The following is a 71,171-nucleotide window of genomic DNA, read 5'->3' as shown; positions in this document are numbered from 1 at the left end:
TCTTAAGTACTGACCCATATGTCCAGCCCCTGTTTTACTGACTCTTAGGAAACAAAACAGCTATTAATTACTCAAAATCAATCAACTAATTAGCTAATTAATTAATTTTAAGCAGAAGGAACATAGCTTTATTAAGGAAAAGTAGGAAGGAATTCCCAGGAATAGCAGGGGTTCCAAGGGAGGAATAACATATTTTGAAATGGGCATAGGATGTAGTTCTAGTTGGCCTTGAACTCAGCAATATTCCTTCTTGAAGTGTTGGGATTACAGAAGTGAACTTCCAGCCCTGGCTTTTTTTGTTGGTGGTGTTATTTTTAAGATGGGATATTATGTATTCCAGTCTGGCTTTGAACTCAGCACATAGCTGAAGATTTGCTAGCATGCCTAGTTTTTAAAAGTTAAGTTAATATAAAAAGTAACTCTTTCTCCTCCTCTTCCTATCTCTTTCTGAGCTTGGTGGCATGGGATTGTGATCCAGCATTTAGAAGGTAAGGCACAATGATCAAGTGTTCAAGGCCATCTTTAGTTACATATTGAGTTTAAAGCCAGCCTTGAATACACGAGAACCTGTCAAATATATATATAAATACGTACATATATATATATATATATATATATATATATATATATATATATACACACACACACACATATATATATATATATACACACACACATACAAGAATGAAAGAGTGGAAGGAAGGAAGACACATGAGAAAGGAGCCCATTATCAACAGAAAAACTTAATTTTGTTGATAGATGCTATCCCCCATCCCTTGCTTCTGAGTCTCCAAGCCCTTCTTCATTTCCTCTCAGGTCAAGTCTACTCTACTACTCCTTTTAAAGTCTGACATTCCCTAGGGCCTTGGTAAAGTCTGAGTCACCATCTCATCCCATGCTCATTTCAAAGCCTGCCCACGCCCGTCTAGATCCCTTAGCTGGCTGAACACTGTACACACCTTTTCTTTCCTTAAAGCAACTGTGAGACATTTTTGGGGTATCTTTTTCTAGCTCTTGATGACAAAACTGAGTGTAGCTGACCCTGTACTCCCAGTTACACTTGACCAATCTAAACTGGATGAATCAGTCTTTCACTGAAACTTTTTTTTTTTTTTTGCAACGTTTCATATTTTTAGCAATTTACATACTAAATTCCAGGCCAGCCAGAGCAGCAACATAGTGAGGCCCTCTTTCGGGTAAACAAAAAACTACAGGTCTTCATCCCAGCACTTGGGAAGCAGAGGCAGGTAGATTGCTGTGAGTGTGAGGCTGGCCTGGTCTCCAAAGTGAGTCTAGGACAGCCAAGAGAAACCCTGCCTTGAAAAAGACAAACAAACAAAAAACAAAACAAAAAATCCCACAGGTCTTCAATTTCCATGTCTATGTGTATTCGTGTTTGTGTGTGTGTTTGTATGCACATATGCAGAGAGGACAGAGAACAGTTTGTTGGAGTTTGTTTTCCATCATGTAGGTCTCAGGGATTCAATTTAAATTGTCAAGCCAGGCCTGATGGCACACCACCGTAGTCCCAGAACTAGGGGGGCAGAGGCAGGTAGATTGCTGTTGTAAAACTCCAGGGAGTCCTATGTTATCGGAAAGACCCTCGAGTGAGACATGGAGACCGACATGGATACAAAGAGCAAGAGGTTTATTGAAGCCAATGCGTTGGGGTCGTAACATATATTTAAAAAGGAACCATGTGGTTTCCCATACATAGATATGACTCTGCCATTCCAAGGACTTAGATAAGGCAGTCCTTGGGATGGCGGGGTGTACTCTGCACTTGGTAATCAGCGGAAAGTCCCTAGTATCCTTGGTTGACTCCCCCTCTCCCCAGCTAGGTTCCTTCATTGTGAGTTCAAGGCCAGCCTGGTCTACAAAGGGAGTCCATCTACAAAAAAGCAAATAGATAGATAGATGAATGAATGAATGAATGAATTAAAAAATGGCTAGGTGGCAAGTACCTTTATCCACTGGGCCACCTTGTCTCACTGTTTTCAGTGAATGCATATTGTTGACATGAATACAGCCATGTTAAGGATCCCAGTGCCTCAGACTCATTGTTAACTAGCAAAGTCCTCCCTGGATCAGGCTCAGGGAATTGGCAGCCTTCCTCTGAATGTGTTCAAATGTTGACAGCTTGTATAGCTTCCTCCTCTTTGATGTTTATAACCAGAGGCTGTGCCCCTACAGAGACCTCCCACCAAGACCACTTCTCCTTCTGTGCCATACATAATGAAGGACCAAGGTTCCAGGTTGTGGCATAGTAGCAAATTTGAAGCCAGCCTGCGCTACGTGAAACTGCCACAAAACAAGAAAACAAATGAACAGCTTTTATTAGTGTATTGTGGTTGCACATCCCATGATCCAGCATTTGAGGCATAGAGGCAGGAAGATCAGTCAAGGTCATCCTTGGTAAGTGAGTTCAAAGCCAATCTGGGCTGCATATTCTAGTTTGCTTTCCTGTTGCTGAGATAAACACCCTGGCCAAAAGCAACCTGGGTAGAAAAGAGTTTGTTTGGTTCATGAGTTACAGGAAAGCCAAGGAAGGAACTTAGGACAGGATGTTGAAACTCACTCCACCAGGGATGAACTTGCTCACCCTGGACTGGGCCCTCCTACCTCAGTTAGCTGTTAAGAAAATGCCATAGGCTAATCTGATCTGAGTAGAGGTTCTCTTGAGGTTCCCTCTTTCCAAGTGACTCTAGGTTTGTGTTAAGTTGACAACTGAAGCCAACTATGACACTTTCAAGATAAAAAAATATGTAGTTAAAAATTTTAATTTGTGTGTGTATGCCACATGTGTGCAGGAGCCCATGGAGACCAAAAGAGAGTTGTTGGATCCCTTAGAACTAGAGTTGCAGGTGCTTATAAACTGTCGAAGATGGGTACATGGGAACTGAACTCAAATCCTCGGCAAGTGCTCTTATCTACTGAGCCAACTCTCTTGCTTCCAAATAAAGAAACCCTTGACATTGGTAGAAATGGCATAAATATATATCTATGTTTGGTGGACTGTGATGTATTTATTCTTAAAAGACTTTGTAAGCTGGACGCAGTGGCGCACGTCTGTAATCCCAGCACTCAGGGAGGCAGATCTCTGTGAGTTCGAGGCCAGCCTTGTCTACAAAGGGTTAGGATAGCCAAGGCTACACAGAGAAACCCTGTCACAAAAAAGAAGACTGTGTGTGTGTGTGTGTGTGTGTGTGAGAGAGAGAGAGAGAGAGAGAGAGAGAGAGAGACAGAGAGAAAGAAAGGCAGAGACAGAGACATAGAGTGTGAGTCTTACAGGCTGGCTTTGAACTTGCTGTAAAGCTGGGGCTGATCTTGACCTTCTGATCCTCCAGCCTCCACAGTCCTAAACTCTGGAATCACAGGCCTGTGCCTCCACACCCAGCTTCAGTTATCTATTTCTGAAGAAAAATTACTCTATTACATTTCTTTTCTTTGATGAATAGCTTTTTTATTTTATTTTTTTCAAAGCATTTCAAGATCACAGATGTTCTTACATTTTTTACTTTACAGTATCTCCGCAGTAGAGGCTGCTTTTGGATGCTGTCAGGCCACCTTTTCTCTTTGAGGCTTTAATTTGATTTGGAGGAAGACTCCTGATGCTCCCAAGGAGCTCTGCTCATCATCTCCTTGCTGGGTGTTTCTGCTCTTGCCTTTAGCTTCAACTGGCTTCTTGTGCCATTCCCTAGAGACCAAGTTAGGGTGTATGCTACTACTGTCCAAGTGTCAAACTTAAAGCATGTGGGATATATTTAGATTTTGAACTCACACTGCATTTGACCATTAACTAGATGACAACAAGAAAATAAATGGTCCTCCTTTGGTTGTGAAGCAATGTCTGGGCTGAGAGCCACATGAACTTGCAGCCAGTCCACATAGCACTGATCCTGTATCAGATAACAGGCTCTCTGACTTGCTTCCCCCCCCCCCCCTTCTTACACTGCTAGGGATGAGACCTGGATCCTCCTACATGCCTGGAGATGTTCTACCACTGAGCAACACTCTCAGGCCCCTTGTTCACATTTTGTGAGGAATGCTGGAAGTGAGTCTGTTATGGGGGTCATAAGGTCTTAAAATCATTGTTACTAAGTAAGAACCAAAGACTGCTGCCTCTTGAGATAAGCGAGCTGTGCTTCGTCCACATGGAAACCAGCCCAGGATATGCTGAGTCCTGATGAGTCTGAGCATCAGAATTAAAAATGGCCCAGAAACTTTACATTGTAGGAATTATATAGCGGTTGCTGCTGGGGCTGGGGGCAGCTGGGCTGAGCAGTTTCTGCTGTCAGCTGACCAGGCCAACACACAGGAGTAGAATTGGAATGTCAGCTGCTGGAGATGGAAGAAGGCCCAGCCTGAGGCTGGTTGGGGAGAGATGGATAAAGAAACTGTGACTCATGCCAGGAAAATTATTGGTGATCAAGGGGCTTAGAGTTAAATGTGATCCTATCAGCTTATGAGGCCTGTAGAAGTCTGTGTAAAGTTCACCTAGCATTTCAGGATCATGAAGAGGCAAAGAACTGGGACTGCTAATGACACTGCAGAGCAGATGTGTAGGAGGAACAGCCTTAATAAGGGCCAGAGTGTATGGCTTTGGGGAAGAACTCAATGATATATAGTGCTGCCAAAGAAGTAAACAGTTTGACAGGGTTGAAGAAGGATCTCACCAGAATGGGATGGAATTGAATGATAGGGTTTACTGTTATTATTTTGGTGGTGGTGGTGGTGGTGGTGGTGGTGGTGGTGGGTATGGTATGTAACACAGGCTGGCCTCAAACTATGTAGCAGATGATGACCATGTGGTAGGGTTATAGAATGCAACATCCGGTCAGTTTACGTAGTGTTTCAGGGTAGAACCCAGGGCTTCGTGCGTGCTGGGCAAGCACTGTACCAACGAAACCACACGCCCACAGCTCAGCGTTTATACCAGAAAAGCATAATATGAAAATGGCTGCAGTGACAATGGCAGGAGACTAAGCTATACTCTATTATCTTTTCTTAGCCCAGTCTTTTCATTCTGTTTAGACAGTATTTTCTTGTATATCCTTGGCTGGATTGGAACTTACCATATAGCCTAGGGTGCCTTTACACTCATGGTCTTCCTTTCTTAGCCTCTCAAAGTGTTGTATTAGGTGTGGGCTACCACATCCAGTTTGGAGTTCTGGGATTTAAGAACAGGGAGTTCTTTTGACTAAGGCCCATTATTCAACTCTCTGTGAGATGCGGAAGGCCAGGAGTGTATCATTACTCAAGATGTAACTTCATCAGGACACAAGTGATTGGCAGAAGGCCAGGATTCTAGTGACCCCTTGGTAGGTGGGGATTATGAGTTCTCAACTGACTGAGAACCTTTGGTCTCCTGGTGGGTACCTTATGAATGCCCTATATTTAGAAATAAACAAGCATTGTTATTGATTGCTTAAAACTACATTTAATCAGAACTAAGCTGTACCAGGGGAAAACATCAGATAACTTCGTTTCTGAAAACACTCAATAAGCTTGCTGAATGGAGAACCTGTGTGCTGCAATCACAAGTGTCTCCAGCACATGCCCTGGAAACTCCACAGCTGTGCCGTTGGAGACTCTGGGAACCCTGCCATTCAGATTCTTCACAATTCTCAAATAACTTTTTTGACTTTGTGTATTTAAATATCCCAGAATAGCTTCTTGAGCTATAAGTTTGATGATCTAAGAAACTATTTTTAGCAAGATGAGTACTCTGTGACTGATGCTGTATTTTATTTTGAGAAAGACAAATTGTTGAAAAGATTGATAGGGCTGTGGGATTGATAGGGGTTTTTGTTTGTTAGTTTGTTTTGCTTTTAAAGACAGAGTTTCTCTGTGTAATAGTCCTGGCTGCCCTCAATTTGTAGACCAGGCTGGGCTTGAACTCTCTGAGTTCTTCCTCCTGAGTGCTGGGATTAAAGAGGTGCGTCATTATGCCTAGCTTGGGTAGTGGCATTGGCATTTTGAATGGAAAATAATGCTAGGGCCAACAGGCAGGCCGGGTACAAAGCTGGCACAATTTTTTTTTCTTTGGTGGTTTAGCCAAAGGTTGGAGAAGACTTTTAAGAGTAGGAAATCAGAGAACATCTCGGTCTCTTCCTTTCTCTTTTACTTTATTATTATTATTTTGAGAAGGGTTTTTGTTTCTCTGTGTAATAGCTCTGGCTGTTCTGAACTCACTTTGTAGACCAGGCTGGCCTCGAACTCACAGAGAGTCATTTGCCTCTGCCTTCTCTGTGTTGGGAATAAAGGCATGCACCACTACTGCTTGGTTTCTCCTTTAATTTAAATATTCTTACTCTATAGCTTTGGCTAATTGGCCTGGAACTCACTATGTAGACCAGGCTGGATTTGAACTCACAAAGATCTTCTAGCATTTGCCTCCTAAGTGCTAGAATTACATGTGTCTACTACCAGGAGGTCAGTAAATCCTTCAGGTTGATAGGATACTTGGGCTCGGCAGCCTGAACTCTGATCAGCACTTAATTATGCAAATGAATGAGCCAAGACTGTCATAAGTAAAACAAGCACAGTCATAGGGGCTCCACATCTCCTCTGGAGAATGTGGAGAAGGGGAATGATTGGGAGGAAAGTCAAGGCCAACCTCAAAAAAGGCTGGCTGATTTTATTTTTTGATTTTTTTGTTTGTTTGTTTTGTTGTTCTTTTTTTTTTTCCAGTTAACCAGGCTATCATTGAACTCTTGGGTGCAAGGAATCCTTGTTTGTTTTCATGATAAAGTCTCCCCAGGAATGGTGATGTCTACCCATAAACCCAGCACTTATGGGGCAGATCTGTGAGTTCAAGACCCGCCTTATCTATATAGACAGTTCCAAGCTAGCCAAGTTTGCATAGTACAATCCTGCTTCCCCACCTGAACAAACAAGCAAACAACAAAATCAATACAGGATGTCATGTAGACCAGGCTGACTTTAAATGTGGGATATACCTGACACTGATCTTGAAGATGTGAGCCTGTTGCTTTCTCCTCCTAAGTTCTAGGATTCTGGGTGTTTGCCATGACTACCTTTCAAGGGAACTTTTTTCTTAGCTTTCCGAATAGCTGGACCAACAGGTATATAACACCATACCAGGCTGACTTCTTCGAACTTCTAAAAACTGTGATTAATGTATGTTACATGTGGATGGAAAGAATACTCAATGGTTAAAGACACTTGCTCCTCTTCTAGAGGACCGTGGTTTGATTTCCAGCACACGTAGGGCAACTCACAACCATCTCTAACTTCAGTTCCGGGAATCTGACACCCTCTTTTGGTCTCTGCAGGCACTGCAAGCACATGGTGAATATACATATGTGCAGATAAAACACCCATACACATAAAAGTAGGGGCTGGAGAGATTGCTATGCTATTAAAAGTTCTCGTAGACCCGAGTTTGATCCCGAAACTCACATGGTGACTCAACAACTATCCCCAACTCCATTTTCTTGTGATCTATCTTCTGACCAGTGAGGGACCAGGCATACACATGGTACATAGACATAAATGCAGGCAAAGCACTTATACAATAAAATAAAACTGAAAAAATTAAGAAGAAAATATAACATAAATCTTACCATTTTAGCTAGGAAATGGTGTTGCACACCTTTTAATCCTAGCACTCAGGAGGCTGAGGCAGGCAGATCTCTGAGTTTGGGACCATCCTGATCTATAGTGAGTTCTAGGACAGCCAGGGCTACGCTGAGAAACACTGCCTCCAAAACAAAGCAAAAACAAACAAACAAAAAAAGAGTTTAAAGCCAACCTGGCCTGCATGAGATCCTGCTCTAAGTTTCCAAAGTAGTGTCATCAAATATATTCATAAGGTTGTGCCAACATCACTGAAATTTTCATTTTAACAGAAACTCTGTCCTGACACAGTAACTGTCAAGGCTCTCTACCCACAGCCTGCGGGGATTAGTAGGCATTCCATTAGGCCATTCTAGGTTTGTCATAGAGTGTAGTCACGTACAGTTTGTCCAGATAAGTTTGCCTTCTTTCCTTTGACAGATTTCCATGTTCACCCATGTTACTGTATCCAGAGTTTTGTTCATTCTTGTTTGTTTTGGGACAGCGTCTCCCTGTGCAGACCTAGGGGGCCTTGAATTCTCAGTGAGCTACCTGCTTCTGTCTCCTGAGTGTAGGGATAAAAGGTCTGTGCTTTCATACCTGGCTTTGTTTCAGTCTTTTTTTTTTTTTTTTAAGGCTGCACATTTCACTGTATGCATATGTATTTGGTGCACTCAAAAGATCGATTTACTGTGCAAAGCCCTAAGGTTCAGCACCTAGTACTTACTAAACAACAACAATGAACCAACCACCACCGCCGCCACCACCAAAAACCAAAATCGACTTAACCATTATTGGATCCTCAGATTTGTCCAATAATGTCCACTCTAATGTCCTTTTGCCAATAACTTTCTGTCACCCAAGTTGGCCTTGAATTTATTCTGTTACTCTAAAGCTGGTCTGATCTTCCTGCCTGTAGCTCTTGAGTGTGGGATTATAGGCATGTACAACTATGCTCTGTTCCTTTTGGCTATTTTGAATATGTTGCTCTGTCTCTTCAAGGTGTCCTGAAGTTGGACTTTAACTACATAGCTGTTAGCCTTGTGCTCCTGCTGATCCTATTTCCTCAGCCTTCTAACTGGGGGATTACAGAAGTGGGCTTTTCTTGTCTCCACTTATTTAACCCCATCACCCTTTCCAGTAGGATCTGACATTTGATACTTGTTTTTAGCTCAAATGTAAGAACCTTATGGTAATCAGCAAATTTAAAGAATGTATTAGCATTGTAGGTACTAGAAAATAAAATGCCTTCAATCTAGAGACTCTTCCTTTAAAGAGGTGATAATGTACTTTGTTTTCTTGGACATTTGTTTTTTGAGTGATTTCTATTACTTAGACCTGTCCAAAGCAACCCAAAACTTACTGTAAGCCATGCAACATGGGGGCTGGTGAGAAGATTGCACATGCCGGCAAGCATTGCACATGACCCGAGTTTGATCCCTGGAACTCCTAGTGGAGAGAACCATGTACCCCAAGTTGTCCTCTGATCTCCACATACTATATCTCCATATACTATGACACACAGAGAGATAAATGTAATTTTTAAAACCCTTATTGTAATCTTCAAACCTTACTAAATAACCTACTGTTAATTTTTATGACTGTATGATGGCCTTTTTCTTTTGTGGAATGTCTTTGTATTCTTTATCATTTTGTGCCTATAGCTCTCATTTAGATCAAGACTGGTTGAGGTGATGTGGAAATAAAAGGCAGGAGAGATCAACCTCTTACAGGATCAGAATCATACTTTAATCAGAACAACCAAAGAACAGTATTTTCCTCTCTGGTGTGGAGACTGTGTCAGGGCTCTAGGGGCTTGAGATTTTATAGGGCAGCAAGCGAAACTTTTGGGTGGGGAGATTTTACCTGCAGACCTGTTTTTCTCTTTTCCCAAGCTTATCCACTTTGGTGGAGTCCTTACTATGATGGCATGGGTACCAGGAGTTCTGACATGTTGATCCCTGGCCTGGAAGCCTCCCCGCTAACTACGTTCTGATATCTATTCTTCCTGCAGGGAGTTTCTCAGGCTCTGAGGCCTTTAGCTTATTAGCCCTTCCTTCCTTCATTACCTTTTACTTGAATCCCTTTACTTGGCTATCTTCCTGATAGGGATAATTCAGGGTGAGTTTGTGCCCATGTGCATCTATGTGTGTGCGTGTCTGTGTGAGTCAAAGTGGTGTACGAGGGTGGCTATGTGTTGCACAGAGTCTCAAGGAGAGACCGGGTGTCATCTGTTACTCTCTGATGTAACTCCTGGGGACAGGGTCTCTAAAACTGGAGTTCTAGGTTTTGGATGGGGCTGGTAGTCATGGAGCCCCTTGAGTTACTGTCTGATCTCTGTCCTGGTAGGTTCTAGACGGCAGGTGTGGGTGACTGAGTGTCTAGCTTGTGTGTGGTGCGATTCAAACTCCAGTCTTTAGGATTTTGCATCAAATATTAACTGCTGAGCCATCTCTCCAGCCCCTAACACACATTTTACTGAGTTGAATTTTAAGAGTTAGGCACCCTTAAAAAAAAAAAAAGTCACAGGCCAGGTGTGGTGGTGCGTGCCATTAATCCCAGCAATCTGGAGGCAGAGGCAGGTGGATCTCTGTGATTTTTGAGGCCAGCCTGGTCAACAGGGTGAGTTCCAGGGAAGCCAGGACTATTACCCAGAGAAACCCTGAAAAAAAAAAAAAGTCACAAATAAATGAAATTTAAACATTTTTCTAATTTTGTGGTGTTGGGGATCCAATCCAAGTCCTTGAGCCTGTATTTATTCTACCACTGTGCCATATCCCCAGCCACAAAAATAACTGGGAGGCTCAAGCTTTTCCTTCTGTGTATTATTAGAAATCCTTTGAAGCTGGCCTCATTTCTTTTCAACTTTCAGCAACTTTTTGGTTAAAGTCGGGGTCATTATAGTTTCAGATTCTTTCGCTTAAGCCAATTATGTATGGTTGGGCATAGCCGTAATCTCAGCACTATGAATATGCGTTTTAGAATTTCAAGGTCATATTGGCCTGCATGACATTTTTGTCACATGCTATATATAATGCATGTATTAGCATTACGTAAACTTGCCATTGGTCTTAGCAGACCTTCCAACTAAGAGTGGAAGCTATCTGGGCTTTTGTGTCCGACTCAGGGACAATATCTATGATTGACAGGCCCCTCATTTGACCTAAGGACGTTGAGTGATTTTTAAAGATTATTTATACAGTATTATGTCTGCAGAGGCCAGAACTGGGCACCAGATCTCATTATAGATGGTTAGGAGCCACCACGTGGTTGCTGGAAATTGAACTCAGGACCGCTGAAGAACAGACAGTGCGTGCTCTTAAACCTGAGTCATCTCTCCAGCCCTCCTCTACCTCGGTTAGTGCTTTGTCTCTTTTACTCACTGAGTTTCACCATAAGGCCGATCTGACACAGAAGAGGATTAGGTCGCGTTCCCTGCGGGACCTACTAAAAACTGCGGAGGGCCTGCGAAGCCACCGCCGGAAGTCCCTCCGCGATGACGAGGAACAGCGGAAGTGAGCTCACCCAAATTCTCTGGAACAGTGTAGCACTCCGTTCGCGGAACTTCTGGAACGGAGGCGTTCCACAGCCCGCCGCGGCTGCTGGCACTTCGCGCAGGCTCTGTTGACAACTTCCCGCTGGACAGCTTTAGTCACTTCCTCCCCCGTTTCCTGTGCCAGGACGTGATGCACTAATACGTCACGTGGGGAGGAGCCTTGGGAGGAAAAGCGGCGGAGCGGGGCTCTCGCGAGAACATTCCGTTCCTGCGCAGTTCTCGCGCTGCAGCCTTGCTCCTGTCGCAACGAGAGCCTTCGAGATCTTCTCCGCCCCCGCTACCGGCGCCTCCCGTGCCGCCGCGGAGCCCGAGCCGGCTTGAGCGGCAGAGGCCCGTCTCTCTCAAGGACCCGAGCATCCTCGTGGACGGTCGCCCGGCTTCGCCCGCCTAGCCGCGGTGCTCCGTCCGCCCACGCGGCTCGCCCTCTCCACGCGCCCACCCCGCCGGGTTCTGTGTGCAGTGTCGCCGGCCGGCCCTGGGCCCGAGCCCGAGCAGTAGCCGGCGCCATGTCCGTGGTGGGCATAGACCTGGGCTTTCAGAGTTGCTATGTCGCTGTGGCCCGCGCCGGCGGCATCGAGACGATCGCTAATGAGTATAGCGACCGCTGCACGCCGTAAGTGTGGGCCTGGCCTCCCGGGTGCCTCGTTTTCCAGTCTAGGGTCCGCAGGAGACCCCCGCCTAGTGCCTGGTCGCCGGTGGCCACCTGCTTCGGAGCCTGGGCATGCGCCAGGCGCGAGGCCTTTCCCGAGGCCCAAACGAAGGCTTTGAGCCGGTACTCCGGTCGGCACAGGCACGAGGCGGAACTGAAAGGGAAGGCAGGCCTGAGACCGTAGGATGGACCGCTTTCCCACTTTTTTTTTTTTTTTTTAAGGGGTGGTGTCTGAAACTAGGTCTAGGGCTTGTTGAGCGTTGTTTAACCCAAGAGAGGTCAGAACTCTGCATACAGCAAGCGTTTAATAAAAGTTAACGTGAGCAGATTGTAGTCTCGGGACCGGGAAGCGGTCTTGAGTCGCACGTGAGTTGGGGGTGGGGTGGTGCCCGGAACATGTGGAGTCCGAGTACCCAGGGCTCAGGCCCTTGTCCTCAGCAGCTAGCAGTTTTGGGGTGGCCAGGATACATAACGAGATTTAATAAAGTCGATGCTTTTCTTGATAGCTTTTCAACCCCTTCCCTCAGGAGGTTAGGGTTAGGCAGGATATTGGGCCATTCTTTGCCTATTCTGCTCACCTATTCCTTAATAGGGTTGAACTTTTTCATGCTAATGAATTCATCCGGATGGTGGCCACAGTTGTTAATGCATGACTCGAGGGCTTACCTTGACTTCTAGAACTTACATGAAGTTAGGGGGATCAGTATAGAAAAATCTGAAAGAAAGATGACTCATCTGGATATTTTCTTGCTGAAGTAAAAGGGAGACTACCTTTTGAATATATGTAGATTGCTCTTTTTTTTTTTTTTCCACTTAAAGGACAAATTCTCCCTTTTAGTCCAGGGTGATCTCATATTTGTTAATCCTCCCTCTGTCTCCCAATATTTGGGATTACAGGTTTGGTGAAATTTCGACCGAGCGGTGGTGTGGCACACACCTGCCTTTTATCCTGGCAGAGGCAGGTGGATCTCTAAGCTGGGGGCCAGCCTGGTCTACAGAACTGAGTTACAGGACAGCCAGGGCCACACAGGGAAGCCCTGTTTCCAAAAGAAAAAAAAAAAAAAAGACTGAATATCATTTAGACACGCTTCTGGTTATTTCTGGTTTTGCAGCCCCAGTTCATTGTTTTCATCTTGAGTTTAACCAATTTGTGGCAGGTTTCCTGTAGTGCAGGCTGCTCTGAAATGACTCTTTGGGAATGACCTTGAACTCTTGCTCTTCCTACCTCTCAGGTGTACAGCCACACCTCATAAAGCCCAGTTTTATGCACAGCTGGGGATTGAGCCCAGGGCTTACGTATACTAAACACTACCAACTAGGCTATTGCCAACCAGTCCTCAAGTTCGATGCCACAGAGCTCTGGGACCATTATCAAAATCAGTTTTTGAACATTTTGCTCAGCCCCCTCCCCAATTGCCAGTCAAGCTCTGCTTCCCATTTTTAAACTAGGTAATCTTACTTGTGTTTCTACAGAGGTATATCCTGTACTGGTTTTTGAGAAGTATTAAGGTTTTGCTTCTAGGCATTTTAGCATTAATTTCATATTTGATAATGTTTCTGCTGGCTCCTCACTTTATCCATAAAGATCATCTTAAGGGATTTCAACTGACTGAGCCACAGAATATGGCTTCTTGGGCCTCACCTGCTTAGAGTTGAGCATAATTTAGCTGGGCTGGGGGAGGAGAGACATGACCTGAAGAAGCCCCAGGCTTGGGAAGCAGTGCTTTTATTCTTCACTTCAATTGCCTCAACCTGTCATCTCTTAGATTGCAGCTGTGCAGAAGTTTTGCCGTGAATTCCGTTATTTGAAACGTTAGTTATTTTCTGGATGGCAGTTAAATTTGCATAAAGACTGAATAGGTTATTAGGTTGGTCATGTAATTGTGATAGCACAGAAATCCATTCTTTGCCTTATGTTTCCCATGTACTTTCCTTCATCATCACTCAAGTAATTTTTTTTTTTTTTGAGACAGAGTCTATCTACATAGCTTAGAACTCCCGCTGTAGACCAGGATGGCCTCAAACTCGCAGAAATCCGCCTTGCTCTACCTCCGCAATGCTGGAATTCAAGGTGGGCGCTACCACGCCCAGCACTGATTTCTTTTTTGAGACAAGGCCTTACTGTTTCTCAGGCTCGCTTTGGAGGAACTGCAGAACTGTAGTCTCCTGAGCTCTGAAATCACAGGTGTGCACCACTATGCCTGGCTTCGTTATGTACTCTGCAGTATGCAGTTGATAGATTTCTATACTGGAGGCTTGGCTTGTTAGAAAATAGGGGCAGAAAGCACAGCACCTTTTCCTCAGGTTGTGGAAGTGGATTTAGTTCTCTTAAGTATGCAGAGATTGAGTTGCAGGATTGTTTTAAGTTGAAAGTGTAAAGGTGCAGGTCCCAGTGGTTTGGCTGTGCCAGATGCACTTCGTTTTCAGTCTAACACTCCCAGTTGAACTAATTCTGCAAAGGCAGATGAAGCTTTATGTACTTCATTTCAAATTGGGATTTACTTAAGCCAGAGAAGTGGCCAGATCTTTGCATTTCCATTTCCTGAATTTTAGTAGATTATATAGTGTAACTGTTGAGACTGTGTTGGGCGATGGGGATGCTGTGATGAACAAGAAAATGCTTGGTCTTGCCATCATAGGTATGGTAATGGAAAAAGTCACATGCTAACCAAGAGTCATAGGCACGGTAATGGAAAAAACCACATGCTAATAACCAAGAGCATACTGTTACTATCTGTTAAAGAACAGGGTGGAAAACTACAGAATCCAACAAGAGTGTAGTAGAGAGACACAGTGCTGTGAGTGGGAGGTGCTTCCAAAATGGCGATTGTGACCTGGAAGGTGGCTAGGAGTCCACATGGAGGCCATGGAGCCTATGAAGAGGGATTATTCCATCCAACGGGAAAACCTGAGCCAAGCAGTGCTTGACACAGTTGAGAGGATGATGGCTTATCTTGACGCAAGGCTTGGGGAACGATTAGGATTTTCCATGAAGGTGTAGTGGGAAGTGACCAGCTATACAAACTGTGATGGACAGCATGTCTTTAACCCTAGCTCTCTCTAGGCGGGGCAGGTGCCACTCTGAGTTTGAGACTAGCCTGATCTACAGAGCAAGTTTCATGTAGCCGCGGCTTCATGGTCTCAAAAAAAACAACAAAATGTGATTGGCTTGTAAGAAAGAAAGAATGGATATGAGAAGAGCAAAGAAAAGATTGATACCCAGGAAGTTCTGAGCTATTTGGTTTCTCCTTGTATGATAGTAATGGGAGAGAAATGAGCAGCTTTTGCGTTAAGTCTGAGGTTTTACGCTCACTGTTAATTTTTTACTTTAGTATTGTGCATGTGGTGTGAGCACATTTGCCATAGCGTGCATGTTGAGGCCAGGGACAACTTAGGGGGAGAGTTAGTTCTACCACAGTGTGTCCCAGGTATTGAACTGTAGCCAAGAATGATCTTGAGGTCCTTGAGCTTTTTATGTGTGTACATTGATGTTTTGCCTGCGTGTGTGTGAGGGTGTCAGATCCCCTGGAACTGGAGTTTCAGACAGTTGTGAGCTGCCATATGGGTGCTGGGGATTGAACCCAGGTCCTTTGGAAGAGCAGCCAGTGCTCTTAACTGAGCCATCTCCCTAACCCAAAGTTTCTTGAGTTTTTGACCCTTCAGCTTCTACTTGCTGAACACAGGGATTATATACACTAGTATGCCTGGCCTGCCTTTTTCTTCACTCATTGCATAGAATAGTAGTTTAGTACCAGGATATTTGCCAACAGTCTGGTTTTTTATTTCCCTCTCCCCTTGGAGACAGGGTCTTGCTTTGTTGCCCTAGGCAAACCGGGGCTCAAATTTGTGATCCTCCTGCCGCAGCTTCCTGAGCAATGATATAGGCATGAGCTGCTGTACCTGGACCTTTTTGCATTTTTTGATTAATACTATAGTAATTATATTATAATGACACCAAGATGAAATCTGGAAATTTGTACACTAATTTTTGTTTTTTGTTTTTTTTTCAAGACACGGTTTTTCTGCGTAGCCTTGACTATGCTGGACTCCTTTTGCAGACCAGGCTTGCCTTGAACTCAAGAGATCTGCTTGCTTTTTGCCTTCCTTGAGTGCGGAACTATAAAATAGTATCTAAAAAGCCAGGTGCTGTGGCACACACCTGTAATCCTAGCACTTGGGAGGCAGGTGGATCTTTTGAGTTCGAGGCCAGCCTGTCTTAGAAATCAAGTCTAGGACAGCCAAGGCTACACAGAGAAACCCTGTCTTGACTCCACCCCCCCCACCCCCCAAATTACCTATTTTCGTGTCTATGGCTGGTTTGTCTGCATGTATGTTCATGCACGATATTTGAGTAGTGCCCTTGGAGACTTCTGATTTCTGATTCCCTGGAACTAGAGTTATAAACAATTCTGAGCTGCTATGTGGGTGCTGGGAACCAAGCCTGTGTTCTCTTCAAGAGCAGCAAGTGCTTTCAAAGCCATCTGTTCAGCCTCTCTTAATTTTTTATTTATGTAATTTCATGTGTGTATCTGTGTATATGTGCAACTCTGGAGGTTGGAGGACAGTTTGTTGGAGTTGGCTCTCAATCATGTGACTATTAAGTGCAGTGCGAGGTTTGACAGTAATTGTCTTTACCTGCTGAGCTGTCTTGTTGGTCCTACTCATTTAAATGTCAATAGTTTAGTGAGAATTTGTTTAATTTAGGAGATGCAGACTTGTTTTGTTTTGCTTTATTTTTGAGACATAGCCCTGGGTGTCCTGGAACTCATTAGACCAGGTTGTTCTTGTATTCACAGAGATTCACAGAAATCCACCTGCCTCTGCCTCTTGAGTGCTGGGATTAAAGAGATTAGCCACCAGGTCCAATTTAGGAACTGCAGATCTTAAAATCTGAGGTGCTTGCTTTGTTCGATACTAACTTTGTTACTTTCTAGTTTAAGGCTCAGACAGTAACTAGAGCACTCTTTAAGGAAGTATCTATTAGGCCATTTGAAGAGACTATATATAGTCTGTTGAAGAAAGTGAGTTAGAGTAACATTTTCTTGAATGTGTTAAGTTCTCTGTGCACTGGAACAGTGAGCCTGTGTTAAAGGTTCTCTGCAAACCTCTTGAAATGCATAAATATTTGGCTGGTAGTATCTCATCTGGAAAAGCTAGAGCAAATATTCTCTGCCTGAAAAGGGATACTGTTGGTAGGATTTACAGTTTAGAACAGAGATCTTGAGTTTAAATGTGAACTAGTTTCTTGTAGTGGCAGTTTGTAATGTGGAATGGAGGGAAAACACTGTCAGCTGCGATTGAGTGCTCCTCTGGGTTTGTGCAGGGCTGACTTGGAGTAGTGAAGCGCAGACATAACATGCAGGCAAAACACCACTGCATGGAAAAGAAGGGCACAGATGCTGGCTGTCTGGAATCTAACAGCCCGGGTTTTGGATTCTCGGGTTGCAATTTACTTTCTGTTTATAAGCACTTAGATGAGTTTTCATATACAGAATTAGGGTGATCAAGCAAAAATAATTTTAAAGAAAGATGGGTGTCTAGATGTTAGTGGACAGCTTGGAAAGTCAGTTTTCAGAGCAAACAATTCAGCATATTTTTGTTTGAAACCTAGTCTGTGTGGCTTCTTGAAGTTGTAATACCTGGTATTTTATTTTTTATGGTGTGCCAGTCTGTGACATGAGCCCTTTCGAAGTGGATAATCAGATTTAGTTTGTAGCAATGCATTGAGATAGATGCTGTAATTTGCCCCGTTTTAGATAAGTAAGTTGCATTTCAGATAAAGTAGCAGGAGTTGCCCAGCTAGAAAGAAGCCTATAGTATCTGGCTGTAGAGCCTCAGCAACTTGTCCATGCTTGTTCAAATCACCCATTGATAGCAGAGTGGAAGTGCTATAGTTCTCAGTTGCTGGTACTGGTACAGAACTTCTTTTTTTTTTTTTTTTTTTTTTTGAGACAGGGTTTCTCTGTGTAGCCTTGGCTGTCCTGGACTCACTTTGTAGATCAGGCTGCCCTCAAAGTGAGATTGGCCTGCCCTGCAGTGCTGGGATGACAGGTATGTGCCACCGCACCCAGCTGGTAAAACATAAGAGTTCATTGAGTACTATGTGCTGATTCCTTAGGACAGCAAGGGATGTGTGCAATCCTTAGACAGGAGTTCAGGCTTAGGGTTAATTGTATCATGTGGCCACAGAGGGATACTTCATTAGTGACATGCTTTTAAAGAAGGTGAAGATTGTTATACTGTGTTTCTGCATACACCAACAAAGAACGAATAACTCAGGCTCTGAAAGACTTTTTTTTTTTTTAAATTAAAAAATTGTTCTGGGCAGTGGTGGTGCACACCTTTAATTGTAGTGTTTGGGAGGCAGAGGTAGGAATATGTGAGTTCAGGCCACCCTGATCTACTGTCAGCCAAGTCTACACGTAGAAACCCTGTCTCAAAAAACTAAAAAAGAAAAAAATATTAAACCTGGTGGCATGCGCCTTTAATCCTAGCATTTGGGAAACGGGCATCTCGGTTTGAGGCCAGCTGGATGGATTTAGTTATAATAGGCCAGCCAGAACTTGATAGTGAAATCTGTCTCAAAAAATAAAACAATAAAAAAAGCCATTAAAAAACAAAAACAAATACTAGGCAGGCCTGGCTGTGCGCACATGTGATCCTAGCACTCCAGAAGGCAGAGGCGACAGCTAAGGCTATCCAGAGAGACCCTGTCCTAAAACCAAACCAAACCCCATATAACAACGCCCCCCCCCCACCCCCAGCAACTTAAATTTGCACTTGTGTGTGTGCGTGCTATGGCTGGCCTGTGGAGGTCAGACTTACGAGATCAGTCCTTCTAGTCTGTGGTTCCCAAGGTTTGAACTCAGGTTCATCAGCAAGCACATTGCCCCGCTGACCTTTCAGTCCTGTGTGAAAGACACTGATCCCCTACTGTGAGACCTTTGAACTCTTAAAGGAGATACAGAGAAAAGTAAACCCACTTAGAGGAAATTAACATGTAGAACAAGAATTGCTCAGATCTGCTGCTGGCTCCTGAGAGTACCAGGCACGTTGCTGGTGTAAGATGTACTAGCATAGGCAAAACACTCATAAAATAAATTTATTTAAAAATATCTGTGATAGCACAAGTGCTCTGTACCCGATTGTCTAGAACAGTAGACACAGGCCATACGTAAACATTGAATTCTTGAAAGCTGGCTGGTGGGGTCTGAAGAACTGAGGTTTAGTTAAATCAAATTCAAATAGCCCCCTGGCTAGAGGCTGTATTGTTAGAAAACATGTACCTGTAACCCTGTGGTAAGTTAGTTTTGTTGTAACTTAGACCTGCTTGCTTTGGAACTTGCTATGTAGAGCAGGCTAGCCTTGAACTCACATCCATTGCCTCTGCTAGGATTAAAGGTGGGTGCTAACATGCCTGGCTTGTTAAAAGACTTTTGCTTTGAGACATTGACATGTATGTCACAATTGATAGTAAGCCTCCTGTATGGTTATGCATGTACTCCTTGTGTGTGCATGGTGGTACATGCTAGTGTTCAAGTTGCAGTAGTTGATTTTACATCTTTGTAAAACAGTCTTTTAGAGCAGGAAACAATTACATTAAAAATCAAAATTGAGTTTCTCATAAGTAATTAGGCCAAAGTCCATTAAGTTTTAACAGATAGAAATGATGGATTTATTTTACTTGGGACTAGGCAGGTGTCCAGATGACAACTGAAGGACCAGGAGATTGCAGGTGTCAAAAGTAATTCTTGGGACTGGAGAGACGGCTCAGAGGTTAAGAGCACTGGTTACTCTTCTAGAGGTCCTAAGTTCAATTCCCAGCAACTACATGGTGGCTCATAACCATCTATCATGAGATCTGGTGCCTTCTTCTGGCATGCAGGCATACACAAGAACACTGTACACATAATAAATAAATCTTTAAAAAAAAAAAGTAGCTCTTAGTAAAGTGGAAAGATTCTAGTTCTTAATAAATAGAGGTTCTGTTGGGGTCTCTATGAGCGGTTATAGGGGCTGGCTTGGAACAACAGAGGACTTAGGTTCCATATGTAAGGAATGTGGGATATGTTTAGTAGTCGTTGGTCTTAGCCTCTGAAGCCTGGAAAAGTCTTATATTCTCTCCAGCACCGCCCCCCCCCCCCCCGCATGTGACTTAAATAGTAATATGTCTTTTTATTTTGTGTGACCGCTCCTGAGTGAGCAGATGCGTGGTGTGCATGTGGGAATCAGAAGAGAGCTTGTGGCAGTCGGTTCTCTTAAACCTTGTTGGGCCTGGAGGTTAAACTTAGGTTGTCATGCTTGGGGTCCCCTCTAGGACTCAGTTTTTACTCTTCTGAATTGGAAGATGTAGGTCCATGTTGAGGGTTAGAAAGGGTCAAGCTGGAGTATAAAGTACAGAGACATGAGTTGTCACTTTTTTAGACCCTAACACTTACTATACTAATGGCCATTTCACCCTCATTTCCTCTCTGATAATTGGGTATGTAGGATGCTTCTGACGGCAAATAATACTACAGGAAGCAAGCAACTAGTTACTATTACTAAAGTAGGAAAGAAGAGAATGCCAGTTACTGGAAAGGGAGGTGACAGATGAGCATAAAGAGAATATGACCTGCTTCGAGGGTCAAAACAGAAGTCTAGATAGCAAAAGCATCAACTTCCTAGCAGCCTACTTTTTAAACACTGAGTGTTTTGTTTAAAATCTACATGCAGGTTTCTGTTTTTAAAAAGCAGCAAAGGGGGTTAGAGTGGTTAAGAGCACATGTCTTCCTTTCAGAGGACTTGAACTCCTAGCACCCACACCTTGCAGCTCCCAACTCCAGCTCTAGGGGATCTGACATTCCTGTCTTCTCGGTTATATGCATACATACATGTGTATTCATAAATAACTAATAGCAAACATACTGTTCAAAAAAAAAAAAAAAAAAGCAAGCAGCTACCCCGGTACAGTGGCTCACATCTGTAATCCCAACATCCTGGGAGGCAGAGCCAGGCGTATTTCTGTGAGTTTGAGGCCAGCCTGGTCTACAGAGTGGTCTAGGACAGCCAGAGCTACATAGAGAAACCCTGTCTGGAAAAAAAAATAATAACAAATAAAAAGCAAGTAGCTTAATCCAGGTACGATTGATTTGGGAAAGTATTCAGGTGGTGGTAATGAGCCTCTTGGCAATATGTTATTGAGTCTGGAAGCTACTTCTAAATAAATTACTTTTTGCTCACACAAATAGGGCAAGAGTTGTTTATTTTTATGCATGAGTGTTACACTTGCATGTATGATCGTGCATCTCTTGCATACCTGGTGCCTTTGGAGAGCAGAAGAGGGCACCAGATTCCCTAGAAATGCAGTTAAAGGTGCTTTGATGGGCCAGGCAGTGTGGAGCATACCTTGAATCCCAGCACTTGGGAGGCAGAGGCAGGTGGATCTCTGAGTTGAGGCCAGCCTGGTCTACAGAATGAATTCCAGGACAGCCAAAGCTATTAAAAAAAAAAAAATGTGTCTCCAAAAACAAGAACAAACAAAAAATGGAATTCCTGTCCTCTAGAAGTACAGAAAATGCCTTTTAAAAAAAGGTTTATTTATACAGTATTCTGCCTGCATGTATGCCTGCACAACAGAAGAAGATACCAGATCTCATTATAGATGGTTATGAGCCACCATGTGGTTGCTGGGAATTGAAATGATGACCCTTGGAAGAACAGCCTTTTAATCACCTGAACCCCAGAGTTGTTTTAATAGGCTGTTTTGATACTCAGCTATGTTAAAAAAAAAGCCTGTTTAATCTGTATGGGAGTATATTGCTTTGTATTGGAATTTGAACATGAGATATGGAAGGTTAAGGTGGTAGTTGTTGTCCTGTCTACCTTTCTTGAGTAATTTAGACAGGTAGTACCAAATAAGACCTGTGTTCCAGCTTTGTTTTTTTGTTTGTTTGTTTGGGTTTTTGTTCTTTTGTTTTTGAGACAAGGTTTTTCTATACCCTGGATACTCGGTATCCCCTGGACTTTATTTGTAGACCAGGCTGGCCTCGAACTCTGAGAAATCCAGCTGCCTCTGCCTTCCTGAGTGCTGGGACTATAGGCCTGTGCCACTGCACATGGTCAGCTTGTGCTCCAGCTTTTAAATGACAGAATTCATCCTAAGGCAGTCTATGTTATAGACAGTTTTACACAGTAGACATGGCAAAATTATAGACAGGTCATATGATCTGAAAATAAATGGCTTACATCCTAAATCACATAAAAGCAGCACTACCTGGACTTAGCAGGGGTTGTACTTAAGTATTTGTGTGTGAGATTAACAATAATAATTAAAAATAGTCCACAAATTTAAGGGGAGTGGGAAGGGCATTAGAAGAGTTAGAAGGAGGGGGGGAATGATGTAATTATATTTTAATTTTAAAATTTTTCAAAAATTACACTTTTTAGGTGTTATTTAGAAATCTTGCCTGGTGGGAAGATAAAGATTCAGGTGTATTACTGTAAAGTCTGATTCCTAAATAATTGTTTTTATCTTCTAGGGCTTGTGTTTCTTTTGGTCCTAAGAATCGTTCAATTGGAGCAGCAGCTAAGAGCCAGGTACAGTGCCATCCTCACTCCTAAAATGACTTCTTTCTCTGACTATTCTATTCACTCAGCACCAGAGCCCTTTTTTTATGTACTTGTGGGTAATGACAGTAGCATACAATAAATTTAATACAGAATTGCTAGTGTGTCTTGTTGCCTGGATTTTTTAGTAATATTTGAGGTAGGGTCCTGATATATGTCCCAGGTTGCATTATGCATTAGAACTCAATTTTAGCTAAGGCTGCCCTTGAACTCAAGTTCTTCCTTCCTCATCTTCACTGTGTGCCAGTACACTCGGTCTGCGGGGAATCTTTTTAAAGCGAAGGGTTGTTAGCTTTTGGAAGTCTGCTCTGCAGGCCCTTATGTTCTTCATATTTAAGGTTATTGGTAATCGGGCTCCACAAGAAAGGACACTAGACCTGAAGAGGTTTATTAAAGGCTTGTCATGTTCTTTGTCACTCGGGGTCTTGATATATTTGCTTGTTTCTGAGTAACCATAGCAACAAAAGCTCAAGAACCCATTACCCCAAATGTCTGAGGTATTTGTAGAGTTAAGGAGTTGGATATTTGACCTGTGTTACAGTTCAGTCTGGAGCAGCAAGTGCGTGAGTAGCTTTTTGACCAGGCAGGACCTAAAATGAGCCTAAGATGCTGCTGCTGGGGCTGAGGAGATGGCTCAGTGGGTAAAGTGCTTTTCACAGAAAATAAGGTGGGAAGCAGTAGAGGAAGAAACTTGACTTACATTCACACAAAAATCAACAAGATTCTTCACTGGGGATGGCTGCATGCATGAGGCCTGGGTGTTGCTGCAACAAAACCCAAGTTGGAGCTGGGTGTGATGGTGCACACCTTAAATCCCAGTGCTCAGGAGGCAGAGACAGTCAGATCTCTGGGAGTTTGAGGCCAGCCTTGTCTACAAAGAAGAGTTCCAGGACAGCCAGGGTTACACAGAGAAACCATGTCTTGGAAAAAAAAAAAAACAACAAAAAAAAAGCAAGTTGGAGAGGAAAGGGCTTGTTGGGCTTTTATTTCCACATTGCTGTTCATTACCAAAGGAAGTCAGGACAAGAACTTAAGCAGGGCAGGAACTTGGAAGCAGGAGCTAATGCAGAGGTCCTAGAGGGTCACTCCTTACCAGCTTGCTCTCCATGGCTTGCTCAGCCTGCTTTCTTATAGAACTCAGGACCACCAGCCCAGCGATGGCACCACCCGCAATGGGCTGGACTTTCCCCCTTTCATCACTAATTTAAGAAAAAAGGCTTCTTTTCAGATGACTCTAGCGTGTGTCAAGCTGACATAACACTAGCCAGTACACGGAGGCAGGAGGATTAGTACTCTTCAGGCTTATCTGGCTACAAAGCAAGTTTAAGGCCAACCTGGGATAAATGAGTAGAGACCCTGTCTCAAAGAAAAATTGTTGCTTGGTTAGGTGGTTTTTACTTGATTGTTTTAGTCTCATTTGTAGAGTGTTCTTAATAATTTTGGAGGCGGTTGATAATGAATTTATATCTACTCTCAAATGGTGGTTTTATAAACTTTGTCAATGGATTTGTTTGAAACTGCTTTCTTTACTGAACAGTTACTGTATTATATTGGCTGCCTGTTTATGTGCTCAAGAATTGATTGTGATACACTGAGTTTCTGTTTCGGGCCAGGCCTAACTTTGAAGGCCTCACTGATTTGGAACCTAGATGGGGTTGGATTGTGTAGAGAGCTTTTGCTGCCTGTGCAGGCTCCTTATGTATATCTCCTGTGCTGTGATGAGCAGGAGCACATATTCATCCTGGAACTTGAAATGTCCTCCACTGTTATCATAGTCCTCCATAGTTATGGTCTATTGTAAAGGAATTAAAGTGTATTTAGAGGAGTTCAGTGAATGTGGAAGTCGTCTGCTGGGCCATTATGGAGAGAAATGACTGTTGTCTTTTGTTTCGGGTCACAAAGTACCTCGTGCTTGTTGTGTGCGCACTCTCCTCGGCCTCACTGTTACTTTTTAATGAATAATCCTTCTGATCTTTTTTAAAAAAAGATTTATTTTCCATTTTGTGTGTGCGCACTAGTGCACTTGTGTGAGCCCTCACATGAGTATGGGTGCCCGCAGAGGCCAGAGGTGTTGGATTCCCTGGAGCTGGACTGACAGGTGGTTGTACCCACCTGATGGGAGTGCTGGGAGTTGAACTCAGGTCCTCCAGAAGATCAGTACTTGTTCTTAACCACCGAGCCAATTATCTAGCCCTCCTTCTGTTGTTTGTAAGCATCATTAAGTGTGTTTCCCCCTAGGTGAGATCACACTATAGATACTTGTCTTTCTACTTAAAAGGGTTATCCTTTTAAGTATTTATTTAGTATTTTAGTGCTTGAACATGTTGTAATTTATTTCACTTTCCTGTTAGAAGAACAGTTAGAAACTTCTCCCAAATTGCCTTTGTTCTAGACATGTACTCTGGTGATTTTTCTTCATGGGTCTGTGGTGTGTATGTGTGTGTGTGTGGACTAGAGATTGAATCCAGAGTTGTGTGCTGCTAGGTATGTGTTTGACCTTCTATAGCTCCAGCCCTGTGCGGAGTCTGTTTAATGAGAATTTATTATGTAGTGATGAATTTGTTCCTGGAAAGTTTGAAGCATAAACTGTGAGCAGTTTTAGAAGCTGATAGTCATTTTCTGTAAATATTTAAAAGTTTAGGAACAGAAAGTATTTTGGTAAGTGCAGTAGCCTGACTGATGAAGAGAAAACATGCTAGATTGTTTTCAGCCCTGCTGCTGAGACCCTTGTAAACCCCCTTTTCTCATTTTACTTGATTTAAAAAGGTTGAATGTCTAAAGAAAATTGAAACTTGGAACCATACTTTCTCCTCACATCTTATTTTGCCTCTTTTTTTTTTTTTTTTTTTTTTGCATTTTGAGCGTTTCTAAGAGAGACATTAGATGGTTTAGTGAAGTAGCCATGTTCTTGTGTCCCAGAGCAAAGAGTGTTACCAGGACACATGGTAAAGAAATAGGCCAGTTGATTAAGAAAGAGAAAGTACTCCTGGGAATGGGAGTAGCCAGGAACCTGCCAGCACAGCATACCTTAAAAGTCTGTTGGCTGTGTGTGTGTGTTGGTGGTCTTTTTCTGTTTCTTCCTTCTCTTCTTCCTTTTTGTTGTTCTTACACGATCTTACTGTGTAGCCTTGGTTGGCCTGGAACTCCTTTCAGCTTTTGCCTCTTGAATGCCATGCACCACTTTGTCTGGCTCTGGAAGTAAGTTTTGTGAATTAAAAGGATCCTAATTAACTTGAGGCTGTTGAAAATTGAAAACTGAATGATTTCTCTGTGCTATTCTCTCTTCTAGGTTATTTCCAATGCCAAGAACACAGTTCAAGGATTTAAAAGATTTCATGGCCGTGCATTTTCTGATCCATTTGTGGAGGCAGAAAAATCTAATCTTGCATATGAGGTGGTGCAGTTGCCCACTGGACTGACGGGTATAAAGGTAAGATCTGCAGATGCGGTGTTGTGAGGCAGCATCTCATCAGCGCAGTGTGTGTTCGTGTAGTTCTGGGGAAGCTGTAATGAAACATTGTCTTTACACTTTTTCATTTTTAAATCTTGTGAGTATTTTGCCTGCATGTGCGCTTGTGCACTCTGTGTATACCTAGTGCTTTTGGGATTGGGAGAGGGAAGAGGGTGTGGATACCCTGGGACTGCAGTTACAGGTAGTTTGAACCCTCAGGTATGTGCACTAGAGGTTGAATTCCCATCCCCTGAAAGAACACTCAGTCATCTCTCCAGGCCCAGTAATGAAAACGTTTAAGAATAATTCTTGTTGATAAAGGCTGGAAATCTTTGAATGATTGTGATGGTTTGGAAGCTATCATAGATGCTGTTCCTCTGTATTTGAAGCCTTGGCGGGGTAGGGGGGTATGTTAACTCAGTCATTTCTCTTTGTGGTGTTCACAGAAAGCTGTCTTTCCAAGGTGATTAGAGAAGACTTGTGGAAGAGCAGGCCAAAGAATAACTTTAAAGTTGTTAGCCAGGTTCATGGTTATAGTCATGTTAGTAGGACTTAAGCTGCAAAGAGATGTTCTAGGGAAGATTGAATTTGATCTTTGTTTTTGGAATATTACAGAAGAATCTTTGGAACAATAGTGACCCCATCACACAATACTAAAGAGGTCGTGGTATATGGCCTGGGTAACGTACCTGCATCTCCTACAGTGGAGTAAAAGGACTCTAGGCAAGTGAGCTTAAGAGCCGGTTTGTGATGTGGTGTGTGTTTGTTTTTTTGATACAAGGTCTTACTTTGTAGCCTAGGCTGGCTTGCCTTGGCCTCCTGAGTGCTGGGACTACAGATGTTAGCTGCCATCCTCAGCTAGGTGTGTTCAGTGAGACCACAGCAGTTGCAGAAATAATAATCATGAGATTTTCTTTTTTTTTTTTTTTTCAAGACAGGTTTTCTCTGTGTCCTAGACTTGTTTTGTAGACCAGACTGACCTCAAACTCATAGTGATCCACCTGTTCTGCCTCTCTGAGAGCTGGGATTAAAGGCCCCAAGGAGCGCATCGAATCATGGGATTCTTAATAGAGCTTCAAATGGAACTGATTGTAGAGCTCCATAATAGTGCAATTTATGAGCTCCAGCTTCAATCCTAGTGCCACAAACCAACCAACCAGCCAACCAAAACCACCCAACAGATAGTAAGAAGTGGGAGAACAGTGTAGTTCTGGCACTATAGCTGAGAATTCAGATTAGGAGTGAAAGGTTCTCTTAAAAAATAACCACCTGCAGGTTCAGTGGGTAAGGGGGCTAATTAGTCACCAAGACTGACAGTGCTGGTGAATTAAATCCTGGAAGTTGTCCTCTCTATGACACCCCTGTACGTGCTATAGCACATAACTGCTCCTGAGTAAAGAAATAGTAGAAAATGATGACTAGGTTTACATAAGGTACCTGTGGCAGTAATCTTAAGAGTGTTTGAATGGTTCACTGCAGGATAAGGCTGGAATGCACAGGGGGAAAGGGGAAAAGGTATTGTGAGGAAATGGGAATTTGTTACAGTCAAGACACTGGGCAGATAGGCAGAAAAAGGAAGATCATCTGGGGAACTGGTACAAGGCACAGGAACTGACCAAGAACAAGTCAGGTGGGGCTCAGTGAGGGGAGTCTGTCCCTGTCTGTTGTGCTTAAAGTGACCAAGTGTCAGCTTCTGCACTGCAGTAGGATTGGAGGGAAGTGAGGAGATGGTTGCTCAGAGAAGCTCCTCCTCCATGTTGAGAGAAGAGAGCCAGTTCTGGATATTAACTGCTAGGCGGGGCTAAGCTTGAGAGGGGGTTATCCTGGGCAGTGCTTGAACATTTGGCTTGCCTTTCTTAAAAACGTTGCAGACTTTATTCATGACAGGGCTTTATTTATCATGAAACATTTCCTGAGACTTGGTCAGGAAATTTATACTTTTTTTATTATTTAACTCAAAAAGCATTTATTATGGCTGTGTGGGTTCTGGGGCATCATGAGTCCGAAACCACTTGTGCCCTGGTTATGGAGATGAATAATGTAGACACATTATTGTCTACATAGTATTCCAGATGGCAAGGCAGTTTCGACCACCATTTTTTATGGCAGGGAAGGATGATTTGCTTCCGGTTCAGGTAATTTCCTCAAGGTTTGTTTTAAATTGTGGTTGTCTTTCGCTTACTGTAATGTTTGGAAATTGTGTTAAGCAAAAACATGACTTTGAAGGTAATATTCCTTCTTGAGGCACTGTTTATTCAGTAGGACAGGAAATGGACTAAAATTGGATCCTTTGTCTTCTTGCAGGTTACATATATGGAAGAAGAGCGGAATTTTGCCACAGAGCAAGTGACTGCCATGCTTTTGTCCAAACTGAAGGAGACAGCAGAATGTGCTCTGAAGAAGCCTGTGGTAGACTGTGTTGTTTCGGTGAGTTTGGCTCTGTTCTTAGGGAGCTGCTGTGAGAAGCAGAGAGAAGACAGCTGTCAGTTGCAAGTAAAACTTGTTATTGTGGCAGATGCAGCGGTCATTTGAGAAGTTCTGGTTTTGAGACAGGGTCTTGCTCTGTAGCCCAGGCTGCCTGGTAACTAAATGTTCCTGCGTCTGTCTCCTGTGTGTTGGGATTGAAGGATGATACCATGCTCAAAAACCTAGCCACCCCTGCCTTTTTTTTTTTCTTTTCTTTTTCTTTTCCTTTTCTTCCTTTCTTTCTATTATTGGAGACAGGATCTTATTGTGTAGTCTGGGCTGGTCTGGGAATTTGCTTTGTCGACCAAGCTGGCCTTGCACTTGGTTGCTATTCTCTTCCATGTGCCTCTTGCCTGTGTTGGAATTCCAGACATGGTCCAGCTTGCCTGGCTAAAAGGAAAAAGATCATCACCATCCTACCTACTCACCCACTCTGAGCCAACCCTCCAACCTCATGCTTGTTTTTTAAAATATTTTCTCCCTTTTTCTTAGGATTCCACTATTGTACCCATTTAAATCTTGTCTGTCCTTCAAGCCTCATTTGAAATCCCACTTTTGCCTAGATTTTTTTTTCCAGTACTTTGTGTAGTATCTAGGGACAGGGTAGCTATTTGATCGAATCTTTTTAGTGTTAGATGAAAATGTCTGCCTCCATTTTTTTTTTTCCCCTCCTGCTTGTATCTAGTACTAAAAGCAGGGAGCAACCAACAGATACCTTTTGTCTTCTGTGTGTCCTTGTTTAGATGGGAGCCTGGCTACTTACGGTGTTGTATGGCGAGTCTAGAGGCTATTGAAATGTGTTTCTGTACTTTGCAAAGCAATGCCCTTATCCTGCCATTGCTACCTGATTGTCCTAGTTAGGGCGTTGGTTGCTGGGATGAAACCTCATGCTCAAAAGCAACTTGGAGGAAAGGGCTTATTTGTCTTAATGCTTCCACATTACTGTTGATCATTGAAGGAAGCCAGGATAGGAACCCAAGCATGCATGGCAGGAACCTGGAGGTAGGAGCTGATTGCTGAGACTATGGAAGAGCCGCTTGCTGGCTTCTTCTCATATCTCATTCTGCCTGCTTTGTTACAGAGCCCAGAACCATCAGCCCAGAAATGGCCCCATTCACTATTTACTAGGCCCTTAATCACTCATTAAGAAAATGCCTTGCAGGCTTGCCATCTTATGGAGGCATTTCCTAGTTGAGGTTCTTTACTCTCAGATGAGTTGTGTCGTTTACATAAAGCTGTCCACCACACTGATGATGTAGCTCTTTGGCCGTTTGGTATTAAATGGGTGTATTGATTAGCAAAACAGGATTCTTTTTCACTACAGATTCCTTGATTATTCTGCAAGTTGTTATATTGGTAGAGGTAATAATTGAAAAGAAAAAGGATTGAAAGAATAGAAAGGCTGCGAGGAGGCCTGGTGAAGTGGTTCATTGTTGAGTGCAGTCGTTCTCAGCTTGTGGTTTACAACCCCTTTGGGGTTTTTATATCAGATATTTGGCATATCAGGTATTTATAATACAGTTCATAACAGTAACAAAAATACAGTTCTGAAATAGCAGTGAAAATGATTTTAGGATGTGGTCACCATAACGTGAAGAGCTATAGTAAAGGGTTGTAGCCTTAGGTTGAGAACCACACTGGCCTAGTGGCTGAGGTACTAAGGTTCTTTGAACCATTCCTCAGCTCTCCATTGGTCTTCCAGACTTGACCTCTTTCCTTTGCCCTTTACTTTGAGAAATGTTGAAATTACATGTGAAATCGTGAGGTGTCAAAATGGCCTTTTTTCATTTGGAGTGAGTTGGGTTTTAAAAGGTGGCTTTCTAATTCTTGCTTAGAAGTCCCTATGATCTCACAGTTTGAGTGACTTCTGCAGTGAAAGGACTGCAGTCAACAGAGGGAAAGATAAGAAAGAAAGAAAGCCGCAGCGTCGAGGCACAGCTGCGCTTCACACCTTCACATGAGGTGTAGGAACAGGTGTGGCATCTAGTTTAAGGGCCAACTTTTTGCAGGCCTTTTTAAGAGAATGGTTTCTGTTGTAGGTTCCTTGTTTCTACACTGATGCAGAGCGCCGGTCAGTGATGGATGCCACACAGATTGCTGGTCTCAATTGCCTTCGGTTAATGAATGAGACAACTGCAGGTAAGACGGATTAACAAACAAAACAAGTGCAGTGAAGAGGGACTAAGAGGCTGGGTCTTGAATGCCTTTAACTCCAGTACTCTGGGTTCCGGGTCCACAGAGTGAGTTCTGAGACTGCCAGGGCTTGAAAAAACAAGAAAGGGGGCGGGGGGGGGACACGACTAATGAATGAAACAGATGCAGATGAGAGGATTATTGTTTACTCCTACTCTCGGACTTGTTAAATAGTGGATGTTTCACATGAATAAATAATACAGTGCTTTAAAGAATTTGATTCTGTCTACAACATAGTACCCAATATTTCTGTTCCTGAGATATCAAGCCTGTTTTTTCTCCCATTGGTTAAATGAATTTTAGTATTTAGGAGATAATCTGTTGAACTTATCTTTTCCCCTTTTGTGTAGTTGCTCTTGCATATGGAATCTATAAACAAGACCTTCCTGCCTTAGAAGAAAAACCAAGAAATGTAGTTTTTGTAGACATGGGACATTCTGCCTATCAAGTTTCTGTATGTGCATTTAATAGAGGAAAACTGAAAGTAAGTATTTTTCCAGAAGTCAGGAAATTGCAAATATGATTGTTACACATTTTTGAGTGACAACTACTTTTTTTTTTAAACCAGTGGAAGGTCATTGTGAGTCACCTGAGCTGGAACACAAGATACTATGGTGGGAAAACTGGAGATTGTGGGCCCAAAATAAGTTTTACCCACAGTTGGCATGGTGTGAAGTAAAGAGCATGAACTTTGAGGCGAGGCCCCTAAGCTTTCTAGTCATGGTTTTCTCACCTGGACTGTGTGGGAAGCAGTGCATATCTGGAGCATTTTCGTCATCTCTTCTCTTGGTTACTGAGAGGACATATAAGCCGCTCTTGCGATTTGGAGAGTTCTGGAAAGAGGATGTTGATTCAGATTTTGGATGTTAAAGGACACTAAACGAAGTGAAAACCTAGGTTTCCAGAACACGTCCAGCTCCAGAGTAAGCACTGTTGTGCACAGAGCTACACAACTGTTGAAGGACAGGGATTGTCCTAGCATGGTGTCTAGCTCCTGTGTGGAGCTGCACAGCGAATAGCTGCTCATCTGGCTAGGTAACTTTATCGCGTGCCTACTTTGAGCTGTGTTTCAAGGTTCTTGATAGGAAGGTCGTAACATGTCCCCTCTTAGCCACCCCTCCGTCTGTGAAATACATGCTCATTAGTTTTGGAGGGCATTTTTGGGTTCTGGTTTGTTGTACTGGTTTTTTGTTTGTTATAATAGACTTGGTTTAGTTTTGCTTTCTTATCTATATTCAAGTTATTTTGTTGCTAAACATTGGGAAAATGGATATTTACAAGGTTTGTAGTTATAAATTATGGGTCAGACATAATGCTCACTGTTGAGGTAATGCTTTCTGCTGGTCATGGCGGCTCATGGCTGTAATCTAAGTCCTCGGGAAGCAAAGTATCATACTTAAGACAAGACCAGTCTGGTCTATAAGGCAATTCTTGGGCCATTCAGGACTGTGTAGTGAAAAAAACAAAAATAAAAAGAGCTGTTGAGATGATGAAGTGGATGAGGCATGTTTGCTGCCAAGCCCAAGTTCAATTCCCAGTACTCACAGGGTAGGAGAGTACTGAGTCTTGAAAGTTACCCTCTTTTCAGCAGGCCGCAGTGTCACACGCCTTAAATCCCAGCACACTGGGAGGCAGAGGCAGGCGAATCTGTGTGTGTTAGAAGCCAGCCTGGTCTACAGAGCGAGTCCAGGGTAACCAAGGCTACACAGAAACGCTGACCTGAAAAAGACAACAAAAAGTTATGTTTTATGAGTTTTGTTGCTTCACAAAAATGTTGCTTAGCTTGTCCTCTCTTTCTGGGTCTGCTTTAGATTTAATACATTAACGAATTTGTTAAAGATTTGGAAAACTATCACTGCAAGTTTGCACATTTATGTGGTCCATGAAAACACAGTTGTGCTTAAGACTTCTCCAGTTGCCTGGGCAGTGATAAAAGCATGGCCTGTTCCACCAGAGGGTAGTGTTAACAAGGTTTATGTGCTTCATTGTTATTTTCACCTTTGGGGAACATGTTTTCTTGCCTTGAAAAAATAAAGTATGGCCAGGTGCTGGTGGCACACACCTTTAATCCCAGCACTCTGTGAGTTTGAGGACAGCCTGGTCTACAGAGCGAATTCTAGGATATCCAGAGCCAGACAGAGAAACCCTGTCTTGAAAAAGCAAAAATAAAATAAAAATAAAAAATAGAATGTGTCATGATAAACTTTAAAATTGGCTAACTTTTGGATTATCTTTTTTCCTTGAAGGTTTTGGCCACAGCTTTTGATACAACACTGGGAGGCAGAAAATTTGATGAGGTGTTGGTAAATCACTTCTGTGAAGAATTTGGAAAGAAATATAAGCTAGACATAAAATCTAAAGTTCGTGCTTTATTACGACTGTCTCAAGAGTGTGAGAAACTCAAGAAGTTGATGAGTGCGAATGCCTCAGACCTCCCTTTGAGCATTGAATGTTTTATGAATGATATTGATGTATCTGGAACTATGAATAGGTAACTATATTAATTCTTAATGTTAAATGAACAAGCTTCCATTTTGTTTAACTGATTATTGACATCATCGTGGTTAACATGTTATTACAGGTCATTTGGGACCCAGTTTTTATGTAAAGGTTGGAACTGGTGGTTCTGTCTCTAGCGGAGACTGAAGGGTTCTGTTCTGGTAACCTAAATGTTCTGAAAGTCACTAAAGTTAGCTTAAGTATGTATTAGACATGAATTACTAGTTTTCATAAAACTAGTGAACTATGCTTTAATGCCAAATTAGGAAGAGTTTAACTTAGGCACAAATTAAAAAATGGTTCTTTTTGAGTAGTTTAGGATCACTTGTGAGGGTAATAGCCTTTTTTGTAAAACGCTGCAAGAATTTTGGGTACTTGACATTTAAGGCTATTTCAGAACCACTCATTGTTATTGTTGTCTGATTGTGTTGCTTGGGTGAGGGAGTGAGATGTTCTTTTGGCTGTGAACTCCATGGGCAGAATTCAGGCAAGACTGATGGCTTGTTTGGGGAAGGGTGCCTGAGTGACCCGTAAAAAATTTGAAATGGTATTTATTGTTGGCCAGTGTCCAAGTTTGTCCTCGCTCACCCTTCTCTCCTGCTTGGAAATTTCTATTTGTTTTTATTGAGTGTGGGGTCTTCCCTCCTACCCCTATGTGCATGGGGGAAGGGAGGAAGGAAGACAGACAGGAACTCTAAGATTGAGGGTGGGCCAGTGTGTTTCAGAAATTTAAGTCAGATGCTGTTTATAAGAGTAAGTAGGCCAGGCACGCCTGTAATCCCAGCACTCTAGGAGACAGGGGATTTCTGTGAGTTCGAGGCCAGGCAGGTTTACAAAGTGAGTCCAGAACAGCCAGGGCTACACAGAGAAACCCTGTCTCGAAAAACCAAAAAGAGAGAGGGGAAAAAAAAGTAGCTCTGTGTGTGTTCAGAATTTTTATGTGTTTGGGTGCTTTGCCTGCATATATGTCTGTGATCCACATACATACTTGGTGTCTGTGGAGGCCAGATGTCACATCTCTGGGACTAGAATTAAAGGCAGCAGGAGCCACATTGTAAGTGCTGGAATCGAACCCAGGCCCTCTGGAAAGGTGGCCAGTGCTTTTAACTGCTGAGCCATCTCTTTCTAGCCCTGAATGCTGCTTTGTTGTTAACATGTGTTGTCTCTACATGTGAGAACACAGAACTATTTTACAGTTTTCATTTTTCAGTCTTGAGTGTTAACTCTTGGAAATGAATGAGATTGATTACTTTCAACATTAAAATATTTCTTCTTAGTTAACTTTGTCTTTTGTTTTAAAAAAAAATTGAGGAAAGGGCTAGAGATGTAGCTCAGTAGGTAAGGAAGGTACTTGGTGAGCATTTCTGAAACCCTGGGTTTGGTGTCTAGCACCAAGTAATAGGTTGACAAGCTGGAGCGCCAGGGGTTGAAGGTCAGGCTGGAGAGATGCCTTGATAAAGGCTGATTGCTGTCCAGCTCCTGACCTGAGTTCAATTCCAGGATTCACAAGTAGTAGAACAACCTCCACACGTGTGTCATCACACATGTGAACCCCCCCACTCAGTGAAAGGTGGTAGAAAGTTCAAGGTGATTCTTAGTTACACACTTTGAGGCTGGTTTGGTCTTCATGAGACATTGTCATTTCCTTGGGACTTGTGCACAGGGTAGGGAACAGGGGAAGTGTTATTTCATTTAATTCTGTGTCTGGTAGATGTGATATCTTGAGCTGTTCAGTCAGGCAGCTGCTTGAATGTGGACCATCAAATGAGGTTGAAGCCAGCCTGGGACATAAAAGATCCCATCAAAAAAAAAAAAAAAAAAAAAAAGAAATTAAAAATTCACACACAATACAATGAAGCACTTAAAGAGACCACTCAGTGGTATTTAGCACCCGCTCACAGCATCACTTGTGTGTACTGGAAATGGTCCCTGCAAGGATAAAGTCCCGGAGTCCAGGTGGTGCTGGTTCAGACTTCGTTTGATCTCTGCACTCATCACAGCAGTGAGGCCATGAGCATGGTGTCACTGTGTTCTGCATGATGGTTTTGAGGTTCATTCGTGAGGAAGCGTGCACGGTGCATCGTTGTCTCTTCTGGCAAATGTGGGAGTGTGTGACTGCTGTATACCCTTATCTTCCGGTTTATGTGCATTCATATCATTCCCACCCTTAGTGATGTGGGTATGAAGTGGGCATTTGTGAACAGGTACTTGAATGTGTTTTCCATTCTTCGAGGTGTGCACTAGGAGTGTAATTGTTTCCTCACGTTGTAGTTCTTAAAGACTTTTGTTGTGTATGTGCAAGCCACTTTTTGAAGCCATCTCTCCAGCCCCTCCAGCTCTAATTTAATTGTTCTTAAATTAAGCTTTCTAGAGTTCAGCGTCAGTTGTTTCCCAGCTCTGCTTTTCTTGGGGAACCTGGCCTGTCTGGGATGTGACACTCTGAGTACTCTGGGGTTTGCTACTGGATTGTAGCTAGTTTCCATATCTAATGCTTGTTCATTTATAATTTGTTCTTACTTCCTTTCTTTTTTATTTTTTTTAACTTGAGGTAAACTTCACATATAAAAAACTCACTATTAAATGTATAGTTCAGTGTTTTTCATATATTCGTAAGGTGCTCATTCATGACACTAATTATGAATGCTTTTGTCATCCCCCAAAGGATAAGTATTTCCAGGTTCTTTTCAGTTTTTCTGCTCCAGACCTCTTTTATTTTGTGAAATAGTTGTCACCCTGTAGCCCTGGCTGGCTTGCAACTCTTCTCTTTGTTAGTCTTTCTTCCAAGTACTGATATTAAATCATGGCCACCTCATTGGGCTTTTTTGTTTTAAAGTCAGGGTTTCTCTGTGTAGCCCTGGCTGTCCTGGAACTTGTTCTGTAGTCTAGGCTGCTCTTGAACTCATAGGATCCACCTACCTGCCTCTGGCCTGTGAGTGCTGGGATTAAAGGCGTGCACTACCACCACCTAGAGAGCTATTTTTTGGAGACAGGTTATCTTGCATTTTAGGCTGACTGAGGATGACTTTGAACTCTTGCTTTTTCTTTGTTTACTACTTCCTCAGTACTAGGATTGCCAGGATGAACTACCATGTCCTGTTTGTGTTCTGGGGATCGTGCATGCTAAGCAAGTGTTGGACATGTTGGACACTTGCACTATCTCTAGCCCCTGGGAAGCAATATTTAAAGTGATCCTTTTGACTTTAATGCTATTGTCTGTCCCAGTTTGGATTTGCTTATCAGTGGTTTTTTTCTCCTTGTTTTCTTTTTTTTAAAAAATGATTCATTCATTCATTTTTCTTTAATTACATAGTATTTTGCCTGCATGTATACCTGCAAGCCAGAACGGGGCACCAGATCTCATTATAGGTGGTTGTGAGCCACCATGTGGTTGCTGGGAATTGAACTCAGGACCTTTGGAAGAGTAGTCAGTGTTCTTAACCTGAGCCATCTCTCTAGTCCCCTTGTTTCCCTTTTTAAAAAATTATTTATTTTTTATTTTTTTTTTTTTTTGTTTTTTAAAAGTTTTTTTTTTTTTTTTTTGTTTTTTTGGTATGTGTTTGCTTGCTTGTGTATATGTAGGCGTACTGTTAGCATGTACATGCCTAGTGCCTTCAGAGATCAGAATAGGGTGTTGGATTTTCTGGAACTGGACTTAGAACCATGTGGGTTCTAGAAAAAGCAACTGTTAACCCTGAGTCACATCTCTAGCCCCCTTTAAGGGAACTTTTAAGTTTGCCCCATTGCAGTCTTCAGGGCTGTTGATAATCCCCCAACATACATATCAGGTAATGAATAAACACAACATTTATCACATGGCTTAATTTTTGGCAGTTTGAAACGCACATCTCTCCATAGAGCTGGAGAGAGAATTCAGTGGTTAAGAGCACGTGCTAGTCTTGCAGAGGTCTCGGGTTTGGTTCCCAGCACCAACCTGGTAGGTCATAACTTTCTATAACCCCAGTTCCAGGGGATCTAGTCCCCTCCTGTGATCTGAGGGCATCAGGCTCTGCAGTCAAAATGCTCCTACACAAACATCAAATCTAAAAAAATGTAACAAAATGTAGATGTATAATAAATCATGGGTGGACCTTGAGACATTGCTAGTTACTAGACTTTTCGAAAGAACTGAATATTGTATACTTCTGTGTATATAAAATGTTTAGAATAGGAAAACCAAAACCCAAAGTAGTTAAAAAAAATAACCAAGCAAACAAAAAGAATTGGTGCTTGTCAAGGATTCGGGAGGAAAAGGAGGAATACAGAGCAACCTGCCCTGTTAAAAAGCTGTAAAGCGCTGGCAGAAACCCCTGTGTCAGTATTCATTATATCTTAGAATTACCACACTAGGCCACAAGGTGTTGGTTGAGGAACTGTGCTTTTTTTCCCCTCTGATTCTGAACTGATCTTACAAAGAAAAGAATTATATGTATGTTGGGTTGTTTTCCTACCCAAACTGCCACTGAACTGTTAGCTGTCTTGATTGACCTATCCCAAGTATTTCATATAGATGAAGTAATGGGCGTCCTTTGGTTCTGTTTTGTACAGCACTTTCAGGTCTAGCCTGATACACTATGCATCAGTTCCCATTTTGTTCCTGAGTACTGTTGACAGCATTTGAATTGTTCTTGATTTCTGGATTTTATGAATCGTGTTGCCGCTTGTTCTACATGTTCTTTTCATTAATTATATTTCGGTTCTTTTGGTTTGTGTACCTAGCATGGAATTGTGGTCATTTGGCAATGCTGTGTATAGCATTCCAAGCAAAAGCCAAACATTGTTTGTTTTACATCGCCCAGGAACATGTAAGGGCTGCACCCTTTCCAAATCCTTACCGGTGCTTGTAATTACCCGAGTTTTGATGATAGTCTTTTGTTCTACACACAAATGGAATGTGGTTTAATCTATTGTTTCTTTCACAGAGGCAAATTTCTGGAGATGTGTGATGATCTCTTAGCGAGAGTGGAGCCGCCACTTCGTAGTGTCTTGGACCAGTCCAGTATGTATTTCTACCATTGAAGTGTTTGTGTATTTCAGACTCTGGAAATGTATTGCATGTTAGCATTATCTCCTCCTAGTCAGATAATTGCTGCATAAACACTTGTCAGTTCCATGCTTCAAAGTATCTGTTCACTGGAATGTTTCTTTTCCCTAAAGCCTTCTTTTATGAAGAACACAGGGAAATAGGGTTTTCTTTGAAAATAAATCCCATTTTCAAATACAGATGAATATATAAATCTGTATTTACCGAAATGTTTTGTTGTTGTTGTTGTTGTGTGTATGTGGTGGTCGTGCAGTCTTTGTATCAGCCCTTGGTGTGGATCTGAGAGACGGCTCAGTGGGTAAAAGCTTGTTTAACCATCAGGACATTTGTTTGGCTCCTCAGCACCTATATGAAACCCAGGTGCAGGTCCACGCACCTATGATCTCCAGCAGCAGGAAGGCAAACAGATCATCCCAGAATGGAGCTCCATGTTCACTGGAAGAGTCTCAAAAGATGAGGCTAGAGAAATGGTTTAGAGGTTACAGCACTGGCTGCTCTAGCAGAGGACCCGGGTTTAGGGTTTAAAGTCCCAATATTTCCATGGTGGCTTGTAACTGAACGTAACTCCCGTACCAAGGGGCCTGACCCCATCTTCTGATGTCAGACATGCATGTGGTGCACAGATAGACATCATGCACAGGCACACATGCAGACAAGACACCGTGTGCATAAAGTAGTGTATGACAACAATTCCCGGTGTGTCTCTCTCTCTCTCTCTCTCTCTCCCTCCCTCCCTCCCTCTCTCCCTCCCTCTCCCCCCCCCCCTTTTCTTCTATCTTCTCTCTGTTTTTTGGTTTTCCAGACAGGTTTTCTCTGTGTAGCCTTGACTATCTTGGGACTGACTATGTAGACCAGGCTGACCTTGAACTCAGATTGCTGTCTCTGCCTCTCAGGTACTAGATTAAGGGCATGTGCCAGTAGAGGATGGAGGTCAAATGGTGGTGCATACCTGTATTTTCAGCATGTGGGAGGCAGAAGGGCCACAAGTTGGTCATCAAGTTTAATGCCAATCTGTGCTAGAGACCTTGTCTCAATAATCCCAACACTTGTCTTAAAACAACCAAACTAAAACAAAAATAAACAAATTAGTAAATATAAAAAAATAAAATGGAGACTGGGGATGAAGATATCACGTTGACACAGAAGCACCGGAAGGCACGCAAACTACATGTGTGATACATAAGATGTTTTAATTTTGTTTCAAACAGTTTTGGACACAGTGTTTACCCTTTTGTTAGTCACTAACTAATTCAGGGTGTTGATGTAAGGTTAGCTTAGCATTGACTTGGGTCTTAAATCAGTGGTAATGGACAGGTAATTATGTTTTTACTTTGGATTTTGGGAGTGTCGTGTCCTCCATGCTTCCCATATATTCTTCTGAGGAGTCTCAGGTATATTGTGTAGGCTGGTCTAGAATTCTTGGACTTGAGCAGTATTCCTTCCACCGCCTCCAGTTAGCACATACCTAATGGCCTGGCTGCAGCCCATTTCTTGTCTGAAAAGTGGGTTAGTGGAGGTCAAAGGACAACTAAGCAGAGGTGATGCTCCTCTTGCACGTTTGCATGGATTCTGGAGACTCTGGATTCTGGTCGCCAGGCATGTGCTTTCAACCTGCTGAGCCATCTCACTGGCCCTTAAATTTGTTGCTTTAAATAGCTCTTCTCAAGAAATAGTGGAGCCAGGCCCGGTGGCACACACTTTTAATCCAAGGACTGGGAGGCAGAGGCAGTCGTATCCCTGTGAGTTCGAGGGCAGCCAGGACTACACAGAGAAACCCTGTCTCAAAAAAACAATAACAAAAGAAATTGTTAGATAAGGTGTGTCTGTGAAAGAAAGCAAGTGCCCATTGTCTGTTTTTTTTAACATTCAAGGAGCCTTGCCATGTCCTTTCTCCTGATTACCATGTGCTGTTTGGGACTGTGTCTTGTTCTCTGGACTGAGGACTGACTGACTAGATGAGACTAAAAGCCTTTCTCCTTCACGGCAGGTCATGCATGACCTAGTATTTTGAGGTCCGGTGTGGCAGATGCGCTGGAGCGTTGGGTCTCTCATGGTTCTTTGTGCGCCCTGTTAGTGGATGCTGAGCCCGTGCAGGGCAAAGTGCAGTGTGCTTCCAGACCACACTGTTTCATTGCTCTTCTTTTCTCTGATTTTGAGAATCAAGATGACTGCTTTTTATTTTTCCAGAGGCTGTGCAAACGTGCATGTATTTGGGATAGGGTGGAGAGGGAGCTGAGTTTTTTTTTTTTAATATTTGTGGATTAGTTCGCCATGATCTCCTGTACTTTTGTCACTGTAAAATACTGATTTAAAGTATACATGTCTCGTTGTGACATAGAGTTAAAGAGAGAAGATATTTACGCAGTGGAGATAGTTGGTGGTGCCACACGAATTCCTGCCGTGAAAGAGAAGATCAGCAAATTTTTTGGTAAAGAACTTAGCACAACATTAAATGCAGACGAAGCTGTCACTCGAGGCTGTGCACTGCAGGTGAGTTTGGTGTTATCACCTCAGGGCAGTTTCAAAGTGTTAAGATTCTGAAACGTTTGTTTAAAATGGGTAGCTTATGTACATAAAAAGTATTGGTTGTGTAGCATGTGGTAAGATGGGTTGAGAAGTTACATGAGCTGGGCTGTCGTGGCGCAGACCTTTAATGTCAGCACATGTGAGGCAGAGACAGGTGGGTCTCTTGAGTTAGAGGTCCTGTCTACAGAGTGAGTCCGAGACTACATAGAGAACACTGTGGAAAAAGAGGAGAGAGGACAGAGGTTGGATACATAGGTAGCTCTGAGCTAGAGTGTGAAGTAGTGCACTTCAGTTAAACAAGGGCCTCGAGTTCATAGGAACTGGTGAAAAACAACTGGCTTACAGTGACAGGAGTTTGTAGAACTCTTCACATGCCGTTACATTACTACTGAAAATACTGTGTAAATCAGTGATGGCCTTCTGAAGTCATTGTAGTTCTAGAATAACAATTTATAATGTCTGCATGTATCAATGGAATTTTTATACTTATCATTCTAGTGTGCAATTTTATCACCTGCTTTCAAAGTCAGAGAATTTTCTATCACTGATGTGGTACCATATCCAATATCTCTGAGATGGAATTCTCCAGCTGAAGAAGGGTCAAGGTAATATATTATCAATCTTGTTTATCCGTATTCATTTGGGTGTTGAATCTAGGGAATGTGTTGCTCTTCATTTCAGCTTACACATGTGTCTGTTAAGTACATAAATTGATTGTGTGTCACTGTAAATTCATGGTGAAGCATGATAATCCCTGTAGTCTAGCATGTTAGGTAGAGGGAGGCAGGAGAATCAAGAGATAGAGGTCATCTTCAGGTACAGTGTGAGGCCTGGCTGGGCCTCTTTTTTGTTTGTTTGTTCTTAAAAGACATGAATAAATTTATCTACTTGTTCCTATTGAGATTTGGTGCCCCTTTTTATGCTGAGTAGGTGTATTTCTGTTTAAAAGTGTGTTTTATTTTTATGAGTATTTTAGCTGCATATATGGCTGTATACCTTGTGTGTGCCTAGTGTCTGAGGAGGCCAGAAAAGAGGGCATTGGATCCTCTAGAACTGGAGTTAAAGACTGTTGCAAGCTGACATTTGAGTGTTGGGACTCAAACCTATGTCCTTTGGAAGAGCAGCCAGTGCTCTTAACTGCAATTTTTGTAGCTTCTCTTGAATAACCTGGAAATACTATCAGCTGACAAAGAGGAGAAACTAGGATTCTTCAGTAATTACAAAGTTAGGGTACATGTGTTCAGGGTGTTAAGGTTATCATTAATGTGGGTTGAGGAAATAGTGGGCAAAACACTTGGCATATAAGCCTGAAGACCGGGGTTTAGATCCCCAGAATCCATGTACAGCTGGAGTGAGACGGGAGGTGGAGGTTGGGGAATTCCCAAGAAGCTTGCAGGCCGGGAGCCTGGAATGGGTAGCGGCAAACAAGATGGAAGGCAAGGATGTTTTCTTTTTTTTTTCTTTTTCTTTTGCAAGGATGTTTTCTAACCTCAGCGTGCACACACTTAATAGGTATCCCTCCCAATAAAATAAATAAGAAGACTGAAATATTTTAAAACGAAAAGGACTATTATGAATTTGTGTGGTTTTCTTTTTCTTCTACCCAGTGACTGTGAAGTCTTCCCCAAAAATCATGCTGCTCCTTTCTCCAAAGTCCTCACATTTTATAGAAAGGAACCTTTCACTCTTGAGGCCTACTATAGCTCTCCTCAGGATTTGCCTTACCCAGATCCTGCTATTGGTGAGTAGAGTTGAAACTAAAAAAGTAATGAATGAAAGCTTGTCTCTACTTACAGTCAGTACTAAAGGAGATTAAAAAAAATTGAGAAAGTTAGGTGCTTTAGGCCACAAAAGCAAACTTCTTGTGCCCTTAGTACCAGATACAGAAGCAGTCAGATAGTGTACATAGGAGTAACTGTTTAAGGTGGTCTTGATGAAGAACGTGATAGAGGTCAGCTGGTTCTAAAACAGAATTACAAGATTTGCACAGAAATTACAGGATTGTTAAATAACTCAGTCCATCCTAGAATTTGGAACCAAGTTGACTAGAGTCTTCACAAACTGGCAGTATTTAGAAATAATATCACTTAAAAGAGAAACCAAGAGTTCTGCAAGATCTGTGCTATGGATGAAGGGCCAGGAACAGCCTCACTGGCCTGTAGAAACTATGGGAAGAAAGTTGGATGCCCTGTTTTCCATTTGTAGGACAGGAAGGACCATGACAGTAATGCTCAGAAAGCTAATTTCTGTGTCCTCTTCTATTTTTTTCCCCCCAATACTGGCCTGTCCCTGGGTGTGTTCTCACTAACACATTGGCTTCCATACTCTTCTCTGAAACCCACCATGTGGCTTACCTTCCTCACTGGCCTGTTCTCTTTCTCTTAGGCAGCTGCCAAGATAAACAGCTTGCCTGTCCCACGGTTTTTCTTCTTAAACCCTTAATAAAATTGTCTTTGTGCTTTAAGAAAAAAGAAAATAAAGTTCCAAAACAAGCCCTTGGTTTGGTAGTGAGATTTAAAAATGATAATTCCTTAGAAAATGGCATAAACTGGGAAATTTTAAAAATAAATTGTGGTAATTGGATACTTTACTATCTGGCACAGCATATTGCAGATGACGGGACTGGAGAAAAGGGAAAACCAGCTGAAGACATTTGAGCAAGGGTGGCAAGAGCCAGCTGTGTTGAAGGATACTATGGCATGCTGAGAAATGACCCTGCCCTGGTAGCCTGGTTATTTTGTTACTATGTCAATGGATGTTTAAGTTCAGTCTTATTGTGTACCCTTCTTGCATCTTTTCTTAAATCCTTAGCTCAGTTTGCAGTTCAGAAAGTCACTCCACAGTCTGATGGCGCCAGCTCAAAAGTAAAAGTCAAGGTCCGGGTAAATGTGCATGGCATTTTCAGTGTGTCCAGCGCGTCCTTAGTAGAAGTGCACAAATCTGAAGAGAACGAGGAGCCGATGGAGACTGATCAGAATGCAAAGGAAGAAGAGGTAACCCAGACATGTTATGCTATGTATGTTGGTCAGAGGTGACTAGCTGACAGGAACACGCAGGCCACTCACACCACTTTGACATGTCATTGGAATGGAAATAAACTCAAATTGCTGCCTCCCTTTAGCGTGCTTCTCAGCTTAAACTACTGATTATATAATAAAAATGTTCTGTCTGTTGAAAGTACAGTAGATGATATGCTCTTGATAGTCTCTGTACATCAGATTCAAAGCTTTGTAAAACCCCGAAAGCCTGGCTCCTGAGATGGGGGGGGGCCTCAGGTGCCAGCGCCCGCCGTGCAGAACACCTTGAGCCTTCCAGTGTGCTGCTCACGTTGACATCTTGGTTCAGATGCTTCACAGACTTCATTATTGCTGATGCAGGAATTCTCCACGCTTTCTCTCCCCCAGTTTGTACAAGGGGGGATGTGTTTTTTGTGACTGTGAGAATGTTGGTATAGGAACTCAAGAAAAGGCTCCGGGAGGAAGCATGTGGAAGAGCGGCTCCTGCTTGCTCCAGGGCCTGGACTTGCCACACTGTATTGAGTGCTTTGTGACTCATAAGGCGATTCTGTAGTTACTCTAGTTGATACAAGGGAGGGCATGTCGGGCAGGACAAGCACTATGCTGTTGTTTTGCACTCCGGAGGGGAAAAGGTCCTGCTCCATGTAACCTGTGTGTAGTTGGAGTTTTGAGCCAGTACGTGGGTGGCTGGAGTCAGCTGGAGTTCTGCTCAACGTCACTTGGAGTTTGTTGTGGCGGCTGCCTGGTGTTTTTGTTAGAATATTCTGGCTTCAGTGTTGAACTTGACTTTTTTCAGAAAATGCAAGTGGACCAGGAGGAACCACATGCTGAAGAGCAGCAGCCGCAGACACCAGCAGAAAACAAGGCGGAGTCTGAGGAGATGGAGGTACAGCCATGAAATTCTCCTCTCTTATAAACCTCAGGGGTCAACTTGGAATGTGTTTCTGTGCTGGTACTTATTTGTACAAGTTTTTAGCTACATTGCATAGTGTGTTTTGGAAAGTTACATTGATTAAAAACAGTGAGACAGAGATTTCTCTTTTCCAAATTTTGCCTGCTGATTTACTCTTTTTTTTTCTTTGGCTAAGTTTTAGTGAAGGAAAGGTTTGATGGTTTTCTTTTCTTGAGTTTGTTCTGACAATTACCTGGTTCAGTGCTAGCCAGTGTGCCTAAGTATTTCTCCACAGGCTGTACCCTATTGAATAATACTGTCCTTCAGGTGATAAACACCAGCAAGGGGCAATGTAATGTAGTATTCTAGTTGAGATTTACGTCTTTTTTTGGTCACCATTTTCTTGCCTCAGGTGTGGAATGGGCCCTAATGAACAGCCATCACCATGACTAGGGAGCAAGAAGGGCCTTCCTTCTATTAGAAGGTGTTACGTGGTTGGGTAGTTAGTTGGTAACAGCACTAAATGGTAACAGCACTAAATTCCATTCCCAGAGCAGGGCCAGCATCTGTGCCAAACTTCACAGCTTGACTTGGATCGCTTGGATCCACACAGTGTAAAGAGAACTGGTTCTCCACAGATTGTCTGCTGACTTCCACCCACATGAACCATAGTGTGTATTCATGCACACACATAAATAAAGTCTTAAGAGTGTAATTTCTAAAAACTGATACAGCGGTGCATTCCCGTGGGTGCAGAACACAGGAATCCCAGGGCCTTGAGGCCAGTAAGTCAGTTTGAATTGGTGAGCATTTGGTTCAGTGAGATAACTTGTCTTAAAAAAGATGTTGGTTTGGCAAGGTGTCTCAGCCGGTAAGTGTGCTTGTCACCAAGCCTGGCAACCCGAATTTCATCCCTACATGGTAAAAAAGAAAACCAGCTCCTGCAGGTTGCCCCGCGCGCGCGCGCGCGCGCACACACACACACGAATAAATATAGGCGATAGACTCTTAATCTGGAAGTTCCCCGGTGTTCATCTTTGGCCTCCACACAGGTATCTGTGCACACACCTGCTTGCTCAGCCTTAAAGTATAGCCATGTAGAATACACAAACACAGATATTGCTGTGAAAGCTGTGTTTAGATACAGTGTTTAAAATTACTTCAGTATGATCATGTAAATTTTAAGCCATGTGTACGCTGTGTTGTGCCTTCATGTTTACTTTCACTTCCGGCACTGAAAGCATTATCACTGAGGGTATTATTCCATGGAGTTTGCAGTCTCAGCTTTTTGGGCAGTCCCTGTGTAACCCATTTTCATGTCATTGAACAGATTTCCTATAGCTGTGTAAGTGGTGGTGGGTTTTTGTTGGTTTGAGATAGGGTCTCACATCACTCAGGCTGGCCTGCAATTCCTTATGTCCCAGCCTGTGCTGTCTAAGTGCTATGTGCCAGTACACTGTGGCCAGTATTGTATATTGGTTGTGAGAGTTCAAGTGATTGTTAGGTATATTAACTTTTTTCATTTTTATTGGGAAAATACACATAGTTACATTGAAAGCATAAAGCGCTGTAGCTATCATCAGCACTGTACTGTTCATTCCTACAGGATGGAATTCTCTACTTGTCCTTTTCCGAATCCTGTGACTGCCATTATGCTTTCCTCCCGAATTTAGTATCCACATATAATAGATTCACTCTTTATTTTCTAGATAAAATCATGAGTTTCACATCACCAGAAAGTTAATTGGGTCAAATCAGGTTTTGACACTTGATCCATTTTAAAATTTAGGTTAGTCTGTATGGTTTTGTTTTTCAAATTTTCTGTTTCTTTAGACTTCTCAAACTGGATCAAAAGATAAGAAGATGGACCAACCGCCTCAAGCCAAGAAGGCGAAAGTGAAGACCAGCACTGTGGACCTGCCCATCGAGAGCCAGCTGCTCTGGCAGCTGGACCGAGAGATGCTTGGCTTGTACACCGAGAACGAGGTACATTCTCACTGCAGCCTTAGCGCGGTGCTTTTTAACCTTGCAGTGCTGCGACACTGAGACAGCCCCTCATGGTAGGACCCCAGCCATAAAATTACTTTGTTGCTATTCCTAACTACAGTTTTGTTATGTTGGGAATCATAATGTAAGTATCTGATACGCAGGGTATCTAATTGACCCTGTAAAACCCCCAGGGTTTGTGACCCATCCGTTGGGTCTGCTTTAGGGTTTCGGCTAGTTTGTACCACTATTGGTAAGAGCGGATTGAAGTAGTGTAGCTGTGGCTAGTTATTTTTCTCTGTGTGATAGTAACATGATGTGTGCTTGGCTAGCTCTGTCAAGAGATTTTGCTTCTGCTTTTGTTTTTGTTTGAGACAGGATCTCTCCCTGGCTATCTTAGAACTCGCTATGTAGGTCGTTCTGGCCTGGTCAGAGATCCATCTGCCTCTTCTTCCCAAGTGTTAGGATTAAAGGCATACACCTCCATGCCTGGCTAAAAGGTTCCCATAAATGACTTCAGAGATAGGGTTTCTGTGTGTACCCCTGGCTGTCCTAGAACTTCCATGATAGACAGGCTGACCTTGAACTCTTGGAAATCCACCTCTTGAGTGCTGGGATCAAAGGCATGCACCTCCATGCCTCCAAAATTTTCTTGTCTTAAATGTTTTATTTTTGCTTTTGAGGTTGTGTCTTAATATTTTTACTACTTTCTCCCCCCAAAATAAATGCCATAAATCTTTGCTCTTCAAATTTTCTTCCAGATTATATTCTTCATTCTGTTTTGTTGGGGTGACTCACAAGAATTGAAAGGATTTGAGGAGGGAAGGCCTTTTGCTTTTAATTCTAGTTGATGCTTAAGAGGAAGCTGTCATAATTGTCCTTGTGTTTAATTCATTGCTGCTGTTTCAGGGTAAGATGATTATGCAGGATAAACTGGAGAAGGAACGGAATGATGCCAAGAATGCGGTGGAAGAATATGTGTACGAGATGAGAGACAAACTCAGTGGTGAATATGAGAAGTTCGTGAGTGAAGACGTAAGTGTTGCTCCTGTAATGCGCGAGCCTCGGGGAACCCACAGATACTTGAAGGAAGACCTCTTTCCAGTAATGTGTGTGACCACGTTATGAAAAATGGCTGGAGAGAGAGCTCGGTGGCTAGGAAGCTCTGTCCTGAGCTTCGTTCTCAGCACCCATATGGTGGCTCATAATGTCTGTAACTACAGTTAGACAGTTGACATTTTCTGGCCTCCATGGATACTGCATGCATGTGGTACACTTATAAACATGCATTCAAAACATTCATATGCATAAAATAAACCTAAAAGATACTGAAAAATGTACCTTTTCAAGGGGGAGCTACAAAGTTGTCTGTGTGTATATATGTATCTTTGTCTGGCCTCGTGCTCAGAGATTCACCTGCTCTACCTCCCAAATTCTGGGATTAAAGTCACCACTGACCGGCTTTCACTTTTATTTTTGAGCAGTCTTTTTTTGACTCTGCAGTGCAGCTAGGCAGCCTGTTCCAAGGGTCCTTCCCTTTCTCTATCTGAGAACCAACACATCTGCTTGGATTCTGCATTGCTTCTGGGTTTTGGAACTCCAGCACTTAAGCTGGAATGGCAAGCACATTAACTACTTACTGATCTGTCTCCCCAGCCCTGCTTTGTGTTTTTATATCATTACATTTTTTTCCTATTATTACATTGTGTGTGGGTGCAGGTGAGAAAGAGAAAACAGTCTAACGTGATTATAATGTATGTATATTTTTTATTTTTCATTTATAGGATCGTAATACTTTTACCTTAAAATTGGAAGATACTGAAAATTGGCTGTATGAAGATGGAGAAGACCAACCAAAGCAAGTTTATGTAGACAAATTGGCTGAATTAAAAGTAAGTGACCCTTAAGCAGAAGTATCTGAGCCTCCATAGCTTCCAGAGCAGATCTTCCAAGTAAAGAGTACAGACTAAAGTTGCATTCAGGAACTTACTGCTTTTGTGACCAGTTACAGAGTGAGTTAACTTCTGTCCAGTGAATTAACATTGAGGATATAGAAAGAAAAACAAGTCCTATCCCTTCCTCAGAGGTTCCTGCCATGTATTTGGAGTCAGGGCTGTGTATTTATGTACCTTTCCCCACAGTGTAGCTAAGGCTGTCCTTAAACTCCTTAGCCTTCCCCTTGCTGCATATGCAGGTGCGCCATCATGCCCAGTGTAGCTTTTCTTTCAGGTCAAAGCAAAGTATGGCGGTGTATTTGTGAGGAACTTGATGATTAGACTGGATTGTTAACATGGAAAGCATTACCCCTTTGAGGCCTTTGTTTGAAATAAAAATTATAAATTCACTGAGAGGGAATTAGAGCATTCTCTTTTGTTTTGGCTTTGTATAGTGGACTTTCTGGAGAATTGGGCCACTGTAGCTGTCCATGTGTGGCTCAAGAACAGTGCCTGGGGCTTAGCTTACCCTGGTGGGGATGTGATCACTATGCTTTTATTTGTTTGAGACGGGATCGCTCCATGTTGCACTAGCTTTTCTTGAACTCAGAGATCCACCAGCCTTTGCATCCCAAGGCTGGATTAAAGGCATGCATCACTATTGCCTAGTTTCCTTGTGCAAAATGTTTTTCATTTCTTCTGAGAAGGGCTAAACATGAAAGTTGAGAAGTGTTTCAGCTATCTTCGCTATGTATTTTCTGTACCTTCTTCCAGTATGAACAAAGCTTTTTTGTGATTTGGATTATGTTTAATACAAAGTCTATGTTTGTAAAGCCCACAGCCTCGTGCTGCACCATAATTGCACCAGAAATCTCCAGTGTCACTGTTGTTTTCAAGTGATTTCCTAAACAGTGATCGCTTAGTTGACACGAACTGGGAGCCAGATACAGTGCACATAGTTCATCTTGTGTCTGTGGCTGATCTTGTCTCTGGTTTTCCTCCTCTGTGCTGTAGAGATGGGGGCATTTGTTGTGGAGAGTTTTCTTCGAGTGTGGATTTTACTCCTTTTTGTCTTTGCAGTGGTTTTGTAAAATCGTCAGACTCTAATTGTTCTAAAAAGCTTTTTGGAGATTTATTTTAAATGTATGAGTGTTTACTTGAATTCGTGTTTTGGTACCCTGTGTATGCAGTGACCTTGGAGGCCAAGAGTCTGCTCCCTTGGGACTGGGGTTTATATAGGTGGTTCTTAGCCACCATGTGGTTGCTAGGACTTGAACCCAGGTAGCTCTTCGTTGCTGAACCATCTCTCCAGGGTGCCACCCCCGGGTTTTTTAAAAAAATTGTTGGGCAAGTGTATTTAGACCGGTAACTTTTGGTTGTTCTCCCACTGTGAGGATTAGGGCTTGGTTGGTAATGAGAAACAACTCCACTTGGGACAGACTGGGCTTGTGCTCAAGAGCAGCCTGAAAAGGCGCCTGTTACTTCCAATGGTTTGGAGAAACATTTGTCTTCAAATACCAGCATGTGTTGTTTGTATTTATGAATGTGCACACACATACCCAGAGAGTGACACTTTATCCCTAGTATTTTTAGTAGCAGCAGTTTACCTTGGATGGTGTAAGCTACCCTGTACAAACCTGTGCATTCTGTTAGACTTTAGGTCAGCCTATTAAGACACGGTTCCAGGAATCTGAAGAAAGACCAAAATTATTTGAAGAACTAGGGAAGCAAATTCAACAGTATATGAAAGTGATCAGCTCTTTCAAAAACAAGGTATCTTATTTTCATTTTCCTTTTATTTTGGTTGCAGCACTGTTTGATTGTATGTTTTTGAAGCAAGATCTCATTGTGTAAGCCTAATGGCCTGGAACTTGCTGTGTAGGCCAGGCTGCCCTGAACTTAAGGTCTCCTGAGTTCTAGAATTAAGGGCATGAGCCATCACACCCAACCTTAGTTTTTCAAAGATTCTGTTTTTTCCTCTGTTTTAGTGTGCACATAGAAGGCATTGGATCCTTCCTGGGGCTGGAGTTACAGGTGGTTTTAAGCTGCCAAGTGTGGGTGCAGGGAAATGAAGTTGGATCTTGTACAAGGGCAGCAAGTGCTCCTAGCTGTTTAACCACATCTTCGGCTCCAAAGAGAGAAAGTTTTGGAAGACACTGTTGGGTGAGAAGTGGCTTATCCTTAGCATTTAACTGTCCATTTCCCATGTGTAGGAGGACCAGTATGAACACTTGGATGTTGCTGACATGACAAAGGTAGAGAAAAGCACCAGTGAGGCCATGGAGTGGATGAATAGCAAGCTGAATCTGCAGAACAAGCAGAGCCTGACACTGGATCCGGTTGTCAAGGCAAAGGAGATTGAAGCTAAAATTAAGGTAGTTTTCAGCTTTGTGTGCTTTTGTCTTTTCTTTACAGCTCTTTATTATTAACTGTTGGGACTTCATTATGCCCCTTAGCTACTGGGGTTTAAAACACATGCCATTTAAAATTTGTTTAATTCATAAGAAACAGTAGTTTTCTTTCTTTACTATTCTAGGAGCTGGCGAGTACTTGCAGTCCTATAATTTCAAAGCCCAAACCCAAAGTGGAACCCCCAAAGGAGGAGCTAAAACATGCTGAACAGAATGGACCAGTGGATGGCCAAGGAGATAGCCCCAGCCCCCAAGGTGTCGAGCAGGGCGCAGACACAGCTGTGCCTTCTGATGCAGACAAGAAGCTTCCTGAGATGGACATTGATTGATTCCAACACTTGTTTATATTAAAACAGACTATTATAAAGCTTTAAGTTGTCAACTTTGTTCTAAATATCAACTAGAGCAAGCAAATACTGGAGATTTCTTAGTTTTTAGGGGATCTTGGGGTGGGGGTATAGGTAATGTACGGAGCATTTTGACTTCTAAATAGTTAGATCCAGAGATGAAGTGCACTGTTTATCTCTTCGATACGAGCCCGGCTAGTCTTTGAGCTCTCGCTGCCCTCATTTGTGTTTTAATAATGCTTCTTCAGGATGAAATGTGTTTGGGAAAGCTGAGCTCTAAGAAAAGCTGTGACAGCTGCCAGGCAGGCTTTTCCTTACACATGACAGAAGCTCGTTGTGCTATAAAGTCTAGGTGGAGAGCACCACCAGCATTTTCTGCCTGTGGGGGGTGTGGGGCTGGGGCTTCCTCCATTTCTGAAGGTCAGAGCATGGCCAAGCATCAGTTAACATGGGAGAGTGCAGTGGGGTCCACTCTGAGACCACATTGCCCTTCACTCCCAGTCCTGTCCCCCTCCTCCCTCAACAAGCAGTGTAAATGCCATGTGCCCTCTTGACTTAGAGCGAGCTTTGGTGTGTCAAGGGATTCAGACTTAGTGGCTTCCTGTACTTCCCGAATGTATATTCACTAACGCTGAAGCATCAAAGTCTCTAGGTTTCTCTCCAAGTTAGGTTGAGGATAACACTGTGGGGTGTAGGCACTGTTGGGTGAATCTGAGCAATCTATCCTGGCATATTATGGTGGAAAGATTTGTACTCTGAGATGATGTATGTAAATTAGAAGTTTGGATGGAACAGGGTGAGAGTTCAAAGTTTTTAGTTCATTTACCATCATCTGTATTAATGTGTGTCATGAATCTGCCAATCTTTGTGTTAAAGTAGATGACAGATTGTAAAGCCATTGCACTGCATTCATTGCCCTGGATGAGTCAGAAATTAGTGTTAAAGACAAGGTGCCCAAGGTCACAGGAACACTTCACTGTTGAATGCAACCAGTGTCAGGGTACCACACATTTCCTGGGCCAAGTCTTACAGGAAGGAGATGTTCTGGAAACAAAGGGATGGATTCCAGCAGAGTTGGTTACCTGCTTTAGTTATAAGTGTTGGTTATGTTCTAGGTCTCCGTAATCACTGATCTCTAACAGAGCCTCTACATAGAAAGTGCTGTAGCTCGCAAGTGTTCTAGAGGCGGTTGGCTGGAAAGGAGGAAAGAACGAAAGCTTAAATCACTGGATGCCACCCGGACCCCCAGGCCCAGTGTATCCTGTGCTGCAGGAGTGCCTGCCAGCCTGCCACTAACTATTTCAAGTGCAGGCTGCAGGATTAAGCCAACTGTTCTGCAACTGACTGTCCTTAATGACCATTTCTCATAAACATTGTGTGTGTGGGTGGGAGGGTTCGGGTGTTGGGATGGGGATGAATTTGAAGTTTAAAGTTAAAACTAGAAATCAGATGATCTGCTTCCGCTCTGTCTAGACAGACTGATTGGACTTTTGTGGAGGCAGCCCGGAGTGGCAACTGATGACTTGTGTGCAAACAAGCATTTATCCAGGTTGCTTATCTAAATTGGTTTGTTAAAAACTCTAGGTCACATTCTTACACTAAGAAAAACAGTAAACGTGAGACAAAATTTAGGAAAAACTAATAAAAGAAACCTGTCTTAACTTGAATGGCTTTCTTAATTTCCTTTTGCTTTGTGTGTGTGAGAGTCAGGTTGGGGGAGACTTATGGGTGTTCTATGTGTGTGGAGGGCAGGGGCTCCCTGGGGCTGGGGAAGACTGTCAAAAGAACAGTCTTGAGCTGAATGCGCTTTATTTTTTTAAGTCCTTACCATGCACATTCTGCTTTAGCTGCACAGGTGCTGGGTGTTAGTTAGGAATAGCAGTCTGGGTGTTTTCTGGGCCCCATTCTTGGTGTAGGAGTTTTTGTGAAGCTTGCCTTCAGGTTTGATGATAGAAGGTAGATGCTATAGAGTATTAATCTGAATGCCAGGACTTAATGGGTCCAGAATTTGCTAGGAACTGATTGCTAGTGTCTGTGTCCTGCAATGAGGGAACAGGAATGAAACTGTGAGAATTGACTGCCGTGGCATGTGTCTTAGGGAGAGGTCAGAGGTCTTACATGGCTGTGCTGGAACTCTATAGGCCATGCTGGCCTCAAACTCTGTACTGCCTGCCTCTGTCTCCGGTGATTGCTCTGGGCCACGTGCTGCCTGGGATGCAGAGCAGGAAACTAGCCTAAGACCCCTAGTGTGCATGGTGAGTTCTAGGTCAGCCAGGGATACCTAGTGACACCCTATGTGACAAAACGGAAACAAAATCTAACAAAAGTAAAGGGAGTGACACTTCGGGCTGAGGATACAGCTCAGTTTGTGGAGTGCCAGCCAAGTAGACATGAAGCCCTGAGTTCAACCGTTCAGTCCCTGACTCCACATAAATCCAGCATGATGGTGCATGTCTGTAATCCCAGTGCTCTAGGAGGGGTGGGTGGAAGTGGGAGGATCCGGGTGTGTAGTGAGCTTGAGGATAGTCTAAATCACGCTGGGATGCTCCAAACCAAGTAAGCTACAAATAAGAGTAACTTTAAAGCCTCAACTCTAAAACAGATGTGACTAGCAAGGTGGAACGTTGGTCCTTGGGGGGGGGGTCATAGGCCGGCTGCTGGCTGTAAAGGTTGTATAGGATAGAGGTGAGAACTGTTGTCCCAGGTAATTGTGGATGGAAGCAACCGACAGGAGGTGTCCTGATTTGGGGAGGAAGTAGAGAAGCTTCCAGAGTAGGCGTGTCAGGAAGAGGGAGGCTGTCAGTGAGAAATGGCCTAGACGCTTCAGGAGCCTTCCAGAAGGCTGAACATAAGGAGCCTGGGCTCAGTGAAACCGGAAGTTCCCAGGCATTCAGCCTGCTGGAAACCGCACCAGTTGGCAGGCTGGCTGGTGTCCTGTGTCCACGGTGTAGAATTAACGAGGATGGTTCTCACCAGTCTTCAGGAGGCCTGTGATTGCCAGTACATTTCTTGGATGCCTCTTGCTGGGGACAGCCCCAGGACATGACCCTCAGACCTGGAATGCTACTGCCCCTGTGGTCCAGATGCTGCCATTTGGAGCAGAGGCTGCTGTAAGGATTGTAGCAAGGGAGGCGAGCTTTTCTGGGGGAATCAGGAACAGAAGGGACCCAGGCAACGGTAACAATACAGAATGCTCTGCCAGATTTGTGCAGTGCTCAAGGGCAATCACCAGGCTGGCCCTGACCTGACCATTCAGTTTTGGCACATGCAGTCAAGGCAGAGAATGGGGGAATATTTGCTTCCAATTAGTCAGTGGGATTTGCATGATTCAAGACCAGCACTCAGAATCAGACACTGTAGAAAGCCAGGTTTGTCTTGGGCCCTTTTCATGAGCTGTGCCAAGACTTAAATCCTTCCAGTGCTGGGTGCCTGTTAAATTTTGGAGTCCTGGATCAATGGAGGAAGAGGGCCCACAATGACTGCTTTTCTTATCTCCAGCTAGCAGGCTTTCCCCAGCGCTATTGCAGGACTCACATTGTTCTGCTTTGTTTTCTACATGAACTTAAAAACTTACTTTAAAATTGGAACTGAGACAGCTCAGCGGGTGAGTGCCTGCTGATCTTGCAGAGGCCTGAGCTCAGTTCTCAGCTCCCACAATGGGTTGCTCGAAACTGCCTGTAACTCCAGCTCCAGAGGATGAAAACCTCTGGTCTCCATAGGCAAAATCGCATTTGTGTGCGTGCACACACACACACACTCACACACTAAGTCTTAAAAAGCCCATCTTACTTTAAAGTAATACCAACCTACTATTTTTTTTTAACTTATTTTATTTAGTTAGTTTTTTTCAAGACAGGGTTTCTTTGTGTAGCCCCGTCCTGGAACTCACCTCATAGACCAGGCTGGCCTCGAACACACAGAGATCCGTTTGCCTCTGCCTCCCAAGTGCTGGGATTACAGGCATGTGCCACCATGCCTGGCATTAAGGAAGGACTGCTATGGCTCACAGATTGAGGGTCCAAGTCCATCTTGATACAGAAGGTGTGATGAGAGCGTGCAGGACACAGAGTTGAATCCTGTTGCTCAGCTTGGCTTCTTGCCTTTCTAGGCAGGACACTGGCCCATGGGATGATTCTGCTCACTTTGGGCAGTTTTTCCCTTCTCAGTTAAACCTCTGGGAATATTCTCACAGGTGCATATTGGAGTACCTCCCAGATGATTCTAAATCCCATTGGGTTGACAATCAAGATTGTTTCTGAGGACCTCAGCAAGCTGCATGATAGTACCTGAATCATTGAGAGGTCCATGCAGCAGTCGGGAATGGCCCTTGCTTGAGTCAAGGGCCTTGCCTCTCTGTGCCTGGCCTCTCAATGAAGCAGAGACTGGAGTCCAGCTTCCTCCCTGTGATAGGGCATAGAGAAATCCCCTGGGATATTTAACTAGAGTGGTGCAATGTTTTCAATGGAGACAAAACAGCCATTCCAGTTCTAGGACCCACTCTTCAACTCCGATTTCTGCTGGTGCCCCTCGTAAAACCAGGGGCTCTCATGTCAGCTGGGTACAGTAGCATGGTTGACCTTCTGGAGACCCATGTGCCTGTCACAGGGGATGATGACTTCCAAAAAGCCCTTCTCAACATTGCATTACCATCGTCCCTTCTGACCTGTGGGGAAGCTCACCTATGACCTAGTTGTTGCTTTGAACCCATGGTGGTGCTAAATCCTGTGTGTGTTACATTTTCTCCCATATAGACCTCTGGTAAAATTCAGCGCATAAGTTAGGGAAGGTAAATCAGGTGTGGCTTCACATATTTATAATCTCAGCACTGAGGGGCCAGGGGATCAGAAGTTCAAGGTCATGCTTGGCTGCATGGTGAGTTCTCGGCCGGCCTGGAACACATGGGTCTTTATTTCAGAGGGGACAATAAAGGCCGTAAGAGACAAGCAACACTGAGGATGCTGAGACATTTTGTACAGGCTGGGTGACATTTTGTACACGCGTGTCCAGGCTGGGTGCCGGTACACGGGTGTGCCATCTACCAGTAGCTTAGCACTCAAGGCTGGGCAAGGGAATGAGTGGTGTCCTAGGAGGGACTGAGCAGCACAGCGTTGAGGTTTCTGCACACTACTGAGAATGGTTGAAAACTCATGAGCTATTTCTGGAAATTTCCATTTACCGTCTTCAGACCACGGCTGACTAAAACCGGCAACTAAAACTGGATGTCAAGGCAGTGAATGAAAAGGCCTCCTGATTTGGAAGCGGCCCTGGTTTCTTTTTTCAAAAAGTTGAGATACGTCTGTTTGTTTTGTGCGTGCCTGTGCACGCTGGTGGAGGCCAGGCACAACTTTCAGGAGTGGGTCCTCTCCTTCCACCACGGGAGGTGTAGAAATTGAACCCAGGTCTTCAGGCTTGGGGCAGGTCTGCTCAGCCATGTCACCAACCGCAGCTCTCGTTTCTTACGAGCTGGAGTCTTCTCTAGCCAGTCAGTTCTGGTTTTCTGGGAGCTGCAGTGCCAATGCTGCCACATGGGAGCGCCATCGCCCTTTCTTGGTTACGGTGGGTTGTTGCCTTGTAGGTCAGAATCCGCACACTATTCAGAGAATTCGTGATGTTTAGCGAAGTTTAGAGAAGAGATGGTGGCTTCCCCCTCTGTGGACTAGGTAAAGCAGAGCAAAGTAAGGTCTGGCTCCCCAGAAGCAGCGCCTAGAGAGTGAGAGCGTTAGCCACTCACCCTGGTGTGGTGTGAACCTGACAGGACTTAGAATCACCTAGGAGACTCACCTCAGAGAGTGCCTGTGAGATTGTTTTCAGAGATGTTTATCTGGAGAAGGAAGAGGGTCCCTAAATGTGGATGGCACCACCCCATTGGATGGGGTCTGGGGCTGGATTAAAAAAACAACAATAACAAAATACCCAGCAAGTTGCAGGTTGGAGAGATGGCTCAGCAGTTAAGACTACTTGGCTGTTCTTTCAGAAGACCCGGGTTCTACTCCCAGCTCCCTCCTGGCAGCGCGCAACCATCTGTCACTCCAGTCTCAGGGGATCAGATGCCCTCTTTTGGCCTCTGTGGGCACTGCATGCAGGTCATGCATAAATATACATGCAGGAAAAACACCCAAACGCATGAAAATAATACATAAATTTTCCTAAAAAAAATAAAAGAAAACAATGCAGAAAGTAGAGGCTGGTGAGATGGTCCAGTTGGTTAAAGCGCTTGCCTTGCAAGCAAGAGGAGCTGAGTTCAATCCGTAGAATCCATGTGAATAGCCGGGGGTGGTGGTGGACCCCTGTAACTCAGTGCTGTGGGCGCAGAGGCAGCAGATCCCTGGGGCTTGCTGGATAGCAGGCTGGCCCATTTGCCAAGCCCTGGGTCCCAGAGAGAGAAGCTGAGTTGAAAACCAAGGGGGATAGCCCCTCAAGAATGAATGATACCCAAGGTTGACCTATGGCTTCCGCATGTGTGTGCCCCATCTCATGCCATCCCCCAAAACATGCACGCATGCACACACACGCATACAGAAACACACACACACACAGAGATGAGCACCAGTATTCATCATTGCTTCCCCACGATAGCTGTGGTATGACTCGTTGCTTCAAGCTGCTGCTGCCACGGCTAGAGTCTCTCACCACCCAGCTTCCCCATCCTAACAGACCATCCCCTTAACCCGAGAGCCCAAACCAACTCTTCCTTCCTGAAGTTGTTCCTGTCAGGCAGGGAGGCAAGCCGCTAATACAAACCTCGAGATCTGACCACCCAAAGTGTGGTATTACTCCATATAGAAGAAGACTCTTGCACTGCCTTCAGCCTGGGGTAGATACTGGAGGGTCCTGGGGTAGACAGACATCAGGGTAGACAAACAGACACCGGGGTAGACTGACACCAAGACACCAGAGTAGACAGAAACTGGTGTAGGCGTTCATGCTTCCTGGAATCAGCCTGAGACAGTCCTCTGTTTCAGCAGGTCCAAGGTGGTCCTGAGCTTCCATAGCTGCAGGGGAACCTTCCTTTCTGTCTCTAGAAAGCCAGAGCAGGCTCCCTCTGCACCCCCAAGAGGAACAGTGTTGCTCAGCAACTGCAGGACCCGCCCCCTGGGAGATGTGACTGCTAGCCTCCGGATTGGAGCTAGAGTTACCTTCCGTTTTGTCAGTGACACATGTCTTGGTCCCAGGGTGCCATGCTAAGAGTCATGCTAGCTAAGATGCTTTACCAACTGAGCTCTAGCCATTTCAGTATTTATTTTGCGACTGGTTCTCACGTAGTCCAGGCTGGCCTTGACCTTGAACTCAGATTCACTAGAAGATGACCTTGGACTTTGACTCCATCTGCCTCTGCCTCCCAGGTACTGGAATCATAATTGTGCACTACTGTGCCTGGATTTTGTTGTGTTGGGGATTAAATCCAGGGCTTCATCATTGCCAGGCCAGCCGCCTACCAACTGAACGACATCCTGGTTGTCCTTTCTAATCGAGTCTGTAGCCTCCAGCATCCTGTTTCAGGCGAATACATAGCATTCCCTCCCTCCCTCAAACTGGAGCGTGGCTCTATGACCCGAGGGGTCTGTGCTGTTCAGGCAGTGTGCCTGGAGTGGCCTGCCACATGGTACAGTTTCCATTAGCTCAGATCCAGCCCTCCAGCCTGCAACACAAGGCTTTTAAGCATGCTTTAGAAAGGGCCCTAAATTGGAGCTAACTCATCAAGCGGCTCTATTAATGAAATTGCTTCCTGTTAATTCGAGTTTACAAAATAAATGGCTCCTGGCAATCTGGCAGGGCTTCATGGTGACACCCCACTCACCGTGCAGGCTGCGGGTACAGGACAGGACACTGACAGGGAGCCAAGGAGGCTCTGGCCCAAATGCCATGGCAACAGTCGGAGGGGACTTGGGGGTTATCACAAACAGGGATGCTGACTCATCTGCTGGTTTGTTTGTCATTCGGAGGAGCCTGGTGCTCTGCACTGGCCTGGCAACATGGATACAAACGGGGTCCACAGCTGCCTAGCAGCGGCTATCAAATAAGTGGGTACTTAACAGTCATCAGGCAGGGAGTGACAGTGTGGCCTAGGCATAGGAGCCTGGAGCTGAGAAGTGAAGAAGCACAATGGAAAGAGAGGGGCAGCTTGACTCCAGGAACCCAGGGGTCAATTCCTACAGCAGCACTGTGGGATGGAAAAGAGTCCAGGGCAGAGGTCAGCCCAATAAGACACCGGAAAGGTCCTGAAGTTTACAGGCGTAAAAACCACATCCAGCTGGCAGATGGCTTAGGCGGTAAGATGTTTGTCATGCAAGCATGAGGACCTGAGTTCAGTCCCCACCCAGCATTTTAAAACACTGCCTGTCTTGGTGGTATGTGCTTGTCATCCTGGTGCTGAGGAGGTGGAGACCGGGCAGATCCCCAGGGCTCCATGGCTGGCCATCCTAACTGAAACGGTGAGCTCCAGGCCAATGAGTGAGTCTGTCTCAAAAACAAGTAGATGCCTCCTCCTGTGGTCTGAACGTAGGCCCATAGGGAGTGTCACTATCAGGAGGTGTGGCCTTGTTGGAGGAAGCGCGTCATTGTGGAGGCGGGCTTTGAGTTCTTATATATGTTTGAGCCATGCCCAGTGGGGCACAAGTCTCCTTCTGCTGCCTGTGGACCAAAACACAGAACTCTCAGCTTCATCTCCGTGTCTGCCTGCACACTGCCACGATTCCAGCCATGACGATAATGGACTAAGCCTCTGAAACTGTAAGCTGGCCCCAATTAAACATTACCCTTTATAAGAGTTGCCATGGTCAAGATGTGTCTTTACGTCAGTTAAACCCTTAGGCACCTCCTGAGTTGACCTCTGGCCACTGCATGCACCCTCTCCCCTGTTTGGGACAGAGTCTTATTACCATCGCTCCTGCCCCTCCAGTTTCCAGGAAGTCTCCCTTTGCTTCCTCCCACCTTACCACAGGAATGCTGGGAGGACAGGATCTTGCTACCACGTCCAGCTTTTGTGTGGGTTCTGGGGATCTGAACTCATGCCTTTATACCTGCACAACAAATCTTTTGCGCATGGAACCGTCTCTCTAGCCTTTATATTTTGTTGCTACGAAATATAGACAAGGCTGTCCTTGAACTCTTGACCTTTCTGCCTCAGCTTTTCCTGTGCTGTGATACCCAGACTTAATTTGGGTTCTGGAAGGCGGGGGTAGGGTGGGGTGGGGTAGGGTGGGGTGGTCTGTTGGCGTGTGTCACATGAAGTAAAAAGTGTGAGGGTGGCAGTTGGTGACCCCCTTCTCCTCTGTGCCAGGGCTGGGGTCATCAGAACGAGCCTGGCTGGCCTGTCCTCCACTGCACCTTGAACCAGGGACTGGAAATGTTGCGGTTTTTTGCCTGTCATGGTGCAATGGGTAATCACCAGGACACTGACATTGAAATGCAGCCTCTGCTTGAGGACCGAGCTCAAAATGGCAACAGCAGAGTTTCTGATGTAGATATCCCCGCACTTAACATTTATGAGTGGCCATAAAAGGCAAGGTTGGAATTGGAGCTGCAGTTCCCAAGCACAAGCCATAATTTTACACACTCTAACATCTGTTTTAAGATCACAGCGGAGAGTGTTGGGTAATTGGCTTCCTTTTGTCCTGGGCCCATCAGTTAGGCCCCATCAACTTGATTATAAATTCTCAGGGATTTAGTTGTAAACAGTGTTGGGGGAACCTAACACTGCCAATCTGCAGCTAGGGTTCTGAAAGAGGTGGGAAGTGGCTTTGTTGGCGATTGCTTCCCTGGGCAGCCAGAGAGCCACAGCTGGGGACATGGGATCTGCTGGGAACTTCCAGGCACGGGAGATGTGGTAAAAAAAAATAAGACTTATCTCGGCTGCCTGTGGGGAGGGTTGAGGAGCTGGTCAGTGGCCTGCTCACACCAACGGCTGGTTACGGGGAACAGGGGCTGGTGAACTGTGGCATGCTTTGAGGTTTCTGGGTGAAGCTCCCGTGTTCTGTGCCTCAGTTTCCTCTTGTGTCAAATGAAGCTGATGATGAGCGTCTTAACTCCCTGGGGGTTACTTGAAGATTAGCCAGGCTTCACAGGAAGTTCAGCGTTGTATGGACATAAAGAGAGACAGTCCCCCCACCTCCTTATGAGGGGGACATCGGGCTACCAGGGAAGGGAAGGACAAAGACAAGCTATTCAGAAGGCTGTCCGTAGGGGCTCGGGGCAGAGGTAGAAGATTGGTAGGGAGACCTCGTTGTCTTACCTCAGGTTCCAAAGGCCCTCTTTCTGGAGGCAGGTGTGGCCTGGAAGAGAGAGGACCACACTGTGAGTTGGTGTCACCCCATTAGCCCTCTGAGCCTGCTTGTCATTCTTTGGTTGCACAGTCTCCTCCCTCTGCCAGATATATTTTCCCCTACTGGCCTCCACTCCTGCCAGGGTAGAGGTGCATAGAAAGGCCTAGTGGAGGCAGAAGGGGGCTGGAGGGGACAGACATTTCTCCTTAAGGAGCCTGGTTTGGGGTTCTGGCATCCTTCTTGCGTTCATGACATGGGCAGTTCCAGTACATGAGGGTAGTAGCAACCCAACAGGTCTTCAGGCCCAGGCTCTGGAAGAAAGAACAATGTTCTGAGCTTTCTCTTTGGAGCTAGCGACCTTGGCTCAGCCCATCTAGTTGCTTGCCAACCAGGGCCAGGGCCAGGCCCAACTTTCCTCCTGGGGTTTGGAAGTTCCAGTTTGGCCCATCTGGGTGGGCTTTCCCAGAGGCAGGGAGTGAATGGGTTCCCAGAGAGCACAGCCTGGGTGTGCAGCCAGACAGCCCCTGGGACCCAGCCCTGGAGTCTGCCGTGAATTCTGCAGACCTAGGCGGCAACCAAGTCTACCTGCAAAGGCTAACTAACACAAGCAGCAGAGGCCAGCCCAGGCCCCACCCCTGGCACTTAGCCCTGCAGCGCGAATCTAGGAAGTACGAGGATGGTGCTGCCTGCTCCTTTGTCAGGTTAAACCGGACACTGGCATTCGGCTCCGCTGTAGCCGAGGCAGAATGCTTGCCAAGCGTGTGGGGCCATGGGTTCCACCCCTAGCACAAGCCAAACAAGAAAAGAGAAGAAAGTCTCTTTCCTGCCTTTAGCGAGGCCAGCTCCTGGCACATGTGGAAGAGGCTGGGTTTGAAATGAACTGTGGCCGAGTCACTCACTCCTAAGGCTACTTTTTTTTTTTTTTTTTTTTGAGATGTAGCCTCAGGAAGTAGCCCAGGATGGCCCTTAGCTCACTCTGTAGCCCAGGCAGGCCATTGCCTGAGCTTCTTGAGTAGCTTGTATGAGAAGCCTGAGCCAGCAGACTGGCAGGAGGGCTGTTCCCTGCCCCCATCTTTACTTGTTGTGTGACATTAAACACGATCTTTAACCCCCTGTGTCTCACTCGAAAATGGAATCAAAGGATTTGATGAGTTAACGGCTGTAAAATGCTAAGACTAAGCCCTGTCAGAAAGCTAATGCTGGGTACACGGGGTGCAGACATACACACAAATGAACAAATCTTTAAGAGAAAGAATGAGAGTGAAAGCAAGACATACACATGCACACAGACAGGCAGACACGCAGACAGACTCACACACATGCACACATAGAGACACAGAGAGAGACAGCAGACAGAGAGAGGGAGACAGACAGAGATAGACACACACACAGACAGACTCACACATACACACACACAGACACAGAGAGACAGCAGACACAGAGAGGGAGACAGACAGACAAAGAGAGAGAGAGAGAGAGAGAGAGAGAGAGAGAGAGAGAGAGAGAGAGAAAAATGCTTAGAGACGGTTCAGCAGTTAAGTTCCCAGCATCCACATGGCGGCTCACAAATGTCTGTAATTCCAGTTCCTGGGGGTCCAGTGCCCTCTTCTGACTTTTGCAGGTACTCATATATATACAAGAAGCAAAACACCCATCCATATAAATAAATAAATTTAAAAAACCCAAAACAAAAACAAACAGACAAAAAAAAAAAAAAAAAAAAAAAAAGCAAACCAAAAAACAAAAAACCCAAACAACCAACCAAACAACAAAAAAACCAACCAACCCTAATGCTTAGGAAATGAGTTATTATTACTACTGTCATGGTTACTGATCTTGTCTATTGCTGTTGAAGCCACAGAACTACGTATTCTATTTAAAAAAATATCTGTGAGGATGGCGATATGTGTGTGTGACATATGTATGCGAGTGTGGACATGCATGTCACATGACATGCCTTTGACAAGACTAGGAAAAATGGCCTCAGTAGCAGGGAAGATAGTTTGGGCCTGAACTGATGACACAATTGTCCAAAAGAAAATAGAGTGGCCTCATTTGGGGAAGGCAGGTCAGGCCTGAGCTTTGCTTGCTCCACGCTGACATATCTAGGCCTAAAAACTCCTCATCACTTTAACCCAATCATTCTGGCTGGGCCTAGCGCCTTCCCACAAGGGTAATTTATTCAGTACATATGTGTCCTTCCTTGCCCACTCATGCTCGCCTCTGAGGTCTGTTTTACCCTTTCCTGACCCCCTGGGCATCTAGCCTGGGGTCTCCTCCTGTCTAGTCCAGTCTTCCACCTGAGAGGATGACTGAGACGGGACTTGGGAAGATGCAAAGGATGCTTTGGGGAGTGGACCATGTCCTATCTTATTGTAGAGTAAGAAAGAGAGGAAACTGCTATGATGGCCCCAGAGGTGCCCAGCTTACACAGAAGAAGGCTCTGCCTCCTGGCCGAGGGCTGAGGCAGGAGGTTGGGCCTTCCTGACTACTTCTTCTTGGGTAGTTCATGGGACCTCTCAGAACTTCCCTCCACATGTCAGGTGGATACAGTTCTGTCTGGCTCCTTCCCTGCTTGGCCTTACTTGGCTCTGTCCTGCCGGGGTGTCAGAACAGGCAGCTATTGGGCCACCGGTCACACAACACTTACCTGCCGTGGACGCTAGTTGCCATCTGCCATCTCCAGCCTCAAGGTCAAAGGGCGAAGGCCTGAGGTGGTCTGAGAGAAAGCAGAGCTGGGGCTCAGGCCTTGCCTTCCCTGACCTCTACCCTCTTCCTCTGAGCTAAGTGTTGCTGAGATTTAGGTAACTGCTGGCCCATGTCCAAGTGGACTCATTACTAACCAGGCTGCAGCCCCATTTGTCTGATTTATGTTTAATATTCTCCTGGTTTATACCTTTTCTCAGCAATTTAATAATGATCCATAAAGCTGTCTCCTCGGACCAAGATTTGGAAGGTCTGGGGCCCTAGGGATCATTTGAGATTTCAAAGATTTTTGAAATTCCGTGGGGGAACTGGCCTCTATCTTGGCTGGCCTGCAGCTTCTCAGGTTTTACCGAGTCTCAGCCCTGTCAGGAGCGGGCTCCGAGGGCAGCCTCCCTAGATGTGTGGTGTGGTGATTCCTTTGTAAGCTCACGAGTACCTTGAGGCAGGAACCATTGTGCTTGCTCATTGCTCTTTCTTCCTTAAAAACACAAGTGTGTGTGTGTATGTGGGGGTGGGGGATGTGCACATATGAATTCAGGTACCCAGGGAGTTCAGAAGAGAGTTCAAATCCTGTGGAGCTGGAGCTCCAGGTAGTATGATCCACCTCACCTGGGTGCTGGAACCTAACCAGGGTTCTCTGGAGAACTCTCAGACAGAGACATTTCTCTGGCACTCTCTTTCTTTGTCCTCTTTTTTTTTTTTAATTTTGTTATTTTGGTCACATGGTATTATATTGGTGTACATTGAGGTGATATAATAATAAAATAAAATAAAGGAAAAGGAGCGCTGCTCTTGCAGAGGACTGGAGTTCAGTTCCTGGCACCCTCGCTGGGCAGTTTATGTATCTGTCACTCCACACCTGGGACTCCTCCAGTCCTAGGACTCTGATGCCCTTTTCTTGACCCTGTAGGCACTACATTCATGTGTATGAACTCACATTTAGACACACGTATTAAGCATAACAACAACAAAAAAAGAACTTAAATAGGAGAGGGTTTGGGTGGGAGTGAGGGTGGGGGTGAGAAAGGAAGGTCAGGGACATCCACAGCTCAGCCACAGTGGAGGTGGACTTGGTGGCTTTCTTTAGGGAGGGGGGATGTTCCGCTCTGTTTGTGCTGTGTGACCCTGGGCATTTCCGCTTATCATTTCAGTGGGCTGGGGCTCTTCCCGGATGATGCCTGGTGCTTTTGCTCAAGGGGAAAACAGTTCGTGTTCGGAATCGTTTCTTGGGCTGGGCTAAAAATACCCTCTCCCCTTTGCCTTATTCGTTGTTATGAATTGCAATCAAAGACAGCTTAATGGCAAAATTGCTATAAAGTGGCCGAGAAAACATTTCTGTGGGTATTAGTTTTGTTTTAGTAAATTACGAAGTGGAGCTTTAACTTGCCACCTTCGGGATTATTTCTGCCTCTCAGTGGGGTAATATAGCCGGCAAGATCTACTCTGGCCTTCAGTTGCTAGAGAACGCAGATAAATAACCTCCCAATATGCTCCTGTGCAAACTAAATCACCTAGTGACTTCTGATATTCCCCACACGGGATGCCGATTCAAAGTGTGTAGCTGAGGGCATGTGGTGGACGCTAGAGACTCATGGGAGATGTGTCCCCAAAGGGACTGAGAATAAGAGATGGACTTCGACAGATGGAGACTCCCTGGAAGAGGGTCCCTGCTGGTCAGATAGGTGCATGGGCTCAGTAGCATGGCTGTGTCAAGGATGGCAGCTGTTGGGTTCCGGAGGATGGAAGGCGTCTGGGTTTAAGAGTGGAGAGCCTGGGCAGTCCATGGGTAGCGCATGTTCTGGCCTGGCTATTTCACAGACATTTTCTGTGTCCCTACTGGGTGCCTGCTAGGCACTACTGGTGAGGCAGCTGCCGTGTCTGCCCTTGACAGAGCTCAGACTGCTGGGACTTGATGCCAGCAAGCGTGCGTTGTTCCTAGGACAAAAGGTTACTTCTTCCCCGAGATGCCTCCCAAGCAGGGAGGGGAAGGAAGACTCTCCGAGCCCAGGCAGAAGGGTCTGAGTGGGTAGAGGTGCCGAGGCGGGGAACCTGGAGCTTGTTAGTGCAGCGTGAGGCTGGGGTCTCCGGGGCTGTGCTTTCAGGGTACGGCTGGGGATGTTGGCAGCAGGTGGTCAGGAGCCTTGAACAGTTAGTGTCTAGTCTACTCCTCGTATGTGCCTAGCTTGGGAGTGTAGCGTGGGTCTGGGTTCTCAGACAAGACCCCTCTGAGACTGTTTTTTCCAAGTCCAGGTGTCTGTCTGGAGGGGCTGCTTGGGAGAAAGGGTGAGGGTCGGGGCAGCCAGGAGGACGCTGGACGCTCTAGGATCTATTGTACCCGTCACTTTTATTGACATCTGTATGGCTTTGGGTAACTCAGCCCTGTTGAGCCTTAGAAATCCACGGCGGATCTGCAGACAGAACTGGACCATTTCAGCCTCAGGGGTCTGTAGCTCTGCATTTCCCCAGCCATAGCAGCTGTTTCTGAAGGAACCAGTTCCACCTAAGCAGGGATGAGGCCGGTTATGGGGCCGGCTTTTGCGTATGGTTCCAGAGCCCATCTCTGGGACAGAGGAGCCAAGGGACCCTCCTTCGCGTGTGCTGAGGCCAACAGCACCCCCTAGGGATGGCTGCAGGAACTACCGTCAGGGGTGACGAAGCTAGGACCTTTTTCAGGGTGCAGTGGGGGAACCACAGAGGGTAGCCACCCAATCTGACGACCAGGAGGGTGGCTTTGCTGACAGGGCTGTGAAAGTTTGGGGCTGGAGCCACCATGGCTCGGGACAGTTGAGAAAGGCTGTGAGTTTGTTCTTCCTTGCCCTTAGTTTGCTATTCCTTTTCCTGGCTCCGCTTTTCCTCCAACCAGTTGCCACGTATGTGTGCATATATAGATATAGAGTTAAAAGCTTGCTTTCTTTCTTCCTCTCTCTCTCTCTCTCTCTCTCTCTCTCTCTCTCTCTCTCTCTCTCTCTTTGAGATAGAGTCTCACTTTATATGGCAGGGTATGCAACCCAGGCTGGCCTTGAACTCTCAATCCCCCAGCTATTTCCCCTGAGTAGTTAGAATTGGCAGGCATGTACCACCACGCCTAGTGATGCTAAGTATATATTGAAATGATAATACTGTATATTGTCATTTTGGGTTAAGTTAAATACCTTGTGATTAATTTTACCTTTCCCTATTTATTTTTAAAAACACGGATACTAGAAAATTTAGATTCTCGAGTTACACATTCTGCCTCTTTGGACAGTGCTGGTGTCAGGGCTCATGGGAGGAAGTGGCTCCTCCTCCCTGGCCCAAGCACTTGAATGACAGCTGCTCTGAATGCTAGCCCAAAGCTCCTGGAAGGCCTGCATGAATTTATTCTCTCCCGAGCCTTCTGAGAGGTCTAGGAAACTGTCCCTGGCCAGGGAGTGAGAGAGATGACATAGAGTTGGCTGTCAACTTGACACACCTGTGAAGAAGGAATCTCAACTGAAGAATTACCTCCCTACGACTGGCCTATGGGCTCGTCTGTGGGGGCATTTTCTTGATTGCTAATTGATAAAGAGAGGGTCGGTCCAGTCCACTACAGGAAGTACCATGTCTAAGCACGTGGGCATGAGCTGTCTAAGAAAGGCAGCTGAACATGAGCCTGAGAGCAAGCCAGTAAGTAATGTTCCTCACTGGTCTCTGCTTTAGTCCGTGCCTCCAGGATTCAGCTTGGGTTCCTGCCTTGGCTTCTGTTATTGATAGACTATACCCGTAAGAGGAAACCCTTTCCTTTTCCGGTTGCTTTTTGTCATAGCGTCTGTTCATCACAGCAATAGAAAGTAATCGAGGACAGGCTGGCTCAGGGTTGTCCAGACAGTGTGGCTTGCGGATCCCAGAGGGATGCGTGCAGGTTTCCAGAGGGGACTACAGCAGGGCCTTCATCTCTCAAGGGCCGCTTTCTGCTTAGCGGGTGGAGAGAGGCTGCCATTCTTTTCTGTAGCCATGGGGCCTGCATGGACCTTGCCCACAGTCATGCTGGTGGATGGATGGTTCTTTGAGGATGTCCGTGAAATTCGGAGACAGAGGTCGGTGAAATGGGGTGAATAGATGGTGCATGACGTGAATAGTGGTGGACTAAAAGACTGGGTAAAGATAGAGAACGGATGGACAGATAGGCCAATGGGATGGGTCAAAGTCAGACGGGCGGTTAAGTTGATGGCTAGCTGGATGGTGAGTGGCTGGAAGATGAGATGGGAGGACAGAAGGAGGCTTGTCTCAACATGTGATTGGCCGACACCTCCCTTTGGGCGCGCACATAGCATGCTTCACTTCCCTAACTCTGTGTTTCACTCAGACATGTCTGGAGTGTCTCCAGACTTCCGCTGGATTCTCCAGAGTTCTCAGTGCTGTGACTATGCTAAATCAAGCCTCTCTTTCTAATTACAATCCTCGACTCCCTGGTGATTGACCGGGCTACTTCAAGTCATTGAGAGTATGACTGAGAGAGGAGAGGAAGGAGAAAACCGCGTGGAGGATTCTGAGTTGATGACATAGAGGGTATATGATAGAGAGACATTTGGGAGGTGGGGGCAGGAAGATCAGGAGTTCAAGGCCATCTTTGGCTAAACACTGAGTTTGAGTGCAGCTTGGGCTGCATGAGACCCTGTCTCAAAGAAAATGCCCTTTTAGGACTATAGTCTAGACCTATATGGGAGTATAACTGCCCTTACATACACAGATAGGACTTTCTAGAAAGTTCTCTCTCTGAGAGCTTGTTTTCTTTTCTTAGCAGTCTTGGGAAATCGTATGGAAAGCCTTAGGTCTCCTTTGAGGAAAACGAGTCTCCAAGAGAAGAGAGGATGGCCTCATAGGTGAGTTCCCTCGGGGTCAGGGGCAAGAGCAGCTGCTGGGACAGGAAGTTTGGCTCTCTGAGGATGTACAGGGAATATAGCCACTTGTCAGCTGCTCAGGCTGCATCCGTGCGGGGGGGGGGGGCGGTGAAGAGGCTGCTCAGTCTGGTCCTCTCCAGGTTCTTGATTTTCTGCACCAGAAAAGGCTTTAATCACAGGGATCAGCAGCCAGCAAGTCACTGTTAATTGGATTACTTTCCAGCAGGCTTCCTGGAAAGGAGCTTACACACACACACACACACACACACACACACACACACACACACACACCCTGCTCTCAACTTCTCCTGCACACTCCTGCCTGAATGTGTGGTCACATTTGAATTATGTTTTTATTTCTTGGTTTTGTGTGTGGTTCAAATGAAGGTCAGAGGACAACTTGCAGGAGCTGATTCTCTCTTTCTATTATGTGGGTCCTGGGATCAAACTTAGGTTTTCAGCCTTTACTTGCTGAGCCATCTTGGCAGCCACACTTAAAATTTTATCTTCTTTGTTGATGTTTTCTAGAGAATTGGCCAGAGAACTCCAAGACAGGATTTCTCGGCATAGCCCTGGCTGTCCTTGAACTTGCTCTGTAGACCAGGCTAACCTTAAACTCAGAGATCCATCTGCCTCTGCCTCCCGAGCACTGGATTAAAGGCATGCACCACCATGCCTGGCTGAGCCCCCCCCCTTTTTTTTTAACCTGCTTTTTTTCTAAATAAAATTTAGAGACCAGGTCTAAAGTAGCCCAGGCTAGCTTTAATCTTGCAGTGCAGCTGAGAATGACCTTGATCTCCTGGTTCTTCTCCCTCCATTCACCAAGCGCTGTGGTGACAGGTGTGTGCCATCAGGCCTGGTCAAATTCACCTTTTGTTGTTTTCGTTTGCTGTAACCAGGTTAACATCAAACTCCTGGTCTACCTTCCTCAGGCCCCCCGGTGTGCTGGGGGTACACTCATGTGCCACCACACCTGGCTTGCTTTTCTTAGCATCTATCTATCTATCTATCTATCTATCTATCTATCTATCTATCTATCTATCATTTTGCCTGCATGTGTGTTTACACACCAGAATTGGGCGCCAGATCTCACTATAGATGGTTGCGTGCCGCCAAGTGGTTGCTGGCAATTGAACTCAGAACCTTTGGAAGAACAGCCATTGCTCTTAACCTCTGAGCCATCTCTCTAGTCCCGCTTAGATAAATGAATTCATAAATAAATGAATTCTTAGTTTTTGAATTCATTTATTTAGCTTTCTTTGTTTTAGGATACATGAATGTTTCCAATCCATGTCACTTTTAGCCAGGGGGTGAATGTCTGGCTTCCAGTTTTAACTGTCACATTATGGTTGTGTTTGGATTTTCTGGATTGTTTCATTGATACATACAAAGGGAAGAATCCTTCTTCCTCCTCCTCTTCCTCCCTCCACTCCCCAGCCCCTTTTTCATGATAGAGTTACTGGGATACAGAAGCTGCTGCAGGTGTTGAGGCAAATGCTACTTGTTTTGAACGAGAGGATCTTTAGGTACTTAACTCCTAGAGAAGGTTTAACTTCTGGCCCTGGAGATCTCTGATCTGTGGCCACTGAGAATGAGGGTGGCTGCGCCTCCAGCCATGCCTTGGAACGGAAGGTGTCCTGAGGGCTCTATGGGGAGATTCCCTGAAGGTGGGCATTAGCCTCCACCCATCTTTCCCTACTGTTGCTAGGTTCAGGCAAGCTCCCTATTAAACAAGAACTTTAGGTACACAATGAGAAAGTTTCTTGCCTTACCCAACCTCGCTCACCCTGAGACAAAAATGAGAAAGGGGAAGTCTTTAGACGTGAGAAGGCAACACCCTGTCTTGCTCCCTTTGCTGGAAGTGGGACAACCTTCCTTTACTTGCTAATGACCTCCTGGGCAGTTTCAGCCTCTGAGGGGCACAGACATACTTGCTTTCCATTCAGTAGGCCAAAGAAAGTAAGGTCCAGAAAACAGGGGTCAGGAAGATGGGTGGGAGAGCTGGGCTGACTGCAGAGTGGGGGGCTGGAGGCAGTGAAGGTCATGAGGACTCTCCCTGTGGGCACCCCTTCAGTGCTCTCTGCTTCCAGATACTCCGGAATGGATGAAGTCTCTGGGCTACAAAGTAAGCCTTGGGGACTGGGAGTGGGGATGTACACCTTTAATCCTAGCACTTGGGAGGCAGAG

The 71,171-nt window shown here is 44.6% G+C and overlaps 1 protein-coding gene across 1 annotated transcript; it reads left to right on the top strand.

Annotated features, from left to right (window-relative positions):
- The first annotated feature begins 11,336 nt into the window (after positions 1 to 11,336).
- Positions 11,337 to 52,824, top strand: Hspa4 (heat shock protein family A (Hsp70) member 4). Its single transcript, XM_055602798.1, has 19 exons — positions 11,337 to 11,750; positions 22,307 to 22,364; positions 25,684 to 25,824; positions 28,150 to 28,272; positions 30,351 to 30,450; positions 30,855 to 30,988; positions 32,751 to 32,995; positions 37,923 to 37,999; positions 40,383 to 40,534; positions 41,069 to 41,175; positions 42,178 to 42,311; positions 43,382 to 43,563; positions 44,384 to 44,473; positions 46,313 to 46,465; positions 47,375 to 47,500; positions 48,250 to 48,357; positions 50,053 to 50,172; positions 50,613 to 50,774; positions 50,936 to 52,824. Exons 1-19 carry the CDS (start codon positions 11,644 to 11,646, stop codon positions 51,137 to 51,139), a joined length of 2,523 nt encoding a protein of 840 aa, XP_055458773.1. The 5' UTR covers positions 11,337 to 11,643; the 3' UTR covers positions 51,140 to 52,824.
- Positions 52,825 to 71,171: the final 18,347 nt, after the last annotated feature.

The sequence above is a fragment of the Psammomys obesus genome, unplaced genomic scaffold (assembly GCF_907164565.1).
Source record: "Psammomys obesus unplaced genomic scaffold, mPsaObe1.curated_primary_1811, whole genome shotgun sequence".
Taxonomy (NCBI): Eukaryota; Metazoa; Chordata; class Mammalia; order Rodentia; family Muridae; genus Psammomys; species Psammomys obesus.
Note: the sequence above shows the minus strand (reverse complement) of the source record. Positions and strands in the feature narration are given on the sequence as shown.

Bases quoted from the DNA above. Each gene is read 5' to 3' on its own strand.
- Hspa4 (XM_055602798.1), top strand. From the start codon at position 11,644: ATGTCCGTGGTGGGCATAGACCTGGGCTTTCAGAGTTGCTATGTCGCT. The intron at 22,365-25,683 runs GTACAGTGCCAT...TCTCTCTTCTAG, and splicing joins GAGCAGCAGCTAAGAGCCAG to GTTATTTCCAATGCCAAGAA. The intron at 43,564-44,383 runs GTAACCCAGACA...GACTTTTTTCAG, and splicing joins AGAATGCAAAGGAAGAAGAG to AAAATGCAAGTGGACCAGGA.